Genomic DNA, 61,044 nt, shown 5'->3' on the forward strand with positions numbered 1-61,044 from the left:
AATCTTTTTTGTGCAGTAAAATAATTAAAAGAAAGAAAAAAGAGCAATTAAAAATGCTATGTTATTTATATTCATTAGTAGGAGCTAGGGATAGAAAAAGATAAATCACATCTGAATTCTGAAAATTGGATACTTTTTCCATTTTTTACTTTTTACTAAGCTTTTATTTTGTGCTTGAAATAGTATTTTTTTTTTTCTTTTTTAGATTTTTTCAGCTGAAATTATTTTTCATATATCTTATTTAATTGAAATTTCAAATTCTATATTTCTTCGTAGGCTTTGTTTTTATAAGTCCAAACTGCAATCCTTTATGAAGAAAAATGTACTAATGTTAATTTTATTGAAAATGTAACGTGTTTAAAAATAGAAAATTGAGTTTTTTTTTGATAAATAATTCTTTTTAGTTATTTTGTACTGTCGTCCCCACTTAATCGCATAATCGAATTACCCGCTTATACGAATAAAATTTAATGGAACCAAATCATTTTAGAAGAAACTAATGTAAAACTTCCCCGTTTAAACAGTTATTTGTTGTTTTTTACCCCCGCCTAATTGCATAAAGAAGTGGTACTCAAATGAAAAATATATTGTTTATTTTTGAAAAATGTTTCACCAGCTAAAATGGAATTTCCCTTTTTCAGTTAAGATAAAGATACAATATGTGGTCACTTCAATAGGGATTTCTTATTCATTAGTAGGTGTTTGGGGTAAAGTTGAAAAATTAATCAAATCTTGCTGCCAGTTTTATATATTGAAGTAAACGAAGGGGTTTTTACCCCTCTTTGACTTACTTCACACACACATCATTTAGAATGTAAAAAAGGGATAGAGTGATTTGTCTTGTGATCCCATGTTGATGCACTATTAACTTTGATAAAAAAAAGTTTCAAAAACCTAACACACTAGTGTACAGAGAGTCTTTCTCTTAAATAGAATAATTGCTTAACCCAGTTAATGACTTTGAGTTGGGTGCAAGTTGAGAGCGAAAAGGAATGATTTAAATTAATCGGAAAAAAGCAAAACAATGAATCTTAGAAGTAATAAATTTCAGAAAACCCTTAACTAAAATAGCGCATTAATTTAAATAGAGCATTAATTAAAATTTCTCAAGTTTCGAAGATTAAAAAAATAAATAAGTAAAAAAAATTCTGAATTTGTTTGAAAGGAATACACGCAAGTCATGAAATTTTTAGTAGAAACTAAAAGGGAATTCTAATTTTGATGAATTCAACGGGTATAAAAAACAGTCTTCAATTATAGATTTTTTCGGAAGGGATCAATTAATATTTTAGTACCTACATTATAGTTTTTACTAATATTGATTTATTTTTATGTAATTTTAAATGACATTTATATTTTATGATACTAACGCATACAGTTTTAATTATAATTGTTTATTGATCATAAAACTGAGCTTATTTAATCAAAATGCTATACTATGCATTAAATACCATTAAAAAGTAAAATTTCGTAAAAATTCAGAATTTTGGATTGAATATTGCACTCCCCTTTTGATCGAATAACCCGCTTAATTGCATAGATTTGGCTGGAACCGACGTATTTCTTATGTATTTAATTATTTAATGTTTCTATATTATCCTTTTGACTAAAGTTAACAGTTTTTCATTTAAGTTAATTATTAGTAGAAAAAAACTTTATAATTTTGTAAAAATTCAATTCACAGTTTGTATTAAAAATGCAGAATCATACATTTTAGCATAAATGCTTTCATAAGTTTTTATTGTTAAATCTATTAGCGTTAACTGCACCAATGACAGTTGCGACAAATGAAAGAATTTTCAGCAAGATGAAGTTGATTAAAAACTATCCTATCTTCGAACAACAATGACCACTGAACGCCTAAATTCACTGCTTTTACTCAAAGCAGAGGAAGATATTGTTGACAATATTAAGCATGATAAGTTGGCCGAATATTTTTTGCTTTTAAAGCAACATCGAAGTAAATTTATGTAGCTAATATAATATAACGTAATTTTACTAATATCTTAATTTTTTATCATTTTTACGTGAATTTCTTCATTTATAATTTAAATGGCAAATATTTTCAATGTTTTTAAATATTTTCATTTTTTTTTCTTATTTTTTAAAAATGAAAGGTCAATTTACTTTTGAATAAATTTTGTTTTGAATCAATATCTTATAGAAGTCTGTATTTGCTGATTATGACTTACTTTCTCATCGTCAAACAGTTGCTGTAATTAGCTTATGGTAACAACGTTTAAATGAAACGAAAGATATATTTTAATTGCCAAGTGATTTTTCAAAAAAATATTTAAATATAAAGTAAAAAGTATTTCAAAGTTGCGTTGAAAAACATTTAAATTTACAACTTTATTTTTTAAAATTATTTCCACAAATAATTATTGCTTAATGTTACTGAAAACTTATTTTAATTGAATAAGTTTCAGTTTATTTGAAAATAGTTTTTTTTCTTTAATATTTTGTTACCATTTTAATAATTAAAATTAATAGAAATGTAAAAAGTATATTTTCTTTGCATTATTTTGAATAATTGCTGGTACTATTTAGTTATCAATAATACTACATTTTTCACCCATGGCGGTTGCATTTTTAAGTGCTGTAAAAATTATTTCGATGAATAGCATTATGTTTATAACTAGTCGAAATGATTTCAAAATAAACTTTGGAAGCTCAAGCAAAGAATATATATTCTTTGGCTCAAGTTTTGTGGCGCATTTGAACTCTTTTATTTGATTTGTTTTACCTTTGATTATCAAGCTTTAGCCATATACAAATTGTATATATATATATATATATATATATATATATATATATATATATATATATATATATATATATATATATATATATATATATATATATATATATATATATATATATATATATATATATATATATATATATATATGTACATGATAGTCGGCAAAATAAACTTCAACACCCCCCCTCTCGAATCGGTTAGGGACGGGCCTGAGTTCTTTGCATGTCATAGCAATCGTTCCTAAATCTCGATTCACATAAATTAGAAGGCATAGAAAAATATTTTTTTTTAAAAAAACAAAAACTTAGTACAAATTCTTGGGTGAAAGCTGTTTACAATCAAGATTTCAGCGTCAAACCGTTTAATGTCCATTTTCAGGGAAATATACTCGCGGAAAACGTTCAGCAGTGTTCACTTTATATTGAGTTGTGTTACACTAGTTAACTATTGACTAGTTGGCATTAGTAGTCTTAATAATATTTTTAAAAGATGTGACAACAAATATATACAAAATATCTCGATAAGAATAACGATTAAACAAAAAATAATAAAAAAAAAGAATAATTAGCTTGGCTTACTTATTGGCATGCATTACTTCCGGATATTTCTGCTTTAACCTTTCTGTATAATTTCACATTCATTTGTTTGTCCAGTACACATTTTTACTTTTTATGCATTAAAAATACATTAAAAATTATTGTATACGTGAAAATTATTGAAAATCTCATTACAGTTGGTTACTACAGTTGTGTTACATAGATGCATTTCTATCTGTAGGGTGAATGGCAAAGATGGCAAAACCGGGAAATGTTTTGAAATTATTATTTCTTAAACTTTACTCCTACATTGTTACTTTTTAACCGTATATTTATCCTTATTAGTGTGAAGTAACCTCTGTCGAATTATATCATCTATGTTTTGCCATTCCTGCCATTTTTCCTAGTAATGAAGATGCTCCTATGTGACACAAAAACACGGTAATTTTTTTTTTGTAGACTTTTGGTATTCGCAATTTTTTATCAAATTTATAACGTAATCCGAGGAAAGGAGAGCCGTTAAGGAATTAGCTTTTAATTTCTATAAAAGTTCAGAAGTGTTAAATTTTCTGAAAATTTATGACCAATACGTTTGAGGTAATTTTTTTAAAAAAATTTTTCCGACGTAAGATGACAGTTAAAAACAAAATGTATGTCATTTTTAGTTGTGTGAGTGTGTATTGCAGTCATTTATTTGTTCTGTTTCTGTTAAAGCCTTGAATAACCTCAAACATCCAATTTATAACTGTTTTGAGTTTATATCAGCCATTCATTTGTCAAATTCCTCACAAATGTGCAAGAATGTCCCAAAATGTTCTTCTTATCATTGTTTTGAATATATATCGGCCAGTCATTCGCCCAGTTCTTATCAAAGTCATGCGAATATCCTTTAGTGTTCTCCTTTATCACTGTTGTGAGTTTATATCTATCTTTCATCTCTCTAGATCTTACAAAAGGCATGAATAGCCTCAAATGTCCTCTTTATAACTGTTTTGAGTCTATATCAGCCATTTATTTGTCAAATTCCTCACAAATACGCAAGAATAATATCCCCAAATGTTCTTCTTATCATTGTTTTGAATATATATCGGCCAGTCATTCGCCCAGTTCTTATCAAAGTCATGCGAATATCCTTTAGTGTTCTCCTTTATCACTGTTGTGAGTTTATATCTATCTTTCATCTCTCTAGATCTTACAAAAGGCATGAATAACCTCAAATGTCCTCTTTATAACTGTTTTGAGTCTATATCAGCCATTTATTTGTCAAATTCCTCACAAATACGCAAGAATATCCCCAAATGTTCTTCTTATCATTGTTTTGAATATATATCGGCCAGTCATTCGCCCAGTTCTTATCAAAGTCATGCGAATATCCTTTAGTGTTCTCCTTTATCACTGTTGTGAGTTTATATCTATCTTTCATCTCTCTAGATCTTACAAAAGGCATGAATAGCCTCAAATGTCCTCTTTATAACTGTTTTGAGTCTATATCAGCCATTTATTTGTCAAATTCCTCACAAATACGCAAGAATATCCCCAAATGTTCTTCTTATCATTGTTTTGAATATATATCGGCCAGTCATTCGCCCAGTTCTTATCAAAGTCATGCGAATATCCTTTAGTGTTCTCCTTTATCACTGTTGTGAGTTTATACTTATCTTTCATCTCTCTAGATCTTACAAAAGGCATGAATAACCTCAAATGTCCTCTTTATAACTGTTTTGAGTCTATATCAGCCATTTATTTGTCAAATTCCTCACAAATACGCAAGAATATCCCCAAATGTTCTTCTTATCATTGTTTTGAATATATATCGGCCAGTCATTCGCCCAGTTCTTATCAAAGTCATGCGAATATCCTTTAGTGTTCTCCTTTATCACTGTTGTGAGTTTATATCTATCTTTCATCTCTCTAGATCTTACAAAAGGCATGAATAGCCTCAAATGTCCTCTTTATAACTGTTTTGAGTCTATATCAGCCATTTATTTGTCAAATTCCTCACAAATACGCAAGAATATCCCCAAATGTTCTTCTTATCATTGTTTTGAATATATATCGGCCAGTCATTCGCCCAGTTCTTATCAAAGTCATGCGAATATCCTTTAGTGTTCTCCTTTATCACTGTTGTGAGTTTATACTTATCTTTCATCTCTCTAGATCTTACAAAAGGCATGAATAACCTCAAATGTCCTCTTTATAACTGTTTTGAGTCTATATCAGCCATTTATTTGTCAAATTCCTCACAAATACGCAAGAATATCCCCAAATGTTCTTCTTATCATTGTTTTGAATATATATCGGCCAGTCATTCGCCCAGTTCTTATCAAAGTCATGCGAATATCCTTTAGTGTTCTCCTTTATCACTGTTGTGAGTTTATATCTATCTTTCATCTCTCTAGATCTTACAAAAGGCATGAATAGCCTCAAATGTCCTCTTTATAACTGTTTTGAGTCTATATCAGCCATTTATTTGTCAAATTCCTCACAAATACGCAAGAATATCCCCAAATGTTCTTCTTATCATTGTTTTGAATATATATCGGCCAGTCATTCGCCCAGTTCTTATCAAAGTCATGCGAATATCCTTTAGTGTTCTCCTTTATCACTGTTGTGAGTTTATATCTATCTTTCATCTCTCTAGATCTTACAAAAGGCATGAATAACCTCAAATGTCCTCTTTATAACTGTTTTGAGTCTATATCAGCCATTTATTTGTCAAATTCCTCACAAATACGCAAGAATATCCCCAAATGTTCTTCTTATCATTGTTTTGAATATATATCGGCCAGTCATTCGCCCAGTTCTTATCAAAGTCATGCGAATATCCTTTAGTGTTTTCCTTTATCACTGTTGTGAGTTTATATCTATCTTTCATCTCTCTAGATCTTACAAAAGGCATGAATAGCCTCAAATGTCCTCTTCATAACTGTTTTGAGTCTATATCAGCCATTCATTCGTTTAGTTCTTATCAACGACAGGGATATCCTCAAATGATCTCTTTATTACTGTTGTTATTTATAGCAGCTATTCATTCATCCAGTTCTTAACAATTGCATGAATATTCTTAAATGTCTTCTTTATCACTGTTTTGAGTTTATATCAGCTATTCATTCATTTAAATGCTTGATCTCTGATTTTTAGAAATGAAGTTATAATAGTTTTTCTGTATAGCTGATAGGCAAAACAGTAAACTGTAGTTATTTGTTTTGTTTTCGTAATTTTCTTGTAGTTTAAATAAAATTTTTGAATAACGTTTAATTTCATAAAATTTCTTTACGATAAAACATTACAAAAAGGGCTTAATATAGAACTCTTTGAAATTATGTATGCAGATGTTTTTATAATGTTAATGATGTTTTAAATTAAAAGCAAAGGTCTAGGTGTGAATTTGCTATTTTTATCGAACTTTAAATACAATATTTAGAATTTTTCTTAATAAATTAAAAATTAAACAATATATTTAGCTCCATTTCATTGTCTTTCCATTTAGTCTTTTGATTTTTTTTTAAAATTTTAGTTCAAAGCCCAGGTAATCGCATTATTGGTTTAAAAATTTTTTTTTAAAATAACTCATCAGAGTTTATTGTAGAGCTGTTGGCGGGACATGGAAAAGATGTAGTTTTCAAGCTTAAATTTGCCATTATATTGAAAATTGTTCTGCAAATTTTAAGACATTAACATGAATTTAAAATTTTAAGAATTTTACTTTGCCAAAAATAAAATTTTAATGAAGATTTAAAAAAAAATGCATGGAAACCAGCCGGATACCTTTATTTTCAAGCCTCAATTCTTTGTCCATAATATTGTTTATAATTGTCTGAAGTGCTTGTCTGCTTTTCAAACTATCAGTTTCTTTTCAGCTAAGTAATGTATTTAATTGCTTAAACTTCGGATTTTTATTTTCTTTGAAAAAAAAGAACCTTCTACAAAACGTCTGAAAAAAGCAACAACTACATAATTTTAAAACTATTTAAAAGCAGTTTTTTTTTCGATTAACCATTTTTTTTTATTATTTATCTACGACTCATTTACTGCCTTTAAACTTCCAAACAAGCACTTATATAATAAAAAAAGTCATAAATGCGAAGCTAATGTTAACCTGATTACACTACTTCAGCGTTGAAATTAATCGACTGCATTTTATTGAAGGGTGTAAAGAATAAATATCACAAGTTTTTTTATTTTATAAACTCCAAGTGTATAACAACTGTATCGTAAATACAATAAACATTTGAGTAAATAAGTGTCGTGTTTCAATATTTGTCTAGTACATTACGTTATTTTGAAGAGCGAAGAAGAAAAATATACTATATAAAAAGAGGAAATATCAATTTTTAGACTTTTTTCTTTCATAGACAAGAAATTGCAAAAGGTGAACAATGAATCCAAGAATATGCATGTTTTTGTTCGTCATTATAGCAATATTATCCATTTCAGGTAAAATGGGTCAAATTCATTTCATAATTTTTAATTTATTTTTAAATGTATTTTAATATAAATATGTATCCCTTCATTCATAAGAATAAGTCGCTACTCGTTATATGAACCTCCTGTCTCCTAAAAAAGAACGAATTTTACACAAAGCTTAAAAATTGTTAGAAAATAATAATTTATGAAATACTTGATTTTAAGCTTAATTAAAATCAAGGTTAATTGCTTGACTTCATTTAATATACATTTCATGCACCACGTTTAGTAAAGGCAATCAGAGATGTGATACAGATTTTGAGTTCAAGACTCGCTTAATTAAATATAAGGGTTTTATTTAAAACAAGAAGTCCTAACGATTATAGTTATTTTTATTTTGTTTACTATAGTTAATTTTTTATTTTGTTTACTATAGTTAATTTTTTATTTAATTATAGTTTTTTTTATTATAATAAATTAAGTTATTTTTAATTATTTTTTCTAAAAATTATTAGCAGCAACCTTATTACTATAATAGTTAATTATTATTAGGATTTAAGGTAAAGGTCTAAATTTTTGCGTATTTGAAAATATGCATTTTGTGTATAGATAATATGCATAAAAGCATAAAAATAAATACAAGTTATTATAATTGTTGTTTATTGATAACTGTTTGTAAATAATTCATAGTGTTTGATTAAGCAATTCTTTATAATGTAAATTGTTATTAAATAGTTGGAAAAAAATATTAAATATCGTGTCACTTCTTTCACAAGGCAGTCCTTTAAGTATTCCATTGGGTGCTACAAAATGTATGAATGTAATGAATGTTTTTATTATTGCATTAGACTCTAGTTTAACACTAGAAAGACTGAAACTTAGCATATGCCTACACTACCCAAAAGCAGTCAAAATGACTGGATTGTAAAAAAAAATAACTAATGTGTTAAAAAATTTATTTAAAATTAATTTTTAATATTTTCTTACATTATTTACAGTTATATAACAAATTATTTGTTAAAATAAACAATAAAAAATAAAATGTAGTGCAAAAACTCAGAAATTGTGTCCTTATATACATCATTGTTTTTCTAATTTAAAATACAAAGCAGTCAAAATGGCTTCCTTGGCAATCTAGTGTTAACCGGGATGGTTGGTCGGGAAATGCTTCATCCTGGATAAGTGAATATGCAGTTCATAAGTGATGATGCAGTTCATGCAAATTTTGATTGAAAAAAATTATACGAAATTTAAGTTTATTATACAATAAAACCTTTATAGTTAAATTAATTCAAAAGGAAAAGAGCTAACAAGACTTTTCAATGTTATTTAGATTCTCAGCTCGTATACTTAAAGGAAAAACCGAGATAAAGTTTACCTCATTGTTTAGTGAAGAATGAATTGATCGAAATTTGTTTTTGTGCCTAGATTTCTAGTCGAAGAATTTTTTTTTTGCGGATTTCTCAACTTCATTTTTGGGTCATCCCGGAAAATCTGATGCAATAAGTGTCATCCTTATAATCATAGCAAATGTATTAACGTTAATTTTAAAATAATATAAATTGGTATTTATAAATAACAGTTATAAAAGAATTTACATTGTTTAAATACAATAACCTATAAAAAAATATTAAAAGCTACTTTTTAACTGCAGTTGCACTTCCAATGAACCCATTTGGTCCTCCAATGGGTAGTCCATTTGGTGCTCCGATGGGAAGTCCAATGGATGCTCCAATGGGAGGTCCGATGGGTGCTCCAATGAGTGATCAAAGTGGCGATTCTAATGGTATGTATTTGTAGTGTGTTTGTATTTGAATTTTATGATATTTTTTTATATGTATTTGGGTTTTTTTTTTGTATTTTGTTATTTTTATGTAATTTAGTCATTATTGTAGTTGGAGTAACAAGAGTGGAAATTTTCTTTTGGTGATATGAAATTTGTCTGTAAGGGTTGTCGACAATTGTTTAAAAACCCTGCGTCTTTCGATTTATTGGCATTGTGTGGGTTCAAGAGCACCCTTCTTTTCTGCCAATGACTTTAATTTAAAATCGCAATGAAACGTACAATGAGTTTAACCGTGTGAAGGTTTCGTGATTTTCATCTCCACGTCGAGAAAATGTGGGTCAGTTCCATCAAAAAGTCCTCCACGAAGGCAAATTTCTCCCAATACTTGATTCAGGAGTTCCCTTGACTTCTGGATTGGGATCTCAATCACAAGGCTACGGACTTGAACATTAGTACTACTCGTTCGCCCAAAAAATTGGATTGAGCTCAACGAGGGTTATAAAATTGAAGGGGTATTTATGACTTCTAAGAAAAACTATTTTTTTTTTAACTTTCTAGCAACAGTAGCTGCCGTGGGGCTTATGAAATGACAATATTATTTTAAAATGCATTAGAGCATAGATTTTATTAAGTAATTACTTCATCCATATTAATTTGAACTGATTTTCTGTATTTCAGAATTGACTGCAGCCTCTGCTACGACTGGTATGAATTATATATACTTTTGTATTTTATGAATGATTGCTGATAAACCAATATTTAAATTTTTTCTATTTTATACCAATGCTCGAATCTTATATGTAATATTAAAAAAAACATTTACTATTAGATACATTTATTCGAGATATTTCGACAGTTTATTAATCTATACATGCTTGCGTATTTATAATTAAATAACTTACATAATCTGAGATGTTCTGGATGTATAATTAAATATATATATTAATTCATTAAATCATCATGTATAATTTTGAATTCTTCTAAAAATTTAGCAGTTGAAATTTAGGGGTAAAAACCATTTAAAAAAATATTTTAACTAATTATTTTGAAGCCAAGATGAAAGGAGAAAAAGGAGGCTGTCAGACATCAGTAACCATCTTTAAACTTAACCATCAGTAACCACCAGTAACCAGTTTTAAACTTAACCATTAGTAACCACCAGAAACCATCTTTAAACTTAACCATCAGTAACCACCTTTGAACTTTACCATCAGTAACCATCTTTAAACTTATACATCAGTAACCCTCTTTAAACTCAAAATCTGGTTGTATATTATTTGGATAGATATTCTTTGGCAATTGATTTTTATTAGTGATTGTTTGGAATATGGAAACAGTTTTTGTAGCAATTAAATATTATTTATTATCCCCAAGTGATTACAGTTTTTATCATTTCATATTTCACAAATATTCTTCTGTATAAATGTTTCCTTAGAATCATAGTCAGTAACATATTATTTATACATTAATGAAAAAATAGTATTCTCGGTATGCTTATTTTTAAAAAAGAAAAGAAGAAAAAGAATAAAAGTCAACAGGTGAATTTGTAATAAGGAAAGAAAGACTGAAAACAAGGAATTTGCTCGTTTGCCAGAGGAAAGTTGAAGGTCTACTGGTGCTTTACGTTCAACGCAATTAAACAGATTTTCTATGCTATCAATTTGTCTTCCTTCACAGTGATTCGGTATATTTTGATAACATTTTGTTTTCTTCTTTTTAAATATTAGTTTTCAAAGCCTACGAAACATTTAGATTTAAATACGAACTGCAGAATATAAAGTTTAGTTATACAATTCAAATATAATAAGAAAAAAATATTTTATTGAGACGAAGCAAAATTATTACCAATTAGTTTCAACAAATATGTTTGCTACGAAATGCTTATTAAATTTGTCTACTACATTTTATGCTACGTTTACAACTTTTCTTATAAAAATGTTTACTCGATAGATGATTTTTTTTTTCATTTTTAAAAAATAACTTTTTAGGAATAACATTAATAAAATACTCAGTAATGTTAAGGATTGGGTAATTAATTGAAATCTTTTTACCTAATTTTAAGGTTTGAATTTTTGAATAAGTCCATATTCCTTTTACCCTCATTTTATTCGATAATATAATTTAAAAAGAAAAATATTTTGTTTGAAATCATTTTCTCATTTCAGCATTAATTTATTTTGATAATTTACTTGTTAATGAATTCATTCACTTTCCTTTCCAGAGAAAAAGGTCGAAGATGTTGTAAATCACGTGATAAGTGTTGTTGATCAACAGTAAGTGTTATATGATAATCTCTATTAATTAAATGCATAATTGAATAAAATCGCTCCACTTTTTAACTAGAGTTGTTAAGTGCAAAATTAGAAAGATTCATTTCTAACTCCAGTTTAAGCTTGGACTTTTCTAAGAGCTTTAATCCAATGGCGAACAGGAATTCTATATTCTGTAGAGATATCTATCAACATTTTCACCGAATCCTTGGAACATTTAAATATTTTCACTGAGTTAATATCAGTTTAGGTATGCATGATTTGAGTTAAAGGTGATTTAGTTAAATTACATTTTATGTTAGGAAATAACTATGGATGAAATAAAATTTGCAAACTATATTTGTTATAAATATTGGCACTAAACGTTAAAAATATTGGCTATATTTGTTCAAAATACTGGCAAAAAATAGTAGCAGCATTAAAGGAAGAGAGCTTAATATCAAAATCTCAAACTCACTCTTCTGAATTAATAAACATCATACATGAAAAAGATTCTTTAGGAAATATTTCATTTAATTAAAAAACTTAAATAATTATTCGCAATATTCAGTTAAGAAATATTTTTAGTCCTCATACGAAATATAAATGTTCGTCTAAATAAATTACGTAAGAATTATTTTTTTATTTCCGGAGTCGTGTTAAACAAATTTTATCAGCTGCATCTACGATTACAAAACTCTGTGCATAACATGTGTATAGTAAATGTCCTGCTTATGTTTTTTTATTTTTTATTTTTAGACAAGATCAGCAGTCTCCAATGAATATGATGTCTCCGATGCCGCAACCAATGCCTATCTGATGATGTGATTTGAAAGAATGAAACGGTTAATTAGATTTTATAGGTATTTTATCTAATGACACTTACAGATTTTGTTTGTAAAATGACATTGTTTGTATTTCTGAATAAACTATCGCACTAAAATAATAGTAGTCTCTATGGAATCCCTGTAAAAGCTCTCTTCTTTAAGAAAAAGCCCAGTACCATTAAATGTAAAATTAATAGTGTTGACTACTAAATTATACAGCCAGCTTACATCTTTGGGAACAAAAACTCAGTCTTCGCAATTTTTACTAACTACAGTAAAGTTAGCAGAGTTGCCTGTTAAATTTTACGGTTATTATTTCAGGCTTCCAAACACATATCGGGTATGTGCACCCTCTCGTATGGTGTTACAGTAACAGGCACAAAGATTCTGGGTTCCACCCGAGCAGCAGTTCAAAAAGATCTCTATTGCACTCACTCTAAATTGGTGACCATGGACTACGGTGCTTTTTATTCATTCTTCAACAGAAGATAGCAAAATGAAATATTAAATACGCAATAAGGAATGCAAAATATTATTTCAAGGTGGAGGAAGAAAAATTTTGAATAATCTGACAAATAATTAACAAGGAAGTAAAGAAAAGTTCCAATTTGTCTCAGTGCCGAAGAAATTCAGAAAAATTAAAAGGGCACAATGGTGGTAAGTTTAGTGCGACATGACTGTGTACGGTGCAAACTTTTGTTTACCTTGAAAACAGAAATAAACCAAGTTTTAATTTTTTTATCATTATTTCTTTTTTAAAATTCATAATACTCTCTGAGGAATCACCATTATTTTGCAGCCTATTATACTTGCACATTTTGCAGCTGAAATTAAGTTTAAAAGAAACAATTCTGTTCTTTTTACAATTGCTTCTGAGTTTCACATGTTTCTTAAAATAACCGATGAATTTAAAACGATATTATTTATAAATGCAAGTCTAGGATTGCACTTTTGACTAATAAGTGTTTTTCGAAATTGAATTGAGTTGTTTATTTCATTCTATTCTAATTTTTATAACATCATTTGACATGCAAATTTATTTTATTTCCTATTTTCTGAAAACGTTATTCTTGTTTCTTTATATATATATCTTAAAAGATCATCTTTCACCCTTAGTTATTTAACTTTCTTGGTGTTTGCGTCATTCTAATTAAATTGTTTTTGCCCAAATAAAATCTGTTTTAGTTTAGACTTATTTATTATTAAATCATTCGATATTACTCACAAATTTATAAATACGTATTATATAAAGTTGACAATGCTTTTTTATTTCTCTTATAGGATTGAAAATATCATATAACGTCTCCAAGAAGTTGAAATGCAGACCAATTTTGTGCTACAAATTTATTTTGGAACATTAAACTTAGTTTTGCACTGATAAATGAAGTTGTTTTAATTAGAGCTAGGAGGCCATCTGTACCCTCTGTTCGTTTACACTCGCCTACCGTCGGAGCTGATTTCGTAACTCCCTTCGGATTGCTTCTTAATACGAGTTCGCTTCACAAGCTCATTAGATACGTTACTTCCGTCTAGTTTTGTATACTTTTTTGAAAACCAAAAAGTTTGAAACAATTAGTTCAGTAAACTTTACTCTGAACCAAGGGCGCCGGCAGCTGTGTGCAAGAGAGTGCACTTGCACCCCCCTGGCTTTTTTTTTAAAACTATTAAATAGATGCAGAAAAACAAATTTGCTATAATTTTTTTTATTAAAAATATTTTTATTCAAACACAAATAATTAAGTAATTGTTGAAACATAACAATTAAAAAATTGTTTAATCAAACAAGAATTGTAATCGTCTTGTTTGCTGTCCAAATCTGTTGATAACTTTTTCAATGAATTCAGAGTCATCTTTGATTCTTTTCTTATGCACAGTGAGCATGCACAGACTTGGCAGATATCTAAGGTATTTTTAAATTTCATTTAATAAAATATAAATAATAATATATTTTCTATTAGTTATTTAGTTTAACAACGGTGCATAACACAAACTGACTTCGCACAACTATAAAACTTCATCAACACAATAAATACCAATGTTAAGGATGCACAAACACGTTAGTATAGGAAACTACTGTTTGTAGTTATTTGTGTTTCAAGGCCAGTAGTTATTCCAGCGCCATCAATACAGTTTCTCGTGGCAAAATTTGCAAGTACAAGAAATTCGTAAATTTTTAAAAAATATCTTGTTAATAATGAAGAAATGAATCTTGAAAAATTTAACAGATGAAAGTATATGTAATAACAGAGCACTTTTAATTATTTTTTTTGGGGGGGGGGATTAGTTTGTTAGAGAGTTGCACCCCCTTTTATATTATTCTGCCGGCGCCCTTGCTTTGAACAAAATTCAAAACATATATGACTCTCTGAAAAATGCTTTCAATATTAATTTGAAATTGCGAACAGTTATCTGAATTTTCTTAAGTATATGAATTTAAATGTAAGTGTTCAGAACTGCAACAGCAATTAGTCATTTATTTAATCACAAAGTTGTAAAATGTATAACAAAAGAAAAGAGTAAGAAAAATGGGTATCGTAAAAAGGTTAAAATTAACGTAATATTTGGTAGTTGAATTTGAGTTTCATGATTAATTCCACGTTAACAATTCAAATTCTTTGATTCTTAACCACTTAAGTTCATTTTTCCCAAAACTGAAACTGCTTAGAAAATTTTATTGTTCCACAACAGTATACAACTCCGAAAAACAAAAATAAATTCACGCAATTATGGTCATGATGGTTACGGTTATTTATTAAAAAAATATTTTGAAATTAAGCAAAAAGCTTAATTTTAGAGCTAATCACATTCAGAGAATATATTTCTTTCCTATATGTTATAAATATAATAATCTTTATAATATAATAAAACAGAAGTGAAAACAGAAGTATAAATAGAAAAAATATATAATGATCACTGAGTCTCCAGTATTCAAATCTTCTAATCGTCTCTTTTAAACTAATAGTAAGTAGGAAACTAACAGTTTCTTCTTATTTTTTTGGCAGCACTATACGCACACATTTTGTTAGGTTGTCGGGAATAATTTAAGTAGTGTTTAAAATAATTATATATAATCAAGTATTTATTTAGATTTGCTTTGATAGGTAGTCTTAAGTAATAATTTAAGTAGTGCTGAATGGTAAGTTATACATTGAGTATGTGTTTAGAATAATTTTATGTTTTTATAGTAATTTAGACTTATTTACGAAGTAGTTATTTAGACTTGTTTATATCTTTTCTTAAATGGCTGTATAAATATTAAATATAAATGGTTCTATGCTGGAGCATACCGTCATACTAATTATTGTTGACTGAGTTTGCTTTCTTTAAAATAAAAGCAAATATATATTATACTAAAATTAGATTTTGGCTCGAGAGGCACGTGGGAAAGTAATAAACTTAATGGGCGGCTCGGTTACCATTAAAGTTTTTAAGATAATTTTGCACAAAAACTGTACAATATAATTTTGAAAGGAAAGTGACTAAGATGTTCAGTTTACATTGGAAATAAAATACTTTACAAAATAGGACAAATTTTACAAAATATTACAAAAATAACAATTATTTCTAATCTCACACTAAAATATTTAAAAAAAAAAATGGGTAATTGCTTAAGGCAAGGCACTTGCATAAACAATTGCGAGGGATTGGAAAGCTGTATAGAGCAGGGGGGTCCTTTGTGAACAAAGAATTGTGCAGTTTTGATCTTGTCACGCACGTGTTCGAATAAAATAAAGATAAGCAATGAACGAGAACCACTGAGATAAATCAAAGTAATTCACTCAAAATTTCTATAGTGGTTATACTGACCGCAAATGGTTGGTCTAGATAAATCATCCTTTTATATGCTTATTATATTTTCTGAAGGAATTTGTACTAAAGGAATGGCTCGGTCTAGTTTTTAAACATTTATTTCGTTAAATCTTGGCTTTCTCTAGTTCAGGGGATAGAGCGCTTGCCTTCCTGTGAGGTAACCCAGGTTTTAATTCCAGCGATGGCTGTGGTCAATGCGAGTTCTTCTCGCAGATCTCATCGACCACAGAGGTATTGTAAATTATCCTCAGTCATAGACGGATCATCTAATGGAATCCGCATTGCCGTCGGACATATTGTTGAGTTTTCGTGGTTTTTCAACGAAAAATTGCAAAAAAAGTTTTCAACGAAAAATAGTTAGCCGCGATGCTTTAGCACCCTTGTCTTTAGGTAGGTCTTTTTTTTCCTTTTTTCTCTTTAAGAAAAAAGACAGATAAGTATGTTCAAATTAAACCACGAATTTAAAAATAAATGTATTTTTTACATCTTTGTAATGAAAGTCGAATTTTATTATGATTTATATAAAATTTATGTTGTTGAACATAATACATATATCTAATAATGTTTTTCATACAAATCGTATTAATATTCACTCTTACATCTTCATTAACTACAAGAAATTTATACAACAAGCTGAGTAATTAAATTGAAAAAAAATAATAAAAATTCTTAAAATGGTATAAAATTGTAACCTTTTGTTTACTCACAATATAAATACATTGATGTAAAAGGAAAAGAACAGTAAATTTTACTATTTATTGTGCTACTAAATGTTTAGAAATCGCATTAAAACTATAATAAGGAAATAGAATTCGAAACCGTCTGCTAATTATTATGTATATATATATATATATATATATATATATATATATATATATATATATATATATATATATATATATATATATATATATGCTTTATGATAATTGTTTAATAATCAAAAAATAAAAATAGACAATTAAATGAAACCATAGCAAAAAAACAAATTTGCATGAATATTTAAAGTATGTTCATAACAGTCTTTATAAAAAATCAATTTGCTTTAAAATTAAAAGGCATATTTCACTAAGTTTGATTTTATTCTATTAATAACTGGATTCCATGTCCTTCAAAAAATATAAATTTCCTTAAAATTATAAAGGATTTAATTTAAATTAACTATATCGGAACTTAGGAATAATTTAAATATTGCATACGTTTTTGAGAAGAAAAAGGGTTTGTGTTTAGCTTAACTTTAAGAGCAGAGGAAGAATTATGATCAATGCTCACGTAACCTAAAGCTCTGAAACTCTCTTGTTCTTAGAATTTTTTTTTAAAAATACACATAAAATATGTTTGGGAAAAAATTGCACTTTAAAAATTTTCTAAATGGTAATAAAAATTGTAACAAGCAAAAATTGTTACAAATTTGGGTCAAGAAAAGTTTGAAACTTTTTATTTCAAGTAGATACAGAAATCAAGAGCTTAAACCACAAAAGAAACCTGAATATTCAACTCAATAATTAATTTAAACAAATTTAACATATTTTTGCTTAAATACTCTTATCTTTTAAATAGAAATACCACTGTATAAGTCAATCCAAAGAACAATTAGAAGGAGATTAAAATTCTCTACGTAAGCTTAGGGACTTCTTGATTTTCTTTTGCTGAAAAAAGTGGAAAATGACAGAAAAATCAAAAAAAGAGAAAAATAACATATTTACAATCTATTTGAACAAATAAAATTATTACTCATTTTTTAATGAAGCACATTAAAATATATCACTTAGGGCTTGTATTATCTTTCCGTTTGACTCAAACGATAAATAGACGCTGGTCAGAGTGTGAGTTAATATCATACAAAAATTTGCTCTCCAAAAAGCACATTTATTTATTTTTTCACATTAATAGTTTCGTTTTGCTATAAGATGCTTTCAGGGTTATAAGTTGAAAGTATAAAAACTTAAAAAAAAATAATAATTTACGAGATCAGAATCAAATTGAAAAAAATATGTACATTTGATCTATACAGTCATATAAAATCAATATATATTTAATTTATTTAAAAGACTGCGGTAAATTCTATTTTTTTATTATAAACGAAAGACGTGTGCTACAGTCTTTAAAAAAGACTTTCTAACTAACTCAGTGGCGCGACAGCCCATTAAGAGGGCCAAGGCCGACTGTGCCCATCTCAGTTTTCTTGACCTTGGGCTCTGGGGTGCAGGAGCATATGTTCCGGTCAGGTGGTCAGCCGAACGCTGAACCCCCAGTGTTAGTTCCCAAGCATGCTTGGTACTCATTTTATCGACCCACTGAAGGGATGAAAGGCTGAGTCGGCCTTGCCCGGCCCAAGGATCGAACCAAGGACCTGTGGCACGACAGCGCGAAGCGCTACCGCTCAGCCACCGGGCGTCAAAAAAGACTTTCATCTAGGTAAATTATCTAGATTTTAGAGTTTTACTGCAATTTAAACACCAAACATTTAGTAACACAATTAATAGTAAAATATACTATTCTTTTCCTTTTATATTAATGTATTTATATTATGATTTACATACTTATAGAGATAATAAACAAAATGTTACAATTTTATGAAATTTTAGGAATGAATTTTTTTTTTAAATTTAATTACTCAGCTTCTGTATAACTATATAACTTATTTAAGCAAGACGTAAGAGTGAATATAAAAGATTTGTTTAAAAAACATTATTGGAAATATGTATCATGTTCAAGAACAAAAAATTGGTATGAATCATAATAAAATTTAACTTTCAGTACAATGTTCAAAAAAATGTACAAAATATATTTATAACATAAAGTATAATTTTATTAAAATTTTTTGCTTATTTTAAACAAATGTATGTGTCTTTTTTCTTAAAGAAAAGAAAAGGAAGAAAATAAGCAAAGAAAAAATGATCTGACAATATTTCTTTTGGAATAATCAAGTAACTATTAACAAAGTACTATTTCAGTTTGGTGTAATTAATTTTATTTTTCTTTATAATCTCTAAATTTATAAACTGCTAAGTAAAATTTTTCTTAAAATAAAAAATTAAACATTTTAGATAAAAAAAAATTTAATATACTCATTTTTATTGAAAAAAAATATTCAAAGAGAAACGACAAATTATAGCAGATATTCGAACCTAGGCATATTGAGAAAAGGGCAAAAGTGGAATTTGAAACAGCGTGCCAAGCAATTTTTTCACGAATACAGTAATTGCGGAAATTTTAATATAAAAATAAATTATAATCCTTACAAATGGAATAAGGGACTTATAATGTCCAAGAAGAAGACTTCTGGCTGAGTTTTTAAAACAAAAATATCTAAGTGTATAGCAGAAATATTTAATTCCAATGCACTTTTTATAAAAGATATATTTAAATATTTATATAACAACCAACCTATCTTCTAAGTTACATACTTTTTAAACAATTCTTTGAATGCTGTAAAAATGTGATTTAGATAAATGAATGTTGAAAAAAAATTCAATATATATTTTTCCCTTTGAACATTTTCCGTTGTAGAGAAAATGTGCATGAAGATTTTTGATAGTTTCCCTCACATAATTAAGCAAATTAGTTTATTCAAAGCTTTCCGGGTACGGAATTCGTATAACCCAGCAATCGCGGAGATTCGAACCGGCTCACATCATTGGGAGGCGAGCACTTTCTTTCCTTACCCATCACGGCACTATGTTACAATTAGTTAGCTATTGGATATATATATATATATATATATATATATATATATATATATATATATATATATATATATATATATGCACTCATGAGCAAAAAAATTAGCGCACCAAGAAATAATTGCGGGATCGCCATCGAGGCCTCCGTTTGGAGATTTGCCTAAGACGCGGAAACTGGACAGCAGCGGAATGGACTTAGGTCGTCTTTAGCGACGAATCCAGATTCAATCTCAGCAGTGATGACAATCGTGTTCGTGTGTGGAGACCCGGTGGTGAACGTTTCAATCCTGCCTTTGCTGTACAGAGACACACCGCTCCAGCAGCTGGTGTGATGGTATGTGGTGCCATTGCCTGCAATACACGGTCACCCCTAGTATTATTCTGTGGTACCATGACAGCCCAGCGGTATGTCCATGAAATCCTGCAACAACATTTGTTGCTACTCATGCAACGGTTCTCAGGAGCTCTTTTTCAACCCGATAATGCTCGGCCTCATACGGCAAGGGTGTCGCAAGACTGTCTCCATACTGTTACTGCCCTTTCTTGGCCTGCCCGATCCCCAGATTTGTCTCCAATCGAGCATATCAGGGATTATTTGGGACGCTAGTTTGACATCCCACGAGTTTGAACGAACTAGAGGCATGGTTACAGCAAATATGGAACAAAATGTCTCAAGACATCATACAGAACTCGTATGCCTCAATGCCTGATTGTATCGCATCGTGCATTCGCGCTAGAGGGGGACCAACGGGGTATTAACTCCTCCGTTCTTTTGCTTTTATCTCTGAAATAAATTGTCCTTTTTCTTTGATTTTCTAATTATTTACTTATTTCAAAGTAGTCATTACGTATGTAAAATTTTGTTTTGACGACTCCTTCTTGGTGTGCAAATTTTTTTGTCCATGAGAGCATATATATATATATCTATCTATCTATCTATCTATCTATATCTATATCTATATATATATATATATATATATATATATATATATATATATATATATATATATATATATATATATATATATATATATATATATATATATATATATATATATATATGAATATAAATAATACACTCTTCAAAATGATGCCCAAATCTAAAGAGATGTACTTACACAATAGAGTTAAAGTAATTTCAATTATTTCATTATTTATTTGGATTTGCAAGTCACTTCACGCTATTAGACAAACCAAAACTTGTTTTAAGTGGTTCACTTCATCATAATAAAGATTAAGTGACTTAAAGATAATTCTCTATGAGATTATTGCTCGAGGTCAGCTCTTGATAGTTAAAATTATACTTCAATGATGCTGTTTACTACCACAACAATGCTATTTTCATCTATATCCTGGTGTTGTTTCTGTGTTGTGGATCCTGAGAGCTGATGAGGTTGTTTATGCTACTGGCAGTTTCAACGAAGTCATAAAGGTTTCATTGAAGACACCATTAAAAGATAAACACTCTGATTCTCCTAAGTGTGGTGCTGGGTGTGGTCCTGAAACATCATCCCATTAAAAAAAAACCTTGTTACAGAATCTCAAGTAATTATGTAAACTGGACTGAGCTTTCGTGAACGTTTTTTAGCTCCTTTAACAGCTTCACGGAATCTAATTCCAGTCAAAATGATGCTTTTTAGACGTCATAACACCGTGAATGTCAGTATGGCATAATACGAACTGATTACTCCCGAAATTAAATTCCAGAGCGAAACGATTTCGAATTCCATTCCGATAGGATAAGGAGGAGAGGAAAACTCTATTTCGTAATATAAAGGCAGAAGTTATTATTATTCTCGTTGTTTTTTAAATTCTAATATATGACTTTCATTTTCTTATTATAAAAAAACGCCAAAAATAGAAGGAAGCTTCCCAAATGTCTTATAATTTTTACTCAATTGCTGGAACAGATATCGTAGATGTAGCTATTTTTGGCGGAAACATTGCGATCTATTTTATGGAGTAATTTTTTTTAATTTAATAATTTTTCAAATTTACTAATTTACTTATTGGTTAAATCATTACTTAAATTACAGATTAATATCAATATTTTATTTCATTTTAATATTTATGTAGTTTTAACTGTTAGTTTCGTTATGAAATTTGTAGTTAATTTCTCAAATTCCCATAATAAAATTAACAAAACTGATGAATCTATGTAATAAAAAAATGTGAAAATAAATAATTTGTAAATTTATAATATGTATGAAATATTTTTATTGAATTTGATTAATCTTTCCGTCAGTAATTTTTTTTAATCATTTTCAATGCACGTGATTCTCAGTGCACGTGAATTTTCATTATTGACGATATTAACGATCATTTCATGGGATCAAGTTGTTAGATTTTGTTTTCCCGAGTGTTTGGAAGATAAAATTCAGGTTTATTTTTTGGCGGTATTTTTAAAAATGAAAAATAAACTAGAACGAAAAAATCCTTAAAATATTTGATAGCTCGGTTAAATCGGATTATCGGGACTCTACTATATATATATATATATATATATATATATATATATATATATATATATATATATATATATATATATATATATATATATATATATATATATATATATATATATATATATATATATATATATATATATATATATATATATATATATATATATATATATATATATATATATATATATATATATATATATATATATATATATATATATATATATATATATATATATATATATATATATATATATATATATATATATTAGGGCAAATCGAAAAAATCGAAATTTCTTAGATCTTTTTTGCGGTAGTGCGGAAAAGATGTGAACACCCATCATTAAAAATTGTGCGGAATATCAAAACTCTGGGTCAATATCTTCTGTCGCCTCAGTGGGCCGAAAGTTCCGAAAATTGGACTGAAAATCATTAAAATAAAAAAAATAATAAAGAAACCCATATTTCGTTTATCGGTTTGGGGTAGTGTTTACTAGTTGCTATTCTGTAACAAATACAATCATAAAAAATTTTAGAATTTTATTTTTATATCTTCTGCCGCCTCATCGCCACAAAATTTTGGAAAATGAAGGCAAAAATTTCAGTTAATAAACTTCACACTTACCTCATTTTAATTGGAAGAGAGACTTTATTTTACCTCTTAAACATACAAATGACAAAAGCATTACTGTTTGTAAGCATTTTTTGTCTCAAATTTTGACATAAGTTTTCTGGATTCTAGTGTCGCTCTAATAAATCTATCCATGCTCAGCGGCCCAACTGTTTTTCCCGAAACTGCAATAACTAGTTTCACAATCCGCTCCACTACTTATGTGTGTGAAGGAACTTTAACAAAGTTCCATCAGTCCATTGGCATACCGTCCCTTATCATCTTCAGAAGTTCTTGAGAACTGATCTCTTTGAGAACGGGTGAACACATAACGTTAAGAGCAGGAATAACGTATCTGCGAACACAATTTCTTTCTGGCCTAACTTCCCTTGCCTTACTAAACCACCGAGCTGCAAGGGTCCTAATATGGCACCCCTCATCCATTAACATGGCCAAAAGCATGTTTTCTGGAGCTGCAAAGTAAGCGTTGCGAGAAATAATTGGTTTGATTACGTCACGATACTTTTTCGGCAAGTAGCGAGAGGAATTGATGAAATGCCACAGGTGTCTAGTACTGTTTTGTATGGAATTCTGAATCTTTATTCGGAACCATGAGGGTGCGTAGACTCTTAGAATGAATACAATTAAAGTTAGCAACACGTTTGATGGGTCTAATGTAGATATATATCAATAGATATGTAGATATACCTCATGTCATACCTCATACCTGATGTAGATATACCTCAGTATTCGATTAGCAGTTGTTAGCCAGTGAACCAATTTCAATGTTCCTGGTTCCCGGTTAGCTCGATCCGAACATTAAAAGCCAAAACTAATGGCGGTGCAAATTCTTAATAAGTATTTCTGATCTGAACTGAGAGTGGTGGGATCAATATCTGGCATCTCGCATTCAATGCTATTAAAAGCAACAATTGAAAGCTTTTCGCATCCTTTGAGGCTCCGTCCAATGTCTCCGGTGTAAGATGTGGGGCCAGATGACTTGCCGTCAATGGACAGGCGTCGTAATGGCAACTCATTGAAATGAAGTAAGCAGATAATCCATTGTACTGCTCTCTGAAGTTTCAATTCAAGCCTGCGAATTACACCATTAAACACTTCTGTGTTCACTACGGTGCCGTCACACCCGAGAACGAAAAGGTAACTAAAATCATCCAATAAATCACCTGTATTCGTAAATGCTATTAGGTATATGAGGACTAGATCCACTTACAGGCGTAACATGTCCCATGTACGTAGAATCAGGCTCCGATAGAATACAGTAATGAGCGTTTAATAGTTCTTTGGAACTGCTTGCCCTCGTGTGTTTCTGATGTTAAAGTTTTGTCATGTCGTCTATCAAAATAAAGGCCATATATAGTGAACCGATTTCCATTTGATTTTGAGACAATTTCTTTGTAAATTCTCGATTTTTTCCTCCATATTTTATTTTTGTCTCTAATGAGGCTGGTATCTGATTGCGATATTAATCTTGCGATATCTTTCATAACACTCCATGCTACAGCAGCCGTGGTTCTGTTGGATACACCATATCTTTGACTGACAAGAACTGTCAAAATAGGGTTCAAAATAAGGTTGTTCTACTTTTTTTGGCAGAGCGCCAAATCCAGTCTGTCTCGATTGTGCATTGTGCAAGCAGTAAACAGTTATACAGAAAAGTACCAAAATGCGTCGAAATTTCCAAAATTAGATGCCGATGAGGCGGCAGAAGATATAAATCTGTTTTCTAAAATTTTTTATAGTTGTTGTTTTTAAAATATTGTAACTTTTAAGTGCTGCCTCAAACTGATCAACGAAATCTGTGGTTATGTATTAATTTTTGTATTTTAATCATTTTTTGTCGAATTTTTGGAACTTTAGGCCCATTGAGGCAACAGAAGATATCAACCCAGAGTTTTAAGATTCCGCTAATCTTTTAATAATAGGAATTCACATCTTTTCCGCACTACCGCAGAAAGATCAAAGAAATTTCTATTTTTTTGATATGCCCTAATATATATATATATATATATATATATATATATATATATATATATATATATATATATATATATATATATATATATATATACATATATATATATATATATATATATATATATATATATATATATATATATATATATATATATATATATATATATATATATATATATATATATATATATATATATATATATATATATATGTATATATATATATATATATATATATATATATATATATATATATATTATATATATATATATATATATATATATATATATATATATATATATATATATATATATATATATATATATATATATATATATATATATATATATATATATATTATATATATATATATATATATATATATATATATATATATATATATATATATATATATATATATATATATATATATATATATATATATATATATATATATATATATATATATATATATACATATATATAATATTTATTCATTGAATAGTAAATATTTAGACATTATAATTTTACTATTTTTTTCTAAACAATTTTTTTTAATTATTAAGGGGCAAATATTTTCAATTTGAAAGAATAGTAATTGCTCAGCTAAAGTTAATAAACCAATTCTTAACCTAATGAACTTGCATACATTGAATATATGACAATGCATTTAACTTCATTTCATTAATTCGGAAATGATTTTGATTTATTTCTGGAATCATATTTACACGTTTAATGTAACTTCTGTTAATAGATAAAAAAAGTTCACTGCATATTTTTTTTTCTTTGCTAATAAAGAAATAACCAGATATTTATTGAGATATCAAAAAAGAATCTAAGTCAAAACACAATTTATTGTTCTTACTTCGCGTAACACTATGAGTTGACTAGCTATAATTCAATTTTTTTTTTTACCTTATTTAGCCTTTTACCTTATTTACCTTACCTTAAAACATTATTGAATGGTCTTAATTTTCTCCCTGTCTGACACATATTTGGTTCTTGTATATTTCAATATAGTGTGTTCTCTTTTTATGGAGTCTCTATAAGTGTGGAACATCTGGTTAAAAGATTTACCAGTATGGGAAAGATTTCATTCTTTGATTGGTTAAAAGTGGTTAAAGCTAACCACACCTAACCACGAAATTTCATTGGAATTGAAATTTCTGTTTCTGATTTCGAAACTGTCGAGTTATGACAAGCTTTCAATTGCGAGTCGTGGTGGTTAGTGGAATAGAGCGTCTCCTCCGAAGGAGATAAACTGGGTTCGAAGCACAGCGATGGCTGGTCGAAGCTGCTCCACACCCAGTTTGCATCAACACATTGCTGACGTAAAATATCCACAGTGGTAAATGAATCATGGGTTAGATTTCCCCTACTTTCAGATAACCATGGAGGTTTTCATAATTTTTCTCTCCATGTACAGTTTAGATCCATCTAAAAGTCCTTCACAAAAACAAACTTCTTCTCAATGCTTGATCCAGGAGATCTCCTGTTTTCTAGATTATGTTCAAAATTACAAAACTATGGATTTGAACATTAGCAGCCTTAAACCTAAAGTTGGATTAGCTGTTCAACGATGGTAATAAAATAAAATAAAATTGTCAATTGTGAATTCTGCAATCCGATGAAACCAACTTTCTGTTCGGAATCACTTTTTAGCGAGTTTCAATAAGCACCCTGACAAACGTTTTAGGGAGCTGAAAATACTTGGAATATTCGTTCTTTATATTGTATCAAAGAGATTCCTTTCTCGAACGTAGCGAATGAATTGATATCTAGCTGCAGATCCATATCTAATTGTTGTTGTGCTGAAGAAGATATGGTGGAGTGGTAATCTAATTGTCAAAACCACACATTATTTTATAGCTGTGACAAGATGAAAATGTTTTTCGAACTGAATAGTCTCAATAACAAAAATAATGACAATTAACAAATACTATTTTACTGAACCATGGTTGTAAGTAGCACATTATCTCTACACAGGAAAATTAAACAAAGTGACCCGGATAAGTCTAGATGGAGGAAATTTTAACAGAATTGTGATGCCACAATTTGCATTACACATTTCCTACCTTTTAAAATAAGTTTAAGTAATTAAAGTTATTTTAAAAGGTAGGAAATATGTAATACCAATTGTGATATCACAAGAATATATCACATTCCAGACACATGTCAGATACACAAGATATTTGAACCTATATTGGAACTAAAATTGGATCGGAGATTTACTTGGTAATGGATAAGATGGGGGATGGATTTCAAATGCGAGCAAGCACCATGATAAATGCCTCGAGAAGTTTTACTGCGAACAGTTGAAAAATCGTTCTTCAAAATACAAAATTGGAATAATAGCTTCTTAGAAATCTAATTTTAAGCAAATCGTATATTTAAAATTTAATTTCTCAGGTATTATTCCATCGATTGTGGTCAAATACTGTATTTCGCTTTTTAAAATTACTTTCTTTAAAATTATGTAAAAATTTGTGTTCCTAACTATTCATAATTTTTCGATTAGTATTAAATAAAATAATAAGATATAATACATATGTTTAAAAAATATTTTTTTGACCGATGTTTCTTTGGTTAATCGCATTTTAAAAATGTGAGTCTCAAAATTTTTAGTCGCTTCAAAAATTCCCTTGATACGCGAAAATTTAAATTAGCGAAAATTTGAACAACTCTCTTGACTAAACTATTGAAACTGTATTTCCCAGACTGTGTCTGCATCTCATATTTTGAGAGTTTATTCATAGACAGTACGTTTTTTGCCTGACTTAGTAACTTAAAATATCGTCTGAATTAATTAATTAGCATAATTGAGGTCACATTTAAAACCATCATACTTCAATCCCAGTAAGCTAAAATCTGATCATTAGATCAAAAGTTATTCAAGTCGAATTGTTCTTTTTCCAACTGCAAAAACCCAGCATACTATTAGAGTATATATTTGAGTCAACAAACTGATCGTTGACAGCGTCGAGTGTCAAACGTGGCTGGTATATTCGGTTATTTTAAAGTCAGTACTTGCCTTTCCTCGAATCTTGGCTAACTGCCTTACTTACTAGGTAAGGCAGTTAGCCTTTAGCTTGTTATAAATCAAATAATCAAAAAAATTATTTATGCTAGAGTTATTCTACAGAAATTCGGAGAAAGAGCAGTAAATCTATTTCCTAGAAAGTTAGTTTTTAAAATTCCTTAGTTTTTCAGTAATTAAAATTCTTCAACTTATTTTTTTTTCTAATTCTTTAAATATTAGGATTAATTATTCGTTCCTAGCAATGGAGTATACGTTTAAAAAAATCTTACAACAATGACATTTTACAGCAGTTAATATTTTCAAGCAAGGATATTACAAATCATATTAGGAGGAAAGAATTTACATGAATTATCATTCATTATATGTTCTTTTTAATTTATTGTTTCAAATTAATATTTTGTTTAAAATGTTTATTGTTCATAAGTTTATTGTTTATTTAAACAAATTCAATTGTTTAATGTTCCTTTAATCTAAATTGTTGATACGTTAAATTTTTATTATTTTTCTTTCTATTTTCAGTTCCCTTGTGAGGCAGTTAACTGTCAATGAACTTTCAGTGAACTTTCCAAACGAAGACATATGAAACACAATACTTTTAGCTTAACTATTAAATTCACTATAAATAACAATCTCTACTACCTTGTGAGGTGAAATTGCGTAAAAGAGCATATTGATTTTAATGTTTCTGCTGTATTAAGTTAATGAATAAAAAACAAATAGTTGTTGTCAGCTTTATTTATGTGGAGATAGGCAAAAAATTAAATATTATTTTTTATTCCATTACAAATTGCGCTCAAACATTTCCAGCTTCAACGTATAAATATGAAGTAGATAAATGTATGTATGTACAGTGCGCAAAAAGAAACTAAACGGAACACCCTGAATAATTTTGTTTTTCATTTCTCAGGTTGTTATCTCTTTCGAAAATAAGTCTTGCATATTTTTTATTAAGTCATTAAAATTTTAACCATTCATGAAAAAAAGTACAGAATGTTTGCTTTAATAAAAATTATAAAATGTGTTGACCTCCTGCATCAAACTTTGCGTCCGAAGTCTACCTGGTGTTATATTCATTGAATTAATATTTTTTAAAATATATTTAGAATGGTGTTGACAATATTTATGTTATTTTGTTACATTTATTGAATAATTTATGCATAATTTGTTTTCACGATTAAATTATAGTAATATAGTTTTGTGTATGACCATTGTAATATTCTTTTACAAATTTGTATTATTGCAAACACAATATTACAATAGCGAATAATGATCAGTAGTTTCTCAATCATTTCATTATAAATATTCTTCACATTTCAATATTTATTTTTCACTTTTAATTCTTAATACTTATTAAAAAAAAATATGTACATCTAATTTATTGGTATTCATGTTTTCTGGCAAATTTTCTGCTCTGAAAGTATCATCTGTTTTATATCAAATGGTTTTATTTTAAATTCCATAATTAAACATTTTAAATTAAAATGCTAGAAAACAGTATTGAATATTAAATAAAAAATATTTATCAAATTATTAAATTTCCATTATTTAATTAATCGGAAAAGTTTCGTGTATTTTTTGTTATTTGTTTAATAATTTGGAAACTACTAATACTAAACATTACTGAATATCTTCAACGAATCAAAATTTATCAATACATGCGAGATAGTTCTTAAATTAAAAAACAACAACGTTTATGCTTGAAGTTTGATAAACAATACATCGATAAAAAGGCACTTGAAGGTAGAAATAATTAAATGCTTTGATAACATTTCAAAATCATTTTTTACGATAAGTATCTAAAGATTTTTTCAATATTTTGTAGCCTATATTAAAACTTTTATGTCAAAATATGACTTTACTTTAATGTTGAAAATTCTGACATTCTTACAAGTTAAAGGTTTCATCGAATTGAATAACTTTTTATTGACAGTACGAAGCATAAATGCTCCTCTCATAACGTATGTGTACATGGTTTATATCAAATTAACCTGGAAATAATAAATCGTCGCATGAACAGTTTATTATTGATCAATATTTATCTTATTTAAAACTGAAAAAATATATGTTTATTTAGAAAAATAAGTTTGATCAGTTGATATAAAAATAAGAGATATCAAATCGAATTTAGCTCTGTTCCTTTTGATTTCACACTTTCTTATTGACTTCAATTCACAACTTCAAGATGAACTCACGAATCGCTATTTTCTTGTTCTTCATTTTTGCTACATTGGCTATTTCAGGTAAGAATTATACATTCCTTTACTATTTCAACTAACTTTTGAGTTTATTAAGAAACTGCATAAAAATATATTTGATATTTCTAATACATGTTGTTTGAATAAAAATTGAAATCAAGAGGAAAAATTTGACATCCAGTCCAAAGAACCTATTTTATTTAAATAATTTAATTTTTCTATCATAGGATACCGACAGACGTTGTGTGTTCGAAAAAACGAAATTAAATGTAAAAAATGCTAAACCATATATTTGAGATTTGAATTTCTAAATTTAAAAAAATATTTTTACCATTGCGAATTTTCAACTGCGAAATTTCTTGTCAAAAATTAAGCTGAACAGTAGTTTTAAGTGCTTTTAAATACGCTAGTTGCTTTCAATTATCCCTTTTTACAATGGAGGTCTTCAATTTTTATGATAACATTGCGTAAGGATTTAGCATTTTTCTTATATGTACTAATACTCAAATGAAATTTTAATTCTTTGCTGTTTAGTTATAAGAATATTTGGATATAATTGGTGTATGTATCTTTAAATTTAATCTACGACATAATTTTTCTAGTATCTTTGAGATCTTTTTGATGTTATAGTCCTTGTTTTCTCAAAATGTCTGTTTAATGTCTGTTGGTCAATGAAATTAAAAAAGATTAATTTAGCAGGAATAGAATCAAGCAAAAAATTGTTACAGTACTATCATTACCAGAAATTAAAAAATAAATGAGAAAATTTCCTTAGTTCATAATCATTCAATTCATCATTCACTAAACTATTAAATGGGAGCATTTTTCGTTTGTGTATTTGTTTAAATTCATAAATAGTACTGAATTTAGTTATTTTAGTTACAGAAAAAAATAGAGTAACTTTAATTTATTGTTCAACTGTGTGTAAAGTACTGTTGTATACCTTTTGAAAAATGTTTTTGGGGTGAATATTCAAGAACATATTTGAGTAATGAATTTAGTATTTGTGAATCAAAATTATGAAATTAATTATTTTAAAGTTTTATTAATAGTTAAGTTAATAGTATAAGTTTTAAATAAAGTTGGGTTTTGTTAATTAATGAAAACTTCTTTTTTGTAGCTACGTTTGCTGAAAGTATGTAAAACAGTTGAGTTCATATTGATTTTTTCGTTATTTTTAATTTCTTTAAATCATGTTTCATTCTAGTATATGGGTGATTCTTGGGAAACATGACAATTCGGGAAAAAAAAACTTCTTCAAATTGAAAGACTTCAAAATAATAATTTTTTTATGTGTATTTATTTAGTTCCAATTATCAATATCTTTCAGACAGCTGTTAAGTTCACTGCCATTTGCTCTAGAAAAAAAAATAGAAATTCAACAAATTTTGAATGCCAGGAAGATGTCTAGAAATCCAGGAAAGCAATGTATTGGGATAGAAAATAAGAAAATAGTCATTTTAAATAACTGAATTTAAGAAACTCAAAAAAGACGAAGTTCGGAAGTTAACTTTAACTTTTATAGAAATAAATTTCAAAAATAATTATTGTGAACAATTTGAGTAAATGAGTTAAGTGGAGCAAAAGTGAGAGAGTAACACACGCACAATGAAATAGTTTTTAATTTTACTACACTTTAGTTTTCAAAGAAACAATTAAAACAAAGCAAAATAAGTTGTAAAATTTCATTAATCTTCAGAGGAAGCAAAAGGCCTTTAAGATATTGGGTAAGGAGCAGACATTTTTGAAATGGTAATATTCAAAGACATTTTGAAACAGTTTTTTTTTTTCCGGGGCCACTTGAAGTGATTAGATAATCTGTTTGCCAGCACGAATAATAAAATTAACTTTAATATCTTTATGAACGACTTCATGAACTTCTCGTGCAATGAAAATGATAATCTCATGAATTTTTCTGATTTCAACATCTAGAATAGAATTTACTTTAAATTAAAAATCAGTTCAGTTACCTAGAAACCATTTATCTTCGAATTGAATAGCCACCGAATTATTAACTTTAATTGTCTCAAAATCTCCTTTAATAGATTCATGCTCAGTTGAATATGATTCAATATTAAAATGAAGAGTTGATACTGTGGTACAAAATTTGAGTAGTTGAGCTAACCAATGTGAAAGTCACATTTAATACTGGCAGTTACAGCTCATTTTACGAAAGAAGAGGCTAGTCAAAATCTTTTTTCTAGAAGACTTCGTGCACATTCAGAGGCCCCTTTTTTACTTTAATGAGTTTATACACTGTTGCTATACTTATACACTGTTACTTAACGTCTTCAATTATTAAATTACATTCTTTTTCAACAGCAGAAATGAAAGTTTTCATAATTCGTATGTAGGTGGCTGGGTGGCGCAGTAGGTTTGTAGTCCGCCTTTTGCGCCCAAGTCTGCGGGTTCGATCCCAGGCCCAGACACCAGATTTTTGAGATGCAGAAAATCCTCAGCGGCCATGTCGTATGATTATGCGGCATGTAAAAGATCCCTGGAGTGCCTATTGGCTCTTGGCATTTCCGGCAAAATTGAATTCCTAGTGCACTTTAGCATCCAAATAGAGTCTCGGTGCTACCATCTAGTGTGGCAGAAACCAGACGTCCAAATTAACATGGCCAACGTTATCTCACCCATTGTGGTGGTCCTGAAAGAGTGGATACCACTTCTGGAGAACGCAATAGTCCTGCTCGTCGGGAAGACTGATCGTGCAGCTCATAGGAAATAAAATAAAAAACTATTTGGTATGTCTCCACCAAAAGCTAAACTTCTTTTTCAGCAGAGCGTTTTACACCAGCCTCAACACTTTTCTGTGCACCCTTTCCATGGCCCGATTCTGTCAAATGTCAGGATTAAACATTGGACAAAATTAGAGGAAATACAAAAAAAAAATTTTAAAAATTTAAAACATAAAAATTTGTTTTAGTTCTATATTGTAATTGGAACGAATCCCTAATGAAATATATTTCGTTGCAGCATTCTCCCTGAGGAACATTACTTAAAATTTTTCTTATCTGTGACCAAATAGCACATTAGTAATTTCGTAGAGATCCTGATAGAGTTGAAAATGAAGAATTTGTAGTCCTTTCCGCTGGTGTTTGATATAATACTCCTGCGAGTGCCGTAAATTGTGTCCTTGAAGCTCCAGAGTGTACTACTTGTGGTTCTGATGCATATTTGATGATGTAGTTTTCACTGATATCAATGTAAATTAAAATTGATCACGTGGAAAGTTTTTATTTTAATTTACTGGGAGAACTGAAATTGATGCTTTATTCTGGCAATATGTCTCATATGTTCTATCAGTATTACTTTTCTCTCTTTAACTCAACTTTCTAAATGGCTTTACAACTCTTTTCTTTTTCTATTGAACATACCATGAATTTCATGTAGGTTTTTCTTTTTCAAGGAGCCCTCTATAAAGTTTAATTCTCCTATACCACTTCATCTCAGCTTCTCGTTATTTTTCTCAAATTATTTTTCTTCGACTGTGGTCAGGCTCCATGGTTTAAAATCACCTAGTAAAATTAATTTTAGAATAATTTGCATCGGAATTTTTTTTATAATATTATTTAAATGTATCATATTTCAAATCCTTTTACTTAACAACTTTATTACATTCTTTAATTTATACAACCAAGCAGAGTTTGAAGACTATGGCAGAAATAAATTGCACAGTGATATTTTTAGCTTATCATTTATATTTTAACTATCTGTGTTTTGAAAAAAAATAACCAAAAACCTTTGCGTTAGATGGACCATGAATTGTTTAATTTAGTTCCTATATCCACTGTAGAAAGAATCAAAAATATTTTTGCTGTTGGTATGTACGGAAGAAAATCCTGAATAATAATCAATCATTAAATAAATAACTTTAATTACATACGAGCATATTACAATCTTTCATAAACTGGATATTAAGTAAATATTTGCTTTCCCTCTTCACATTATAGTGTTAAAAAGTTTTTTTAAAAAATTTCATTTTCCTGTCATTTATAAGCCAGGAAAATGACAGCCAGAATAATGACAATTTGCCGTTTTGCAGCATTTAATTTTACTTTAATTTAACGTTTCGGCCTAAGACGTTCACTTTCCCCAGAAAACAACAGGATTTCAGGAAATAACTAAGGTAGATCTAAATAGTTTACGTTAGTAATGATTTCAAGAAGAGAGGAAAATGACAACTTAAAAACCTACTAACTTTTTAAATTTTTTGAAATACATTTTGACTCAGAAGGTTGACTCCCTATTGCTGCATTAAGACATGTTCTGATAGGATGGTATTCTAAACAATCTCTTAACCTACTAACTGTAACCTAATTGATTGTAGGAGCTATCTATTTCAGCTATAAATTACTAAACAAAAATGGCCAGGAAAATGATTTTCATGTGACAAACAAATTATTGACGGAAAATCTTTCTTTCAACAAAGTTTTTGGAAATAATACCCTCTGCATATATTCTAGAAGTGCTTACAACGGTTGAGATAAAAAAAATTAGATATTGTAAAATGTATGGAAGTTTTGAAGCTAGTTATTATTGGAAATATTGTTTGTGACTTACCAGGAAAATGACGTTTGGATATTCAGTTATTTTTTTTAAATATATGAAATAGCCAATAATATTTCAAAGTCATTTTAAAATGCTAACAGAAATGAAATTTATAAAAGAATTTAAAGCGCTCTTTCAGTAGTATAGTATTAGATCTTGGAGCAAAGGACTGTCAATTGTCATATTTCGTGAGAATCACCCACATGCAAAAATACTTTATTCAGAATAAATATTTTATTCCAGCGAAAAGTCAAAATGTTTGTTACTTATAACTTTAATAAGTGTTTTATTTGTTTGTAAATTTAAATCGAAAATTACTGTAAAGATATATTTGAATTTAAATTAGTTATTTTATTCAGTTGATTTTAGTTATGATTTAAATCAGTGTAACTTGAAAAATTAATCAGTAATGTTTATTGTTGTTTATGGGTCTTTAAACTTTCAATTCACATATTGTATTTTTTTACCTCATGTCAATTTTAAAAATATATATATACATATTATTTCTTTAAGAAATATGTTAATTTACATAAATGATTTTTTTTGAAAAAATTAGTTGAATATTACAGGATTTAAAAATTAGCTTAAATCAATTACTAGTTTACCAACACAACATATTTAAACTAACGAACTGTTAATTAAAATACTATTAAAAAGTTAATATAAGCGAGAAATATCGTTAAAAAGTTTAGACACTAATTTAGACATGTTAGTTTCATATTTAGAAGACTTCCTTGCAACATTTATATTTTATTCTGTGTTTGTCTAAACGTTAAGCATATATTATGATAATGTATAAATATATCTTAACATAAATAAAGCAAGGGAACCTAATATAAAACTTTTACTTAATTTTTTTTATATTTCCTGAGTTAAAAGAATTCAAAAGAATAATTTTAATAATCAATAGCTAAATATTATATTAGTAAACACTCTTAACTAGTTAATATTTGATTTTAATTACTCTTTTTTAGTTCAAGTGTTACACAGCTTAAGTGAAGTGGGTTTACCCCCTGCAACTGGTATGTAATAAAATAACTTTAGTTACGTTTGAAAAAATTACAGATTACTAAAACGTACATCTATTGTCGTTTTAACTATTTGCCTGGTGTATTAAAATATATATTTAGAAAAACAGAAATTATTGTTAACAATTTTCTCAAAAACAGTATTATTATCCATCTTAGGAATGTAAGGTATTTTTAAGGGACTTTATTAAGTAAATATAAGTTTACCTTTACATAATAAACTCACGTAAAGGTAAACTTAGCTTAACCTTTATATTTAACACAAGAGAAATTATTATTAACTATACTCTAATAAACATTCTTATCCTTCTTAGGAATAGAAGGTATTTTTAAGGGACTTTATTATATAACTCTAAGTTTATGCAATCCTCCAGTCAATTTTCCTCTGCGTATCGAAAACTCACTATTTCTTAGATTGAATACTTCCATCCATGCATTTTAATATTTTGTGAAGGCAAACTTAAGTTTGTCTGATCCGCCTTGAGTTAGTTTTTTTAACTAGAAACTTCGCAATATTATTATCATTTCCGTTATCGAATGTTCTCTTCCGTCAAAAGAAATGTTTTATTATGTAAGTTTGAATTCAGCCAAACCTGCTTAAAATTCTCCTCTTTGTATCGAAATACTGTAAAAATATCAATTATTTTCACTATGAAATATTTTCGTCCATTTAAATTAATCAATGTTAATAAACTCGAGTCTAAACGAATTGCCTTGTGTTTGTAGCTTTATATGAAAACTCCCGAGAAATTATTATTATTTTCTTATTTGAATACTTTTCACCCTGAAAGATATTTCTTATGTAATACTAAGTTTAACTTTTTAACCTCGATTCTTGAGATCGAGATGCATCAAAAGCTTGTGAAATTTTTAACAAATAAACTTTCACTTGAAAAATCTCACCTCTTTAACATGGTTTAAACATAAGAAAGATCGAAATTTTTAAATTCGATTTTAATGGTGCTGAGTTCAGATTTATATTATTAGTTTGATAAATAAATGCTATATATATATATATATATATATATATATATATATACATATAAATACAAGAAAACACGAAGAAAGTTAAGAAAAACAATAAGTTTCATTTATTGCGCTTAAGCTGCAAGTAAACAGAACTCATTAGATAAGTTCATAACGAAGAATAAAACAAAGAAAAATAATAGACATATGAAAAAGGGGGGGGGAATAATAAGTAAAAAATAACAATCAACAGTTTATTAAAAATAATAATAAAAAAAAAAACAAATCATGAAATGTTAATTAAAAAACCGGAAAAAAAGGATATAATCTTTTCTTCAGCCCACACGATTATATCCGCAAAACAGAGTGCTTTCTGATATTGTATCAATAAAGCCAAAGCTAAATAAATTAATATAATAGTGTGAGGAGCACTCAAAAAAAATTTTTTTTTAAAATAACAACAAATGAAAAAGATCACAAAGAGTACAAACAAGTAAAAATAACATGTAAAAACAGATAATAAAATGAAATAAAAATAAAAAACATAAAAAAGGGGGAACTATAAAGCGAGCAGCAAAATCAGTTCAACTTACATGGACGGATATTTTTCAAGAATGACTTAAAAATGTTTTCGAAGAAAGATTGCCAGATTACAAAATATGAAAACAAAAGATGAAAACAAAAGCGCAAATTGAGTGTAACAAGAGGGTTTTAAAGTGTCGTTCTTACTGCACTGTTGAAGTGATTTGTTATTCTGAGTTTTGATTTGTTAGTTACCAAGGATGAGCCCGAAATGGATTTGCGCAAGGTAATATTATACTGGATAATTTTAAAAATTGATCATAAATAGTTTCAGAAGATAGATGTTTATTTAAGAAAAAGTATAAAATAGAAAAGAGAAACATAAATTGCCTGTTTTGTAGATAATTTTAGCCGCGGATTTGCACGATATGGATTAGCACATAGAAAAATTATTTAAATTATCAAAGAAAAAATTCTTTCTATAGATAATTTTGACACGGATTTGCCCGAAATGGATTTGCACATGGAAAAATTAACAAAGAAAAAACCTTAGAAGATAATTTTAGCCACGGATTTGCCCGAAATGGATTTGCACATGGAAAATTGTATAAATTAATAAAGAAATTTTTAGCAAACAATTATATCCACGGATTTGCCCGAAATGGATTTGCACATGGAAAAACTGTATAGATTAACAAAGAAATAATTTTGGCAATGGATTTACCTGAAATAGATTTGCACATTTGAAAATCATAAAAATTAACAAAAAAATGTTTAATAAATATATCCACCAAAATATACGATTAATTCAATGATTTTATATAAAATTTTATTACATTAGTTGGGTATCCATTGTTTTTTTATCAGATTTTGAAAGAGTTTATCGATTTGTTTTTTGGATAAATAAATATTACTACATATTCTTTTAATTCTGTTCATTTCATTAAAAGTGGTATTTAAATAGATGCTCCTAGAAACATTAGAATTCCAAGTAACTAGTTTATTAATATTAAAATTAAAATCATTCCTTTTATCGTATAAATCAACAAAGCAGATATTTTCAACTTTCATAATACCCAAATCCAAAAAATTGAAATTAATGTTATCATCATGATTACGAAGTAAGATTAATTCCTCAGGGTATATATCACTCAATAAAACAGTAAAATCTAGGAAATTAAAGATAATTAAGTCATCAATATATCTAAAAACAAATTTAATACTAAGAGTAAAATTTTTTTCATAATAATGCAAAAATAAGTTAGCTAAGAGAGATGAATAATTAGATCCCTGTGGTATTCCATTAATTTGAAGAAAAATATCCCCTCCATTGTAAAGATAATTATTAAAAAGACAAAGATTAATCAGAATTTCCCAATAATCAAAATCGCAACAAAGGATATTTTTAAAATCATGGTAATAATTCAAAAGGACATCTTTTAGTTTAGAAAGGGGAATGCTATTGAAAAGATCCTGGAAATCAAAAGTCGCAATAGAATTAATTTTATTATGTTTAATGAAATCTAAAATCGGTTGATTATTAGTGACAATCCAAGAGAAACCTTCTTTAGTAATATAGTTAATAATCTTATTTAAGTAGTTAGAGAAAAGGGTGCCTGGTTTAGTTAAATAAGTATTAGACCCACATGTGATAGTTCTAAATTTTACTGGAATTTTATGAAATTTAGGACTGTGGACAAGTTGTTATTATTTCCCCCCCTTTTTCATATGTCTATTATTTTTCTTTGTTTTATTCTTCGTTATGAACTTATATATATATATATATATATATATATATATATATATATATATATATATATATATATATATATATATATATATATATATATATATATATATATATATATATATATATATATATATATATATATATATATATATATATATATATATATATATATAAGTTCAAAATGAAGAATAAAACAAAGAAAAATTATAGACATATGAAAAAAAGGGGGGTGGGAAATAATAAGTAAAAAAATAACAAACAACATATTATTTAAAAAAAAAAAAAAAAAAAAAAAAAAAAAAATATGTGAAATTTTAATTAAAAAACCGGAAAAAAAGCCGGAAAAAAAAAAGATATAATCTTTTCTTCAGCCCACACGATTATATCCGCAAAACAGAGTGCTTTCTGATATTGTATCAATAAAGCCAAAGCAAAATATATTAATACAATAGTGTGAGGAGCACTCAAAAAATTTTTTATAAAACAACAACATAAAATTAGATCATAAAAAGTTAAAATAACATGTAAAAACAGATAATAAAATAAAATAAAAAGAAAAAACATTAAAAAGGGGGGACTATAAAGCGAGTAGCAAAATCATAACAACTTACATGGACAGAAATTTTTCAAGAATGATTTAAAAATGTTTTCGCAGAAAGATTGCCAGATTACAAAATATGAAAACAAAAGATGAAAGCAAAAGCGCAAATCAAGTGTAACAAGAGGGTTTTAAAGTGTCGTTCTTACTGCACTGCTGAAGTGATTTGTTATTCTGAGTTTTGATTTGTTAGTTACCAAGGATGGTCCCGAAATGGATGTGCGCAAGGTAATATTATACTGGATAATTTCAAAAATTGATCATAAATAGTTTTAGAAGATAGATGTTTATTTAAGAAAAAAAATAAAATAGAAAAGAGAAACATAAATTGCCTTGCAAATAATTTTAGCCGCGGATTTGCACGATATGGATTAGCACATATTGTTATATATTGTTTAGATATAGATATAGATATTGATATTGTTATTGTATAGATATTGTTTTTCTTAACTTTCTTAGTGTTTTCTTGTATTTTTTTTATTTATATATATATATATATATATATATATATATAGTAGAGACCCGATAATCATATTTAACCGAGCTATCAAATACTTTAAGCATTTTTTTGTTCTAGTTTATTTTTCATTTTTAAAAATACCGCCGTAAAATAAATCTGAATTTTATCTTCCAAACACTCGGGAAAACAAAATCTAACAACTTGATCCCATGAAATAATCGTTAATATCGTCAATGATGAAAATGAACCTAGCGAAGATGATGAAGACAGAGACGATTAAAATCAACATATAAAAATCTCTCATGCAGATGAACTTAAAGCTGTCGAAAATGCTACTGAATACATAGAACAACAAAAAGAGGCGACACCAGCCTTCCTGCTATCCCTAAAAAATGGCGAAACATTGCTGCAGAAAAGCACCAAAGTTATGAAAAACAAAAAACGATTAAGGACTTTTTTTTAAGTAAAAACTCTTTAATTCTCGCAAAGTATACTTTTTTCATTTTTTCAAGTTAGTTTAATAATAATAATAGGAATTGTATGTGGTATACACGTATAAATTTTATATTTCGTAAATATATTACATTTATACCAACTCTTTTTCTTTCTTTTTTATACTCTTCGTTTCAACCGAGTTTTTCAGTTATCCGAGTTATATATATATATATATATATATATATATATATATATATATATATATATATATATATATATATATATATATATATATATATATATATATATATATATATATATATATATATATATATATATATATATATATATATATATATATATATATATATGTATATAACAGTAAATTTATTACTTTACTCTAGAAAGACGAGTCAAGGATATCATACACGTGATTCAAATGGCGTAAGTAATTTAATGAGAGTTTCCAATTAATAAATATTTTTAAATATTTAATCAATTTGAATAGCACAAAATCTGTCTTCAATGTGAGTCTCAATATGGAGTCTTAAAAAATATGCAAACTCAATAATGACAACAATCCGGTTTTTCTTCTTGAATGAAGACGTTTTGCTGCGTATCTATTACTTTCGTTCATTTTTGACCGACATATTAAGAATATTTATTATCTATGATGATTTTAGAACATCTTTCACTATACATATTCCATGAACCGCTTAGATTCAGAGGTTAGAGCACTTACCTTCCAATGAGGTGACTCGTGTTTGAAACCCAGAGATGACTGGTCGAGACAAATTCTGCGCTTTGCTCTTACCTACCACAATGCTGACATAAAATGTCCTCAGTGGGAGACGAATCATTTGTTTTCATCAACTTACAGTATGGCTATCATTGAGAGGTCCGGCTATTCGGGGTTTTCTACTCCACGTAACACAAATGCTAGTAAGTTCCGTCAAAAACTCCTCCAAAGAGAAAAGTTTTCCCCGATAGTTCCAGGAATTTTTTTGTCTAATGAATTAGGATAAAAAAATGGCAGGAATACGAAATTGAATATGGGTAGTCTTAAACTCAAACTCTTGTCAGCTGTTATTAAAAAATATATATTTTTCATTAATATATATTTCCAAAAATAATATATTTTCGCAAAAAACATATATTTTCCGAGAATTTTCCATGAAGTGTTTGATGTAATAAAAAGAAAACATATCTATTGTTGCACAACTTAATCTGTTTTCTAAATAAATTCATAATTCAAACTGGGGGGATAAAATGAGGATCATGAATTTTATTTTTATTTTTAGTATTTTTTAAATCAATCATAAATAAAAATCGATTCTGTATTCTTTTCAATATGTCACTCCTTTTTCAAATTATTGTCATTTTAAATAACTTATACCCTATTATAGCGACATCAATGTACCAAAAGACAAATTCGATACTTTTGCAAAAAACCAAAATTTGGAATAAAGAAATATGTTGGTTAAATTAAAACTTTGAACGCCCTGCACTAGGGAATGAATTAACAATTAAGGGCTTAATTTGATTCATAAAAGTTCTCGAACTTTTTTTTTGCTTGTTTCTTATCAAATACGTATTTTTTTAAGATGTTTGATAGTTTTCAGCCTTTTTCGAAATTACTTTGAAACAATTGAAATAATTAGGTAAACATGAAATCTCATTGTGGGCATACAAAAATTTAATAAAAAAATAACTTCGTAAGATAGTTTTTTAAATAGATCACACGAGGATGATCAAATCAGATCACGATATGTAGGAACGACATGTTATGTTGACGAATGGTTCGCCAAACTCCTATTGCTTGCTTGAACCGGAAAAATTATAATTACCTATGACTTTTGCAATTTACAGTTTTAACTGAATTAATATTGAAATAGTGAAAATGGAAGAAAAAAAAACGCTTTTCTTAGAAATTTTCCGAAACATATTTATCTATCTATATTTCTTTAAGAAACACAGACCACAGTTATGGTGCCATTTGTGGTAATAAAATGCAACATATTGTTAAAGTTAAAATGGAAATTAAGAAGTGTGCACTTGATAATTTCCGTTCCTGCTTATAAATATAAAAACCATTAAACAGTAGTTATTTTGCAAAATGTTACGTGTTTGAAACAATTTTGGACTTACCAAGGAATATTAAAATCAATTTTGCGCATCTTGGATAAACTAATATTGTGCGTACTATAAGATTTGTTTTCTTTTAAAGACCGAAGTAATGAATTACAAGTAACTGTCGCTGATTTCCTTTGTAAAATGTACGTGAAAATGCAACAAAAAAAATGGTACGAATTTATTTGAAGTTTGGACAATATTTCTTCCGGCGAAGACTTACTGCGATAAAACAAGTTTCATTAAAAAAAACGAAAGAGGTATCTAAAAGAAGCAAACCAGGTGATCATGGTGGCCATGCTACTTGCCAATGATTTTTCATGCATTTACCTTTAAACCTGCTTCATTTGCAGCTAAAGAGTCAGGTCAATGTTCTTTTCTATTCTAACTGTACGTCTGGTTTGTCATTTTATAAAATACTCGTTCTTTTGAAGCATGGCGCCTATATATACGAGTTTAGGAAATATCCGTTTTAAGTATTTTTATTTTCTAAACTGTTATGCACATATTAGAATACACAATTTAAAACTATAGAGGAAGCATGGAAAATAATAAAGATTAATGAAAACTGAAGAATAAAAGTTATAAAAATAAAATATTTTTAAAAGAATATATATATATATATGCGTGTGTGTGTTAAATTAACCATTCTTCTCTCTTATAGATATGGATAACTCTGATTGTGCGTTATGAAACAAGAATCAAGGTATTATTTAATATTACAGTTATTTGCAGCAAGCAAAAAAAATCTGATCTGATTTGCAACCCAACATTTTCGCAACAAGCTCCAGGAATATGGAAAATGGTACCATTGTTCTGACTATATTGAGAGAGAATATTTAAAACAGAAATACGGCAATAAATTACAGAAATTTCAAATTCATACTATAAAATTGGAACAAAAATATTGAATTTTATTGTCTATTATGACAGAACAAGTAAACTATTTGTTTTTGTCCAAAAAAAAATTATACTATGATGTTACTGCTCATAATACAGCCGAACTAATCTTGATATTTTTATGGTTCAATTGAAATCTTTAAATATGTTTCACTGTTTTTCTTAAAAAAAATAAATTTCTGCCACAGTAAACAGCCAAGCTTCAGTATACTTCGATATTAAATTTTAGATTTGAGACCTATAAAATAATACATTTCTATTTATCAAAGATACGTAGAGTCAAACTTCAATCAGAAATTTCAAAAAATTTAAAAGCAGCACTTTGCATTTATTAAGGTTAAAAACTCATCGCTGTCCACACCCTTAGCTTTCCGTTTCACGGCCATATATAATTTTTTAGCCATTATTCATTTGATATTATAAATCAAAACTAGCTATTTCACCATGTCCGGAAGTACTGAACACTGGCTGATTTTAAACGTCTAAATATTTTATTTAGTTTATTTAAAACTCTCCACCTGAATAAAAAGCACATTTTGCATCATAAAAAACTGCAAAACTGAAAAACCACCAAAACTACAGCACCAAATGGTACAGTCTTTATTCTTGGTATCATAGAAGAGTATCTTAAGTAAAAATAAAATTGATAATGATACGGAATTTAAAAACTGTTTAAAAATTGAAAATTAGTTAAACTTGGTGATCTGAAGTTAAAAGAATTCTATCCAAGTTGCTCTGAAGTTAAAATAAGCTGGGAACTAATACTACTACTGTAAAGTTATAAAAAGTGTAAAAACAGAAACTCAATAGGAAATTAGGAATAAGCTAAAAGAATGTAGTTAAAGATATAAAAACAGGAATATTATTTCTACACTGAAAATTAAAATAGAGTTAAAAGATCAAAAGTTTCAGAATATAGGGGATTTATGGGAGCCCCAAATTAACGGCAGGTTATACCGAAGTGCTTTGTTAATGATTTTTTGTTAAAATTAAGCGTAAAATTTAGTTTTGCAAAATATGAAAAAAATTGGTAAAGGCAGTAAAATTTGATATGTTTATGATACTGATACTGAAGTTGGATAGTGGCCTAATTTATTCGGTTAAATTTTCTTTTCAGTTTTGTATTGTTTACTAAATATGTGGTAAACAGAACTATAATTTTGCAAGCCAAAAAGACCATAGGAACCGTAACCGTAACCATAGGAACCGTAATCATAGTAATGGAAAAATTACCAAATGATTGTTTTAAATACTGCCTATTTTAATTTTATTGCTAAAACCATGGCCGTTTTTAGAGAAAGTGCTATTATTATTCAGTACAGTAATTTTTAGAGAATTTTTTCTCTGCATGCATGAAATTATATTTCATTATTGCGTGTATGATTGAAGTCAGTTTTAAAAAATTGAAGTATTCATCGGTTTAAGTGTTGAAAATTACGCTATTTATTTTATGTAAATCAAAAATACTGATTGTTAATACTGCTAAATACTGCTAAATCTAATCACTAAAAAACAAAGAATATTTTTGAGTGTTAAAGAATTTTTTATGCATTATTGTCTGTATGATTCATATCATTTCTCAAAGATTGGAAGCATGCTAACTAAAAATACCTGATTGTTAATATTGCTAAATGTAATCGAAAAGCAATGAATGTTTTTGTGAGTAAAATATTTCTTTAAACTAATGTCATCCTTCTATTTTTTTCAGATATGAAAACAATAAATGAAGTCGATAAGAAGATGTTCCACAAATTGTATAATTATACTAAACTTTAATAATTTGCTAATAAATTGAATTTTGATCTTTAGTTTGGTATTGTAGCATATTGATACTTTTAGTTATGGTTTATGTTTGTTTATTGCACCAATTATTATCATCTAAGTGATAAAATAATATTTCATTATTTTTACTTGAAGCATTGATTCTTTAAAAGTTAATCACGATATAAAGTAAGTATTGTGAAGGGTTTTTAAATTGTTTTCATTAGTAAATTCTTGGTTGTTTAATTATTATTATTTTCTATTTGATTTTTTTCCTTGCAATTTTTACATAATAAATGATAGCACAATCTGTAAGCACATGAAGCATATTCGTGTATTTACACAAAAATATGCATTTTAATCTTTTTTTCACTCTTCGCTGACATATATATTTTTATTTATATATGTAAACACATTTAATTTCTTTCCGTAATGAATGGAACATTGTAAGTTGTTTAATATTTAAATAAAATGAAAAAAAGAAGATATATTATAGAAAAAGAAGATTGAAGAAGGAAAAATGTCAAAATGGTAATAAACATTAAAAAAATCATCCATTGTTTATTCTTTAAAATTACCTTTAGAGACCAATTTAAATGAGTTTTATCTATTAACATGAAGTTTTTATCTATTAAGAGATACAAACATGTTTAATCCGTAGTTCTGCTTTTCCGTATGCGATGACACTATACGATTAACACTATACGATAAGTTGACAAATATTTTAGATAAGTACTAATTATTTAAATAAAAAAAAGTAGTGATCAACATTTGGAAAATTTTATTGTCTTCAATTAATAACTTTTATTACATATTTGAAAGTATAAAACATGTTAATTCCATGTTTAAAAATAAAAGTCTCGTGAAAATAAAATCCTAAATTGTTGAATAGTTAAATTGTTATTATTTCTTTTTCTATTTTCATCTCCTTTGTGAGGCAGAGAACTGTCAATGAACTTTCCCAATGAAGCCATATGAAACACAATATTTTTAAATTAACTATTAAATTTACTATAAATAACAATCTCTACTTCTATGTGATTGAAAATTGCGTGAAGAAGCATATTAGTTTTAATACTTCTGTTGCATTATGTTAATGCACAGCAACAAAATTCCGTGATAATGGATAAAAATCAAATAATTGTTGCCAGCTTTATTTCTGTGGAGATGATCAAAAAATTAAATATTATTCTTTTTCATTCAATTATTAAATTGTGTTCAAACATTTCCAGCATTAATGTATACATAGCTGAATGTATGTATGTACAAATAGAACTAAAATATGTATGTACAAATAGAAACTAAACGGAAAATCCGGAAAATTTTTGTTTTTCAATCCTCAGCTTGTAATCTCTTTTGAAAATAAGTCTTAAATAATTTATTACGAATATATTAAAATTTAGAAACATTTATAAAAAAGCATAGAATGCTTGATTTAACAAAAATTATAAATTTTTCTGACCTTGTAACAAAATTTACGCCCCGACAGGTGTCATATTCATAGAATCAATATTTTTTAAATTATATTTAGAATGGTGTAGACACAATTTAGGTTGTTTTGTTACATTTATATGAAAATTTATGCATGATTTGTTTTATCATTTTAGTTATACTTATATTGTTTTGTGTATGACTATTATATTATTTTCTTACAAATATATGCACCTAAAAAATACAATATTGTGTTGGCTGGAAGTCTGAGAGATCCTAGAATTGTAAACACAAATATTACAATAAAATGATCAACAGGTTTTCAATTATTTCATTATAAATATCATTCACATTTTAATATTTATTTTTCACTTTTAATACTTAATACTTATTAAAAAAGAATACGTACATCTAATTTACTAGTATTTATGTTTTCTGGCAAACTTTCTGCTAATAAAGTATCCCCTGTTTTACATCAAATGGTTTTATTTTAAATTTCATAATTAAACATTTTAAATTAAAATGCTGGAAAACAATATTGGATATTAAATAAAAAATATTTATCAAATTATTAAGCTTCCATTAATTAATTAATGGGTGCTCGTGAATTTTTGATATATTTTAATTAATTTGGAAAATAAATAAATTAATACTAATCATTACTGAATATCTTAAACGAATAAAAGTTCATCAATACTTACGAGATATTTCTGAAATTAAAAAACTACACCGTTTATGCTTGAAGTAAAAGCATCGATAAAAAAGCACTTGAAGATAGAAATAATTGCATTTTTTGATAACATTTCAAGATCATTTTTTACGATAAGTATCTAAAATTTTTTATTATTATTATTCAGCCTATATCGTAACTTTTATGACTAAATATGTCCTTATTTTATTGTTGAAATTCCGACTTTTTTACAAATTAAATGTTTCATCTAATTGAGTATCATTTTATTGACAGTACAAAACATAAATGCTCCTTTCATAACGTATGTGTGCGTGGTTTATAACAAATTAATGTTAAAGTAATCAATCGTCGCAAGAACAGTTTGCTATTGATCAATATTTATCTTATTTAGAACTGAAAAAATATATATTTATTTAAAAAAAATCAGTTTGATATCTTTGATATAAATATAAGAAAGATAAAATCAAATTTAGCTCTGTTCCTTTTCATTTCAAACTTTCTTATTGACTTCAATTCACAACTTCAAGATGAACTCACGAATTGCAACCTTCTTGCTCTTTATTTTTGCTGCATTAGCTATTTCAGGTAATAATCATACATTTATTTAATATATCAATTAACTTTTGAGTTTTTTGCATAAATATATATGTGATATTTTTAATACATGTTATTTGAATCAAACTTGAATTTAAATGGAAAAATTTGAAATCGAATCCAAAGAATCTATTTTATTTAAATAATTAAATTTTTCTAGCACAAAATACCAACAGATGTTAAGAGGTTTTGAAAAAGCAAACTTAAATATAAGAAGTGCTAAACCATATATTTGTGAATTGTATTTCTATTTTCATATAAAATATATTTACTATTGCGTATTTCAAACTGCTGAGTTTTTTGTTAAAACTTAAGAGGAACAGAAGTTCTAGTTGCTTTTAATTACACTAGTTACTTTTAATTATCCCTTTTTACAATTGAAGTCCTCAATTATGATAGCATTTTAATAAGTATCATAAAGGATTTTGTATTTTTCTCAAATTAAATAAAAGTCAAATAAAATTTTAATACTTTTACTATTTAGTTATAAGAATCTTTTGATAAAAGTGGGGTATGTTACTTTAAATTCTTTCTGCGAAATATTTTTTTCTTGTATCTTTGAGATCGTTTTGATGTTAATTTCCTTGTTTACTCAAAATGACTGTTTAATGTCTGTTGGCCCAGAAAATTAAACAGGACAATTTTAGCAGGAATTGAATCATGAAAAATAAATATTACTGTATTATCAGTACTAGAAATTAAAAAATAAATGAGAAAATTTCCTCATATCATAATCATTCAATTCATCATTCACTAAACTATTAAATAGGAGCACTTTTCGTCAGTGTATTTGTTTAAATTCAAAGATAGTACTGAATTCAGATATGTCAGTTACAGGAAAAAGTAAAGTTCCTTAAGGGGACATGGTACCTAAAATTTGGCTAAAATCGATCAAAATATCAAAATCAATTTTTTTAGCTAGAATTGTTCTTTGTACTGTTTTGCACCTACTCACAAAATTTTAGACCTCTACGACCAATAATTATTTAGATATCGAATTTTTCACAAGTTGTAATCAAAATAAGTTTTTCTGAGGCGAGCAGAGGCATTTTGTCCTTAGCTATTTTTATTATATCTGCAGCTGAAATATAAAAATGAATTGAAGTAAAGTGGATCATTTTCATCTAGCATTGTTTGTTTATATTTTTCTCAGCATTTTATCTATGGTATCGAATTTTATATTATTGTTAGATTTTAATCAAAATCTAGTTTCGTTTTCGAAAAAAGCTTGCTTTATCAAGATTACTTATTATATTTTTGCTTTATACATTTTTATATCAAAGTAATTGTGTTTTATAATTCTATTTCTGAGAAACTTAATTGTTTCTACCATGCCACGTTTGAAACGAAGTTCAAAGTCTAACAAATCTATCATTCAGAAACGATGGGATCTTGCAGAATGTGAAAGTGAAAATAATGCATTTGTTGACAAAGCTGCTGAATCTTCAAATATTTCTAAGCTTTCAAGAATTTCAGATGTTGGCTACACCAAAACTGTTTGTTCTGAAATTCTTGATTCAACAAAATACATATTTATTAGTGTAGATACCTTTAAAAATCTTTTTAATACTGTTCTTTGAAGCTGTTGCAAAAAATCCAATCTAGATATTGAGTTGGGAGAGAAGTATGGTTTTTCTCACCAATTAAAAGTTATTTGTAAAAGTTGTGCATTATCTGACACTAACATATATACTAGCAAAAGAATTTCGTCTACCAATGGCAAATCGTCACATTTCGATGTAAACGTACGTGCAGTACAAGCTTTTCTTGAGATAAGTGGTGGTCATGGAGCTATCAAATTCAGTTTTTTACCACTTTTTTTAAATTTATTTTTTACATGAGTAGCTAACACAATATGAAATATTTGTAATATCATATTTTACTATTATGCTAAATACCTTTTAGAAGTTATTTATGAGTGTATGAAGTTCTTATAAAGAAATATTTTGAATAATTTAATTGTGTTTTGACATTGTTTTGTGGCTAATAGAAACTTTAAACCCATTTTTCTCAAAACCAATTTTTCTAAATTTCCGCCTTCTATAAAAGCCTAAGGCTTTTTTACTATTGCTTGAAATGCTTAGATATTTGATACACAAGTTTGTGATATTATGATGATTTAAAAATGGTATGGATTTTTTAATCAGTTTGAAAGTTTTTTTTTAAAAAATTATCGAACTTGAAATTTTTGAATTTTTATGCTATTACGCTACATAGCCTCAGAAAATAATCTTTTTCAAAATTTCTAAACATCTCTCTATAAAATGAATGCCATTTTCTGTTAAGCACCTTTCAATGATGATATTGTAAAAGTTTCATGGAAAAATAAGGAAAATTGAGAGAGGAGTAGTGTTTTAAAAAATAGCTGAAATTTTTGAAATTTTTTTAAAAAAATGAAAAAAAAATTTTTTTTCAAATTTCTGAATTTAGGATAAGTTCTTCATAATCCTTAAGAATATATTTCAATCAATAAATTGTTACCAAGGTTAATAATAAAAGATTTGAAAGAAAAGGTACCGCGTCCCCTTAATTCATTGTTGAACTGGTATAAACCACTGTTGTAAAAATTTTGAAGAGCGTTATTTGGATGTGTATTCAAGAACATATTCGAGTTATGAAGTTTTATGAATAGTTAAGTTAAAAGTATGAGTTTTGAATAAAGAAGACATAACTAATTAATGAAAACATCTTTTTTATAGCTACGTTTGCTAACGGTATGTAACAGTTTTCATTTCATTGAATCATATTTTATTCTAGTATTTAAAAAAATATTTTATTCAGAATAAATATTTTTTTTGATAAAGAAGACAAACTCTCCGTAACTTTTAGCTTTAATTTGTGTTTATTTTCGGAATCTGAAATCGAAACTCTCTTTGAAGATATATTTGGATTTAAATTAGTTATTTTATTTAGTTGATTTTAGTTATGATTTAAATCTGTGTAATTGGAAAATTAATCTGCAATGTTCCTGGTTGTTTATGGGTCTTTTAATTTTCACTTCACATATTATAATTTTTTATCTCATGTCAGTTTAAAAAGAATTATAATATTTCTTAAAAAAGTTAATTAATTTTACTTTGATGTTTTTTTTGAAAAAAATAGTTGAATATTATAGGATTTAAAAAGTCATTTAAATTAATTATTAATTTACTAACTAAACATCCTTTAACTAACGAACTGTTGACTAAAATACTATTAAATAATTTAAGATAAGCTAGTTAAAAAGTTTTGACGCTTATTTAGGCATGTTAGTTTCATATTTAGATAAGTGCCTTGCAAAATTTATATTTAATTCTGTGTCTGTCTTTATGTTAAGATTATATCATAATAATGTATAATTATATCTTAACTCAAGTAAAGCGAGGGGAAAAATCTTACTTAAGAGCATTTGAACCTTCATAAAATGTTTTAATGCAAAACTTTTACTTAAAAAAATATAATATTTCACAAGGTAAATGAATTTAAAAAAAAATATTTTAACAAATCAAGAGTTAGTTATTATATTAGTGAACACTCATAACTAGATAATATTTAAATTGTTCTTTTTTTTAGTTCAAGTGTATTCCAACATAGATGACGCTGATTTGGACTCTGAAACTAGTATGTAATAAAATAACTTTAATCACGTATGAAAAAATTACAGATTAATAAAATGCACATCTGTAGTCGTTTTAACTATTTACATGGAGTCTTCATTGAGATAGATAAAACTAAGGAAGTTATTATTAACTATACTTTAGTAAATATTCTTTCATCTTAGGAATGGAAGGTATTTTTAAGGGACTTTATTATGTAACTCTAAGTTTACACAATTCTCCAATCAGTTTTCCTGTGTGTATTGATAATACGAAAAAACTTCCTATATGTTTCGATTGAATACGCGGAAACTCCCTATATGTTTCGATTGAATACTTCGATTGAATACGCGAAAACTCCAAATATGTTTCGATTGAATACTTCTATCCATGCATTTTGACATTTTGTTAAGGTAGACTTAAGTTTGCATAATCCACATAAAGTTAGTTTTTTTAATCTAGAAACTTCGCTATGTTATTATCTTTTTTTTTATCGAATGTTCTCATCCGCCTATAGGAATGTTTTATTATGTATGTCTGAATTCAAGCAAACCATCTTTAAATTCTCCTCTTCGCATCGAAATAATGTGAAAATATCAATTGTTTTCATTATGGAATATTCTCGTCAATTTAAATTGATCATTGTTAATAAATTTAAGTCTAACGAAATTGCCTTGAGTTTGTAGCTTTATATGGAAACTTCGTGAAATTATTATTATTTTCTTATTTGAATAGTTTTGATTCCGAAAAATATTTTTTTTATGTTAACCTAAGTTCACCCTTTCTACCTCGAATCTTCAGATCCAGTTACATGAAAATTTTCTGAAATATTTAACAAATAAATTTTCGCCTGAAAAAATCTCACCCTGGCTTTAAGGCGAGGGAGTTTCAATTCAATTTTAATGGTGCTGAGTTCAGATTTATATTATTAGTTTATTAATTAAATGCTAAATACAAAAATTAATAAATAGAAAAAAGGAATAAAAATCATCGTTAATCTTATTTTGATTTTTTCAAAATTTTCGAAAGTTAAACTTTTTTTATTTATTTCCTATTTAAAACACAAGCTTCCAAAAGTTTATTATAAAATTTACTTATTTTATCACATCATTACCTATTTTTAACTAAAATCATTTGCTGTCTACTAATGTTTGTTATCAACTATATATATCAGTAACTTTATTACTTTACTCTAGAAAAACGAGTCAAAGCTATCATAGCCCAGATGATGCAAAATCAGTAAGTAATTTAATAAGAGTTTCTAGTTAATAATCAGTTTTGATCGAGTAATCATTTTGTTTAATTCCTCAAAATCCAATGTGCGTCTCATTAATGAGTCTTAAAAAATTTGCAAACTCAATAATGACAACAATCCGTTTTTTTCCTTGAATGAATATTTGTTGTCAGCGTATCTATTTTTTTCTTTCGTTTTTTGCAGACATATTAAGAGTATTAATTAATTATGATGATTTAAGAACATCCTTCATAATACATATTCCATGAGCCGTTTTGACTCAAAGAATAGAGCACTTGCCATCCAATGAAGTGACTTGGGTTCAAAACCTAGCGATGGCTGGTCAACACGAATTCACACCAACCTCAATGCTGATATAAAATATCCTTAGTGGTAGACGAATCACGGGAAAGGATCAACTTGCTGTGAGGCTATCCTTGAGAGATCCGGCTATTCGTGGTTGACCACTCCACGCAACGCAAATGCGAGTTAGTTCCATCAAAACCTCCAGAGAGGCAAATTTCTCCCAATAGTTCCATTAGCTCCTTTGTCTACTGGATTGGGGTAAAAATCACAAGAATACGAAGTTGAATATGAGTAGTCATAAACTCAAAATCGTGCAAACTGTTCAACGGCAGTTATGAAAAATATGAAGTGAATATATATATTTCCCATGAGATTTTTTTCCGTAAAGAAGTGTTTGACGGTATAAAAATAAAACCTACCTATTGATACCAAACTTAAACTATCTTCCAAATCCATAATTCTCACTATGAGGATAGGAATTGTATTTTTAGTTTTTTTTTTACCCACTCATGGTTCTGCACGTAAAAAGCCGTACTTTAACCTGCAGTCTTCTTCGCATAGCAAAACCGGTTATTTCATGTTAGGTAGAGAAAGAGTGTATTGGGAAGAAGCGTTTTACCAAATTTGACCATTAGCAAAACCGCCAAACTAACTGTTAAGGTAAACAAACTATACGAATCATTTTTTCCATACGTCACGCATTTATCAAACTATTGACATTTTAAATAACTTATACCCTATTACAGCGACATCGCCAAAGGCAAATAAATGCGGAACTTCTTGTGAAGAACCTAAATTTTAAATAAAAATATAGGTTAAATTTAAGATTTTGAACTCCACACACTAGGGGATGAATTAACGATTAAGAGTTTTAATTGATTCATAAGAGTGTTCTCCCTTAACTTCTTCTTTTTTTTTTTGCTTGTTTGAGATCCAATGTGTATTTCTTAAGACATTTGAGAGCCTCCAGCTTCTTTGGGAATTACTTTGAAGCAATTAAAATAATTTTGTAAACATGAAATCTCATTGCGTGCATACAAAAATTTAATAAAAAAATATCACCATAAGATCATTTTTTTAAATAGATAACACGGTGATAATCAAATCAGATTACGATAGGTACGAACGATTGTATTGTTGACGAATGGTTCGACAAACGCTTTTTCATTTTTCTTCTTGCTTACTTCAACCGGAAAAATTTAAAATTATCGCTGACTATTGTTATTTATGGTTTTAACTGAATTAATATTTAAATTGAGAAAATTGAAAAAAAAAACACATTTTTCTTTGCAATTTTCCAAAACAGATGTATTAATCTATATTCCATTAAGAAACACAGAAAACAGTCATGGTACCATTTATGTTAATAAAATGCAAAAAAATTTTTAAAGTTGAAACAAAAATAAAGAAGTGTGTATTTGATGATTTCCGTCCCACTTTATAAATCCCCCCTTTTAAACAGTAATAATTTAATAATATGTTACGTGTTTAAAATAATTTTAGACTTACCAAAGAATATTAAAATCAATTCTACGCATCTTGGATAATAAATTCAAATCGTGCGTAATTATAAGATTTGTTTTTTAAGGACTGAAGTAATAAATTACAGGTAACTGCAACTGATTTCCTTTGTAAAATGTATGACAAAATGTTTAAAAAAAAAGAAACTAATTGTTAAGATTTCATTAGAAGTTTGGGCAATATTTCTTCCGGCGAAGACTTCCTACGACTTACATCTTAAAATTAGAGAAAGAAAAATCTAAAAGAGACAAACCTGGTGTTCATGGTGACCAAGATATTTGCCTAGGATTTTCATGCATATACCTTTCAACCGGCTTCATTGGGTGTTAACGAATGAGGCCAATGTTTTTTGCTATTCCATCTCAATGTCTGATCTGTTATTTTATTAAAATCCCGTTATTTTAAAGCAAGCTATATATATATATATATATATATATATTAACCATTCTTCTTCCTTATAGATATGGTGCTTAACTCTGATGGTGTGTTTTGAAACAAGAATCGAGGTATTATTCAGTTTTATAGTTTGTAGTAGAAAACAAAAACAAATCAGATCTGACTTACAAATTAAAATTTTGCCGCAAGCTCCAATAAATTGAAAAATGGTAGCATTGTACTGAATATATTGTGAGAGTATATTTAAAACAGATATACGGCAGTGAATTACAGAAATCTCAAATATGATCAAGAGAATTGAAACAAAACTTTTGCATTCAAAAATAGGAAGAACTAGTAACCTATTTTTTTTGTTACAAAAAAATAATATTATTATGTTACTGGTCATAATACTGACTGATTAAACTTGATATATCATGGGTCAATTGAAATCTTTAAATATGTTTTATTGTCTTTTAAAAAACAAGTAATTACTGCCATAGTATGGAGCCAAGTTTCATTATACTTCGATACTAATTTTTAGTATGTATAATAATCACTAAATATAATAAATACATAAATATAATAATTATATGATAATAACTAAATATGTGGCAAAAAGAACCATAATTTTTTGAACCAGAATATGCAGTAAACCGTTATTATATGAATGGAAATATTGCCAAATCAATGGTTTAAATACCATATATTTTAGATTTATTGCTACAATTATGTTTTTTTTTAACAGAAGTGCCATTATCATATAGTACGGTAATTTCCACTGATTTTTTTTACATGTACAATAAGTTATTTTAGATTATTGTGTAATAGGATTAAAGTCCTTTTTTTAAAATTTTTTAAAGATTTGTAGCATTTATTTTTCTTAAAAACCTACGAAAATTGCGTCATTTAAATTATGTTGTTGTTGCTAATTCCCATCTGGTCTGACAGAGTCAGACCAGATCAATAAATCCGTTGACATTTGGAAAGTCCGAAGCTTAAAGGGGAGAGGAATGAATGTCGTTCCAGACAAGCCCTAAACAGTTCAAGATGTGCTCAGGTGATGCCTGGTTTTGTTGGCATTTAGAGCAAAGAAGAAAGATCTTTTGATTAGCAGAAAATGTGAGACTTTTCAGGTGTCCCTTGCCCAGTCGGGATAAGCAGGTGTTGGTCTGTCTGTCACCAGGAAGAGATGGAGTGAGTCCTGGTCTTTTTGCTTTATACCAGTAGTGAGTAGGTGGAAGCAGCCACTTTTGTTTGCTCTGGGCCTTTTGCCTTGCGAAAAATTCAAGGTATGTAAGCTCTGAGGTGAAGGGGACTGGTTAGTCTAGTCCCTTCCTTGCAAAAGTGTCAGTCAACTCGTTTCCGTGGATATCGACGTGGGACGGGATCCATTGAAAGTGGACCTCAAGCTGCTTTCAGTCTTCTACCTCACTGTGCTCCGGTCTTGGGACAACAGAAGTTGCATACCCCCCCCCTCCAATGAATCATTTAAATTATACTAACTATAAATACTGGCTGCTGTCTAATATTGCTAAATCTAATAACTTAAAAACAAAGAATATCTTGGTGTGTTAAGTAATTTTTTTTTTAAACTAATGTCATCCTTTTCCTTTTTTCAGATATGAAAGCAATAAATGAAGTCTTTAAGAAGATGTACCACAAATTGTATTGTTATACTAACCTTAAATAATTGACGAATAAATTGAATTTTGCTATGTTGTTTGGTATAGTAGCATATCGTTATTTTTAGTTATGGATTACCTTTGTTTATTGTACCAATTGTTATCTTCTAAGTGCTCTAAAATACTATTTCATCATTTTTACTTGAAGCATCGATTCTTCAAAAGTTGATCACGATATGAAATAAGTATTGTGAAGGGTTTTAAAATTGTTTTGATTAGTAAAAATACTTGGTTGTTGATTTATTATTATTTTCTATTTGATTTTTTTCCTTGAAATTTTTACATAGTAAATGATACCATACAATCAGTAAACACATGAAGCATATTCATGTATTTACACAAAAATATGTATTTTAACCAATTTTTCACTCTTTAATGACATATATATTTTTATTTATTTATGTATACACATTTCTTTTTCTTCCGTAATAAATGGAACAGTGTAAGTTGTTTGACATTTAAACTAAAATGAAAAAAGGAAGATATATTTGAAGGAAAATAGTTAAAAATCATAATAAACATTTAAAAAATCACTCATTGTTTATTCTCTAAAATTAGCTTTAGAGATTAATTTAAAAAATGCAAACATGAAGTCTACATTTGAAGCACATAAGGTTTATATCTATTAATAGATGCAAATATGTTTAATCTGGATTTATGCTTTTCCTGTCATTGCTTATAATGTTTCTTTTTAACACTATACGATAAGTTGACAAAGATTTTTTTGATAAAAACAAATTATTTAATTGAAAAAATTGGTGATCAAAATTTACAAGACATTATCGGCCTCAATCAACAACTTTCAGTGCAGATTTGAAAGTATAAAACATGTTAATTCAATGGTTAAAAATGAAAGCCGCTTCCAAAGAATACAAATTTTCATATGGATATAATATTTTGATGGTTATTAATATATAATGATTAATTAAAATAATTATACTTGATATTTTGCAACTGGGCAACTTTAAAGAAAACATCTGCTTGAACCGACCTTTTTTATTAATTTATTTTTTATAAGTTTTGTCAGATATATATTATAAAGTTACTTTTAAATTTACAATAAAATTGTACTCAAACTTTCAACTGCAATTTACGTGCACTACAGCGGAGAAAGTCCTCCATTGGTCTGTTACAGTAATATTAAATAATGTATTTGAGTTTCTTGATGTCTTTTATACATATTCTTTAATCTTTTGCTTCGGCGTTCAACGGCAATTAATTTTTCGATTTTTAATTCGATAAAAAACTGTTATTTCTAATCATTTCCGCAAGATTGAATGATGACCCTTTAATAACTAGCTAAAAAGTCTAAGCATTGTTCGTGTTTGGATGCTCACCTGCAACTATTTGAAACCAACAACGAAATTTTAATGGGGAAAAAAGGACACTAACGGCATCCCCGCTTTCCTTGAGACCTACCATTTTCGAATTGCACTTTGGAAAGAATGCAATGGCAGCTAGTATTTTTTAGTTATTTCTGCGCCATTTGTGTACTGTAAATTCGCGATAGAAATACTTCAGATAAATACAAAAGATACAACAAATTAAAAAAAAAAAGATCGAGGTTACTTGCTTGCACTTTTGGAGACATATATATCATTACCTCAGTAATAAAATCTTTCTTATTGTAATTTTTTCTTACTTGAAAATACACATTTAACAGCAAAAAGCAAATAACTAAAATGGATTATACTGAATGGAAATAATTTGTTATCTGTTATGTTTCGTTTTCCATGTATAATTTCAGTAATTATCAAACCATTTTAAATATCAACATACGTATAAGCTTTCTTATTCAAATCTTCATCGCAATTTATGCTACGTTTTAAAATTTTGAATATATATTTTCAATGCGAATTCCTCACTTATGCTCTTTTCTCTGATGGTCCCTTGAGCAAGCAGCTATGTTAAAGTTCACTGTAATTCCCCATTTACAATTTTTCATCAAAAATTAAATAAGTATTCGATTCTGTACATAAAGTATAATTACAAAGAAAATCATATATTATAAATAATTGCTGTTTACTTAATATAAGCTTTAATAAAGATTGTATTGAAAAAGGTAGGCATGAAGTCTTCTTTTAAAACACATGTGGTTTATTTTTTTAAGAGCTACAAATATGTTTAATCTGGAGTACTGCGTTTCCTGTCCTTATTTATGAAGTTTTTTTTTAAAACATGAGGATGGTTTACTTGCCTCATTCCATTTTTTATTGTAGAAATGAATGAACGTGAATCAAACTTTATTATATTTTATTGAAACATTTATTTATTTCAAATGGCAGAGGTGAATTGACATGTTAAAAAGCAAAAACACAGGAACAAAACAAGAAAGTGAAAAGTCATTTCCTCAGGAGCGTTCTTGCTTCCCAATATCACTCGGTAGACGACGACCCGCGGAGGGCCCTGCAGCACAGGATGTGGCAGCCATCCAAAACAGCTTGGCTCTTGCACAGAGAACAATAGGGATCAGGTGCCAACCCTAAACGAAACAGGAGCGCGACTAGGTAGTCATGTCCGGTATATAGTCGAAACTGAGCCACCGCTTCGCGGCGCGGTCTGCCTGGAATGGTGTTCAGACGAAGATCTCTCCACACTTTAGTTTTTACCCTTTCTGACAATTGGTGATAGAAATCCCCATTGATTTTTGATCTAGCAATCCTTTTTAAGGTTGAAAAGGGGACTGGGCTACTAGAAGCCTGGAGAATTCTTGTGTCTCTTTTTGCCAAAACATCAGCCCTCTCATTTCCTGCAATATCACAGTGCCAGGGAATCCATTGTAGGGCTACAGTTTTGCCAAAATGGTGGAGTTTACGTATCGCATCCAGACATTTTAGAACGTCGCAAGTGGAGGGGCAATGCATAGATTCAATCGAGCAAATCACCGCCTTTGAGTCAGAAAGGATAATCACTTTTATTGAAACATAACAAGCAATATAACTGGACAGCCAGTCGCTGCCGTGAAGCAAAAGAGAGAGGTATTAGTAAAACGTTCTCCTTGAGAGTTGATGAACGAATGTCTCTTATTGGCTGGAGCATCGGCTGCTGATGACGTAAGATCATGAGATGACGTAAGCATACTACAGAGCTTCCCCCCAGTGACATAGTCACGATATCTATATTATTGAAAATTTTAGAATTGAATAGTATCAAAAAATAAAATATAAAAATACAAATTTTATAGTGACACTAAAATGAAAAACACATTTTTACAAATTATTCATATTATGTATTCAGTGACAAAATATTTAGGAAAATGAACACGACGACCAGATCTGGTAATGGCAGGTTTCTCTTCCTTTTTTTCCTTTTAATTTTTTCATTAAAGGTTATGTATTAATTTTCAATTTGTCTGAAATTTGGTAAGCTGGTTTAACTCGATCTATAGATACAGTTACTTTTTTACCATTAAAATCACTCACAAAGGTTTTATCGGAACGCTCCATTACCAAATGAGGTCCTGTGTAAGAAGGTGATAGTGGTGGACGGATTTTATCCACTCTTAAAAATATATGAGTACAAAATTGCACATTTGGATTTACATAAAATTTATTGTTTCCATGCATTGAGGTGGCAATTGGACTTGATTTTCTCATCATAGCCGTTAAGTTTGTGGCGTAGTCTTCAGTAATTGGTGCAGAAATAGAATCGATGTTTAAAAGATCTGAAGGTAGTCGTAATGAGGTGGCAGAAGCAAGCTGTGCACAGGTTGCATTAATATCAGCTTTTAATGTGGTACGAATGCCTTATAAGACTATGGGCAAAATTTCTGTCTATTTTTCATGCTCATGTGCTATTATTGAGCTTTTAAGTCGTCTGTGAAAATTTTCAATTATCTCGTTGCTATGCGGGTGATAAGAAGTAGAATGAATGCGATTACAGCCTAATAAGTTTGTGAGGTTTCGAAAAAGAGATGATTTGAAATTTTGGCCCTGATCGATCGTTATAGTAACGGGTGTACCAAACCTAGAGATCCAACCATACACAAGTGCCTTAGCGGTTGTCTCAGCGGTCATATCCGTTGTTGGAATTACCTCTGGCCACCTCGTAAATCTGTCGATTATAGCTAGACAATATTGTTTTCCTTCAGATATTGGAAGTGGACCAATGAAATCTAGATGAATGTGTGAAAATCGATCGTCCAGTAGCGAAAATGTTCTT

At 28.0% G+C, this 61,044-nt stretch overlaps 1 protein-coding gene and 1 long non-coding RNA gene across 4 annotated transcripts; both read left to right on the forward strand.

Moving 5' to 3' along the window:
- The first annotated feature begins 7,577 nt into the window (after nt 1-7,577).
- Nucleotides 7,578-13,951, forward strand: LOC107440344 (uncharacterized). Its single transcript, XM_087159012.1, has 6 exons — nt 7,578-7,737; nt 9,362-9,493; nt 10,172-10,198; nt 11,715-11,766; nt 12,502-12,605; nt 13,851-13,951. The coding sequence occupies exons 1-5, from the start codon at nt 7,680-7,682 to the stop codon at nt 12,560-12,562; spliced, it is 330 nt and encodes a 109-aa protein (XP_087015138.1). The 5' UTR covers nt 7,578-7,679; the 3' UTR covers nt 12,563-12,605; nt 13,851-13,951.
- A 16,126-nt stretch (nt 13,952-30,077) lies between these two features.
- On the forward strand, nt 30,078-57,372 carry LOC107446807 (uncharacterized). Of its 3 annotated transcripts, none has more exons than XR_015432482.1 (11): nt 30,078-30,412; nt 31,488-31,514; nt 35,896-35,943; nt 41,085-41,124; nt 43,475-43,516; nt 45,419-48,178; nt 50,887-50,901; nt 51,740-51,787; nt 52,959-53,001; nt 55,285-55,329; nt 56,821-57,372. It is a non-coding gene; the product is annotated as an uncharacterized LOC107446807 (long non-coding RNA). The 3 variants fall into 3 exon arrangements; XR_015432483.1 differs by having other exon boundaries at nt 55,947-56,920; XR_006226852.3 differs by lacking the exons at nt 50,887-50,901; nt 51,740-51,787; nt 52,959-53,001; nt 55,285-55,329; nt 56,821-57,372 and having other exon boundaries at nt 30,265-30,412; nt 31,488-31,502; nt 45,419-45,518.
- The last annotated feature ends 3,672 nt before the right edge of the window (nt 57,373-61,044 follow it).

The sequence above is a fragment of the Parasteatoda tepidariorum genome, chromosome 3 (assembly GCF_982258835.1).
Source record: "Parasteatoda tepidariorum strain Cologne lab strain chromosome 3, Ptep-v5.0, whole genome shotgun sequence".
In the NCBI taxonomy this organism is placed as follows: Eukaryota; Metazoa; Arthropoda; class Arachnida; order Araneae; family Theridiidae; genus Parasteatoda; species Parasteatoda tepidariorum.

Bases quoted from the DNA above. Each gene is read 5' to 3' on its own strand.
- LOC107440344 (XM_087159012.1), top strand. From the start codon at position 7,680: ATGAATCCAAGAATATGCATGTTTTTGTTCGTCATTATAGCAATATTA. The intron at 10,199-11,714 runs GTATGAATTATA...TTTCCTTTCCAG, and splicing joins TGCAGCCTCTGCTACGACTG to AGAAAAAGGTCGAAGATGTT. The intron at 11,767-12,501 runs GTAAGTGTTATA...TTTTATTTTTAG, and splicing joins ATAAGTGTTGTTGATCAACA to ACAAGATCAGCAGTCTCCAA.